Raw genomic sequence first — 72,089 nt, 5'->3', positions numbered from 1 at the left:
CAGTATAATGAAGTGTGATTTGACTTGATTCTATGAAATACTTTCAAATCAAAACACTGGATGTTTCCTAAATGAGTCAAAGATGTTTTGAAAAACTCTTTTATGGCTTTTGAGTAAGATTTTGTTTTTAATGGGCATTTTTGAAAGGATATTTATCTTGCCTTCTTACAAATCAGGACTTCCTGCACACAGAAAGATAAAAAAAGGCAAGGAGGGGGGCTCTGGGCCTTTCTCTTTTGACTACCCATCATCTTTAACAGTGATAATTTCAAGATGGTTCTTCCAGACACAGACATAATGAGTCTGGTGTCTCTGCATGTGTATGTGTATGGGCCCAGAGGTATGAACTTTTTGTGTGTACCTGTGAAGCTGAGGGCACCCAGTGGGTGAAGTGACTTCTTTCTGGACGCTTTGAAGTAAAAGCCAAGATAGGGCTGCTGCTATACTAGTATGCTATCTAGGGAAGAACATGTAAGAGGATGTTTTACTTACTCCCTCGGCAAACCCTTGCCATAGAGTGAGGCACAAGGGTGAGGATGCTAATACAAAACTCTTTGGCAGCAGAGCAGTCACTGGATAATAACATGGCTGCAAGTACCAGCTCCTTCTCCCAAACTGGGTGCTACATCCTGGAGAAAAGTAGAGACTCCTTGTCATAAGTAAAATTTACAAGAGTCCAGATGTTAGGACAGAGGATGACAGCATCTTACTGTGTACAGCAAGAAATGCACAGGTGATGGGGGAAGAGCAGGAGATGGTACTGTCTTAAATCCTTTTCAGAGAGTCACAGGGTGGGGGTCACAACCACAACCTGGAGTCAAATGCTTAAATCTCCCTCATGGAAAGCCCCTCACAGCTCTTCTCTCTCTTTTCCTTTTAAAGTAGGGTTGGGTTAGAGTTTTATGTAAATGGAGGAGGCTGACAAATCCCAGGTATCATTTAATTATTGGGGAGCCTGTGTAGATAACGTAGGAGCTATGTATCTTAATCCCATTAGGCCAGATACCTACTGCTCAGCAGCTGCACCTCTTGCAGCCGGTCTGAAAGGAGCCCTGGGACTGTCTCTGGCTTATCTCTGCTGGATAATTCTTAATACCATTTAATCCAAACTGTAATGAGTGAAGTACTTTCAGGTCAGTCTGGAGGAAACATGATCTCTGAAAGCTTGTTGTCATGCCCATCCCATTTAATGCTAAGCCCCTCACCCCTGCTTCTTTCCTTGGAGGTCCTACGGTTCTTGTTCAGGCAAGGCTTAGGCAGGTTCTTGGGAAACAACGGGATTTCAGGGCTTGGGCCACTGGCTGCTTTTGGCGGTGAATTTAGCGGTGTGAACCCACCAGGGCACACTCAGGCAATTAGATGGTGCTCTGAGCCAACCCAGAAATGTTACTGCTCTGCTGCTGGCAGATGGAAGAGTACAACCAAGAAAGGATCTGAGCAGACTGTGCTTGAAAGCTTTCTAAATCAGGCCTAAGCAGAGGTGTAGTGACTACAGTGTGTGGAATCTGCCCTCCCACACATGTTGCAGATTAAGGTAATGAATGCATCCACTGACAGGGGCATTCATAGTGTGATTCAGCAGCGAAGAGGGGGCTGGAGTGTCCAAGCTGCCCAGTGAGCAGCTCAGAAGATCCCATCTGCTGCAGCAGGAGAGGAGTTGTTCACACCTCCAAAATCAGAAGCCTGGGAACAGAAACCCTGCACTCCTTCAGTGCTTCCGGGGAGGTTGCATTTGATCCTTGCGCACCAGGGTGCATGACAGCCCTCAAAGCAGAAGCAGAAATGCCATGTATGGTTGGCACAGGGAGACTTATGGGAAGGGGAGGAGAGGTGCCAGTGGGGTATTTGTTATTTAAATGTGGGGATTACCACTGGGGCCTGATGGCAAATTATTGCCATGTGACTGGAGAACACAGTTCCTTGTAATGGGCAATTTGTAGAAAACCAACTAAGATGGCTCCAATGTTAAAACATTGTTTTCAGAAACAACTTCTTAAAAACGTAGGACCTTTTTCGTTAGTTAAGCATAATGAAATCTCAGACACAACAGAGCTGCTGAGTCTCAGACTGGAGCAAAGAAATCTCATCGAGTCCATGCTAAAGCCTTGATGGAGCATGTCCAGCTCTTGGCAAACTCCCTCAACTGCCTGCGGGAGAGCTGTGTAAACACACATTTGCAAACAGTTGTGAAAGAGCCAACTCCATTCACATAGGGCTTGGGACACGTTTATGCTGAGACCTTCTTTTCTCTTTCCTGTTGTCCTGGCATGAAACTAGATTGTCATTTGTATCTATTTTTAAGTTCTTTCATGTTGCCAAATTGAACATCAATGTAAAGGAGGATCAGGCCTGGATCAGTTTACATAGATAGCATCCCAGAGATTTTGCCTGTCTGTCTTCGGTGGCAAAGACAGAGCTATCCCAACTGCAACTTCTACAGGTTTCCCCACAGTGGCCTCTGATACATAAATAGGCCTTTTGCAAGGTTTCTTCTCCAGGTGTTAAAGCACAAAAAAAAGATACACAAAAGCATATTCACACATACATGTACATGCATCCTAGTACATAAGGGAAAGTTAATGCTTTGTTTTGATTTTGTGCCCTGTCTTTTTGATAAGTCAAATATTTGTATTCTGTTAGATAATTAACTGTACTAATGAACAGTGAAATGTTAAAGTCCAGGTTTTCCTGTTGAGGTTTTGAAACAATCATGTGGCAACTTTCGCTGGTGTGATTTGACAGTGGAAAACAATTGCCTTGGTGGAAAACACAACTAATTAGATTTGGGGAAGGACTGGCCATGATTAAGCAGAATGCAATGGAGCAAAGTTGCTTTCAAGGCAACGAGCCTTGAATTACAGTTTCTTTTTGCAAAGCAATTCAGTGGGTGAAATGAAGAGTGCTCTTTACCACACTTCTTCCACTTTCCATGGTTAGCCATTCATAGTCCACTTTTTAAGTGGTGGGATAGGGTTTTAAGCCTTCTCAGACTTAGAAGGGAATTGTACTAAATTCCTTACTTTCTAGATGAAGGCCCTACATGACATCAGAGGTGACACTGGCAAAGGTGGTGTATACGTGGTTGGGCTATACAAAACTTGAGCTCAGTTCTTACCGTGAGGAAGACTAACTTTGTATGTACACCATTAGTTCTGTTGTGCATGAGCCCCATCCACCTGTCAGAGGATTTTCTAGGTCTCATAGCAATTTTGTGTTCAGCTGGCACGCAGTTCTACAGGCAGCCAGTAAGTCACCATTGTTTCTACTAAGAAGCAGGAAAAAGGTCTTCAGGACTTCAGGTTATCAGGTTTCCAAACTACTTCAGACTACAGGCTGCCTGATCAAGGGGAGGCTATTGATGAAATCTTCTTACTCCAGCTACAGGTGGCATTGTGCTTGCAGGCTTTCATCCTGCTGGGGGACTTCAGCCACTTCGACGTCCAATGTAAAGGTGACACGGCAAGCTGTCAGCAATCCGGGAGACTCCTGGAATGCACTGAGGATAACTTCTTAAGCCAGGTAATAGACAGCCCCGCCAGAGGGGATGCAATACTGGACCTGTCGGTCACCTATGCAAGTGAGCTCATTGACATCAAGATGGCAGATCTTTAAGGACACTTTCCATAGAGTGCAAGAGCTCTTGATTCCCAGGTGTAAGAAATCAGGAAAGGAAGGCAAGAGACCGTCATGGATGAGTCAGGACCTGCTGGTCAAACTAAAGGCAAGAAAGAAATGCACAGGCAGGGGAAGCAAGGACAGATATCCTGGGAAGAGTATAGGGATACTGCCTGGTTGTGTAGCGATGGGGTCAGGAAGGCCAAGGAGCAGCTGGAGCTGAACTTGGCAAGGGACACAAAGAATAAGAAGGGCTTCTACAGCTATGTCAGCCAGAAAATGAAGGTCAAAAAAAGCTTATGTCTCCTGATGAACAACATTGGCAAACTGGTAACAATGGACAAGGAGAAGGCTAAGGTACTCAACACCTCTTTTTCCTCAGTCTTCACTGGCAACCTCTCTCCCAACACTTCTTGAGTGGATGGACTGCAAGGCAGGGACTGGGGGAGCAAACTCCCTCCCACTGTAAGAGAAGATCAGTTTCATGACCGCCTGAGGAACCTGCACGTATGAAAGTCTATGGGACCTGATGAGATGCATCCCAGAGTCCTGATGGAATTGCCTGAGGTAGTTGCCAAACCAGTCTCCATGATATTTGAAAAGTCATGACAGTCAGGTGAAGTGTGAAGTCCCTGGCTTCAATACAGGCTGAGGGATGAAGGAATTGAGAGCAGCTCTAATGAGAATAACCTGGGAGTACTGGTGGGTGAAAAGCTGGACATGAGCCAACAATGTGTGCTCACAGCCCAGAAAGCCAATCATATCCTGGGCTGCATCAAAAGAAGCATGGCCAGCCGGTCAAAGGAGGTGATTCTGCCCCTCTGCTCCACACTTGTGAGACCCCAACTAGAGTCCTGCATCCAGTGGAATGGATCCTGTGCTTCCTCGGCACAGGAAAGACATGGACCTGTTGGAGCTGGTCCAGAGGAGGGCCACAAAAATGATCAGAGGGCTGGAGCACGTCTCCTACGAAGACAGGCTGAGAGAGCTGGGGTTGTTCAGCCTGGAGAAGAGAGGAGACCTCATTGTGGCCTTTCAATGGTTAAAGGGGGCCTATAAGAAAGATGCAGGCAAACTTTTTAGCAGGGCCTGTTGTGATAGGACGAGGAGTAATTGTTTTTAACCAAAAGAGGATAGATTTAGACTAGGTAGAAAGAAGGAATTTTTTGCAATGAGAGTGGTGAAAGACTGGAACAGGTTGTCCATAGAGGTGGTAGATATGACATCCCTGGAAACATTCAAAGTCTGGTTGGACAGGACTTGGGTCAGACAGGACTCTGAGCAACCCGATCTAGTTGAAGGTGTTGCTGCTGATTTTAGAGGGGTTGGACTGGATGACCTTTAAACATCCCTTCCAACCGAAACTATTCTATGATTCTATGATTCTATTAACTGAGGACTTTGGACAAAACTAAGCAAATTATCTCTTTGTGATACACATTTCATTATGTTTATGTGTATTCTTGGCAAGTATGACAAGATGTAGCCCTCAGAGACTAAATCTATTGAATAGATTTTTGAGGCAACTCTCTCAGCAGGGTCTCTGCTGAGGTAATAACAGCAAATGAGTTGCTTGCTGTCAGAAACCTTATGAGGCAGAAGAAAAAATGTCTTGTAAGCATATAAACTTCACTTTAAGTTTTTATCTGAGTGGGAGAAGAGTCCGTACATATAGAGATAGACTGAGGAAAATAACACATTTTGGATACACTGCTTTATCTACCCCTTCTATGCTTGTGTAGTAACTACTCAATTCGTGTTACCCAAGTTCCAGGGGATTTCAAAGATAGTTGCTGGCTTTTATTCAAAGACACAGAAACAATTTCTGATCCCTGCATCAGAACCACAAATTTCCTCAGTCCCAGCAGAAAGCTGTGGATTAGCAATTAGGAGACCCAGGCGTAAATTTGGTGACCATTGGTGTAGATATCTGACATGAGCAAGGATTTAGCAGGAGAAATAGTATAGGCACGATAAGGAAGAGACTGGAGGAAAATTATAAAGTTAGAAGTAGCTGGAAAAGAAGAAAAGGACCTAAAGGCAACAAGTGGACAAGATCTAGTTGCAAGAGTAACTGAAGCCAACAAAATACTCCGTACTAGAACTGGAAGGGAACCGAGGAGCCATACCAGCATACAGCTCTGCAGTTTACTGGCAGAATGCGATGGTCCACTCTAGAAATGTTAAACTGTTGCAGCTGTCATCTACTCCATGAGCTCCAGGAACTGAGACTAGACTGAGGTGACTCACACAAGTGTCTGTAAAATGCCATATGATGAAGTTTCCTTTTTATTCACTTGGCAATTTTAGAGCAGATGTGATGTGTGATACATGGTAGTACACACACATAGACTCTGCTCCCCTTTGCCAAATATGAAAATCAGGACGGCATCCCAGTGGATGCTGTCAGTACAATGGGTGGATCTGAGGAGCTTTACAACAGCACCACCCTTCAGGGCACAGCCTTGAATCACAGCCAGCACTGTATGCTACAGTGGATGGCTTTGCATCCTGGCTTTGGATTTGCAGGAGCTCTGAATCCTCATGCCTGCAACTGAAATCTCAGAAACAGCATTAGATACAGAGCATGCTAATTTTGCAAAGAACTCTGAAAAACTGGGGTCTTCAAACTGGGCCGTCACATGAGCGATGCTTTTTCTTCTAACATCTCTCTTTTTCTTGTCCCCATCTGTAAAGCATGTTTTTGGGGATAACATCGTTCCTGTTTGTGAAGCCTTCAGATGTGGTGCTGTCAAGCAAGCATGAAGTACAAGATAGTCAAGCGTATCTTCACCTTCCCTCACTGTGGCACTGAAGGACTCAGGCAGATGATTTATACTTGCTACTCATGGGAAATCCCATGGGGAAATTAAGCCTTCTGCCTTCTGAGTGCAGGATTTGAATAAGCATGTCCTGATGCCACAAACAGAATGAGGAGAAACAAATGAGAAGAATACCTGTAAATGAGTACAGACCAGCTTGAGCACTTTGAGTACTCTGCGTGTGAGAGAGAGAGAGAGATATGCTTTAAAACAAAAAGATAAAAAAGGACTAGGATCACTCAGTTCCAGAATTTATCACATTTCAATCGCACAAAGGAGCTGAATTACAGTTCTTCAGGCACTATCTCATTTTTGGCATTTTCTGTCTTTTAAATGTTTGACTTTACAACCTTAACAGTATTATTCTAATATATTTCTAAGGGAGGGAATTCATGCATATACCCACCTGCAAGCCAGGTGTGGGCACTATAGTTACTTAACATACACATTAAATACATATTTCAATTCAAAAACACTTCTAGAAAGTAGGGTTTAGTTAGCCTCTATTGCTCTTATAACTGGTCTGCCTCACTTAGGAAGTGGTATGATTTTTATTTTTTTTTTAATGTCTGAGCTTTATAAAAGCTCTGGAAAAAAAAAAAAAAGGGTTAAACGAAGATTGTTTCTTTAGTTAGACCAGCTTGCAGTCCATGTTAATAATGAATCTGAACTCAGATTTCTTCCAGTGTCCTAAAAATATTGCCCCCAGATTTTGCTTCTCTCATGTAACCAAACTTCATCTGGTCCACAGGTGATTTGTGTGTCAGGAGACCTATAACATACTGGTGAGTATATATGCGGGTTCACAAACATGTGAACAAAGTGATTCACAGACCACCTGAAAGGGGGACCTGAGGCAACGGAGACAAGAACTCACCTTAAATCTTTAACATTAAGCGGATGTGCCTTCTCATAGGTGTGCACAGTCACTTCTTCATTTATGCTGAGACCTGTTGTATCCTTAAAAATTTTGCTGGCAGAGTTACGTAAAGATATCAGAATGAAGAAAATCACATTCACGTGTGTGCATACACATGCATAAATAACCACACAAACATTCACATGCATCTTGTTAAATACTAGCCTATTGTTTCCTTTGATACATTCTTAGTAAAGGCCATTTGTTTTTCTCTATGTCTCTATACATGCCCCTCAGTTTGACTTTGTAGAGCACTATGTAGTGGAGCACAGTTCCATGAGCTGGTGGAGTCCTGAGCAGGTAAATCCTCACCGTTCTGTGCAGTTCTGCTAGATTCCTTGATTAATGCTGGCAGTAGTCTTGGCATGTTCACATAGTGTTAGTTATGCTTGGCTGAACCGTTCCAGTAGGGTAATTAGCTTGGATACAGCCTTGTGCAAGTGAGGCTTTCCTGCATTCACAGAATAGGATAGCACCTCTGGAGATTGTCTAGTACAGCCATCTGCTCCAAGCAGGTCTGACTCAAGTGGATTGCTCAGGGGGTTGTCCAATTGAGTTCTGAGTATCTTCAAGATATTCCACAGTCCTCCTGGGCACCTGCTCAAGTGTTTGGCTGCCCTTATAATGATTTTTTTTTTCCTTATATTCAGCCAGAATTTACCATATTCCAGCTCATATCTGTTACTTCTCATTCGTTCACTGTGTACTTCTGAGATGTGTCTGACCGGTTTTATCTATATCCTCCTCCTATTAGATAGTTGTGTGTAGAAACAAGATGTCAGAGAAAAAACAGACAGCTAATTAACACAAACGTTTAATTACTGATTTTGTCATTGAGTGAAAAAAAGAGAAGATATAGCAATTAAACAAACATTTAGGAATAAACATTTCCTTCCCCTTCCTCAGTCTCAACTTGAGTCATACACTGCTTCTCTCACCTTCTTAGTCTTAACCCACTTGTTTTTCACAGGGTGTTTCAGTCATTCCCAGTCCCTTTGGTGAGACAAAGGATGGCACAGGGTCAGTGCATAATGTTTTTCTGCTGCAACTCCTTGCTTCTTACCCCTTCTCTTCAACAGCCTTTTGCTTCTCACTGCTCCTCTGTTCTGGTGTAGGTCCTCCACAGACAACAGACCCTTCCGTGATGGCATACTGTTGTCATGTATTCAGCTTGTTGCCCATCAAATCTCACAGGTCTTTTTCTGCATAGTTGCTGCCATAGTCACTGTCCCAGACACAGATCCCACTGTACCAGTCACAGATCAGCATGGTAATTCTCCATATACAAGACTTTGCATTTGCCTTTTTGAACATCATGAGGTCCCTGTCAAGCCATTTTTCCAGTTTGTCTATTTCCCTTTGAATAGCAGCCAACTACCAACTCTGCATTTGGTGTCATTCGCTTTGTGCTGAGAGTATTCTTTGTCCCACTGTCCAGGTTGTTAATGAAGATATTAAACAGCATTGGGCCTGATATCAAACCAAGAGGGATGGCACTGGTTACTGGCCCCTAGCTTGATTTTGTATCTCTGTCCATCCCACTTTGAGCCTGGCATTTCTGCCCAGTTTTCACCAACCTTATCATCCAGTTATTCAGTTCACATTATATATATTTGGCTATATGGTTAATACAGGAGGCCAAATCCAAGGCCTTGAGAAAATTCAAGGTATACAACATTCACCCCCTCTCGTTATCAACCCAGTTGGTCATATCATCATAGAAAGCAATCAGGTTGGTCAGGTGTGATTTACTCTTGGTAAATCAAAAATATCTCCTCGCAAGCCCCTTCTTGTCCTTCACGTGCCTGGAAACAGCTTCCAGGAGAATTTGCTCCTTAACCATCTCAAAGACTAAAGTTAAGCTAACTCTTCTGTAGGTCCTTGGATCTTCCCTCTGCCCCTCCTTAAATGTGGGTGTAACATTGCCTCTCCTCAGTCATAAGAACTTTCCCTGATTGTCATGGGCATTTGAAGATGATACAGACCAGCCTCATAGTGACACTGCAGAGTTCCCTCAGCACGGTCACATGCATAACAACTAGTTCCGTTAACATAATTATGTCCAACTGAGTTAAATGCTCCCTAACTCTATCTTCCTGTGCTGTGGGTAATGTTATGTTCCCCAAGATTAATGTAAATAAAGTTATGGATCCGAGAGACCTGAAGGCAGCCCTTACACAAGCAAAAAGTGTATTGAATATCTCAGCTTTTTCCGTTTTGTTTTGTCAGTAGGTCCCCAAGCCTATTGAGCAGTGGGTTAGCTTTGTCCTTATCCTTCATTTTGCTGACAACGTGTTTATAGAAACCCTTCTTGTTGCTCTTCATATCCTTCCTTGTTTCAATTCCAGCTCAGGCAGTGCCTCTGTATTCCTCCTAGTTAGCCCATCACTGCTAGTATCACCTTTACTCTTGTTTTTTGTGTTTGAGCTCAGGTAGATGTTCCTTGTTTACTCACACTGGTCTTCTGCCACGTGTTTGCTTGAATTTCCACACAACTGCATGTTTTCTTGTCGTGCTTTGAGGAGGTAGTCCTTGAAAACTTCTTGAAGCTCCTTTGAGACTTTTCCCTTCCCACAAGAAGGTCCCTGAACAAGCCAAAATTTTCTGTCCTGAAGTCCAGGGCTGTGATTCTACTGTTTGTAATGCTCACTTCTTTCAGGATTTTGAACTCCACTATTTTATGGTGACTGCAGCCAAGGCTTCCCTTGACCTTCACATCCTCAACCAATTCTTCCTTTTTCATGAGCAGTAGGTCCTGCAGACCATCTTCGCTTGTCATGTCATGAATGATTTGCGTCATGGAATTGTCTTTAACACACTCCAGAAATCACCTGGACTGCTTACAAACAGCCCTTTTGCACTTTCAGCAGATATTGGTATGGTTAATGTTCCCAGTGTATATTACAGCCCATGACTGCAAGACTTTTTCTAGCTGCCTGAAGAGGCAGGTAGAAACTTCTTCCTCTTCTTGAGCACGTGGTCCATAGCAGATGCCTGCCACAACATCACCTGCATTATTCTGCACTCTGATCCTTCCCCACAAATTCTTGATCAGTTTATCAACAGTTCCAAGGCAAGGTTCTTTGGACACCTGAGCTGACTTAGATATTCCTGCTCCGGTCTCCTCCAACTTCCAATTCTGGGGTTAGAGCAGTTGGAGTCACCTTTGTGGCTCCCGCAGAAAGAAATGTTTCAGTCCATCTATTGAAAGCAAAATTGAACCTACAGGCTGGAGTCTTTTTGAAAATGTGTATTTGTAAGCATTTATGCTCTTGTGAGGTACTGATGTATTTGAGAAAGCTATTACAGGAAAATGAGGGGAGAATAAAAAAGAATGAATTTTGTATTTGTCTCTGAATAAAGTGATATGATCACCTTCCTTCTTTTTACCTGCGGGCCAGGTCAATAGCTTAAGGCTATCCCAGGGAAAGCTCATTTTCTGTGACCACAAGTCTTCTGCTTACCAAAATTAGTGTGTTACAGTTGTGTGAGGTCTTCTCTGTGGGAAAAATGAGCAGTTAGTGACAGCCACAGCCAGGCATATCTCTGAGAACTGGAACTGGGCAAGGGGCTTTGAACCGGGCTTGATGCTTGGTAGGTCAGTGGAAGGACCAGTGAATGGGGATAATGTATTCTCACTCATCTGTGTTTCTGAAGAGGGAAGAGGTGGGTGCTGTACTCAAGAGCAGATGCAGCTTACTTCAGAGCAGAAATTTTGTTTCTATTTCCTGGAACTATAGTAAAACCTAGACAAGAGGTTATAAATACAGTGGTCAAGCCCATGTCCCATAGAGTAAGACAGGATTGCAAGTCAGGTGCCAATGACAATGAGTGTTTCTCCCACTAGGGCTGTGAAGTGATCTAACAGTCTGAAAGCAGATGCTTTGATGAAGACAGCTTTGGACATGAGCCCAAAATGACCATCAGAAAAGATTTAATCCCTCTGGCCTCTGTCACCTGTATCCTGCCAGGCTTCAGACTTGTCTCAGGGTGATTCACCCAGGCTAAATCCCTATTCAGGACTCTATAGAGTATGCAGACAGGGGATCAGTAACACTACCTTTTAGTAAGATACAACTTTCATGACACTCTCTTCTGGGGTCACTGATCTCTTTTGTCCCATTAGCTCTATCAATGGCCATTAATGGGAACAAGGTGTTTCTCACTCCCACCCAAGCACATTAACTAGGCAACCAGGCTACCATTTGGTAACCCCATCTTATGCTTTTGTTAGTCTCTTCAAACCTGTGCTCAAGCATGCTCCCAAAGGTAATCATACACATTGAGCTCACTCTGTCAGCCTATTAATTTCCTAATTCCTTCTTTTGTCATCATCACAGTGCCGTGGTGTCAATACCCTGTGCCACATACGCCAGGTCCAGTTTTGGATGAATCTGAATCTGCTAGCATAAGGGGAATCAGATAATTTCTTAATAGGAGAGTGCTTTAGATGAACTATAAGATAATATGGTGATGCATGTATTTGGGAGGGGGAGGGAGAAGAGGTATATTTCTGGCAAATTAGTCTATTGAAATTTTAAGATAGGTATACACATACATATGAAATCATGTATGAAATTACTTATACTGACAACTCAGGAATTCACTATCAAAATCACTTTAAAATCAATAAATCATCTCATGGGTAAGGCTGGAATAACTCGTAATACAGGGAATTGATACAACTAAATAATACATGTGCCATGTGATTCCTGTTGGTTAGTCTTTCTTACATCCTTTCCCCAGTAGAGAGCAGCAACTCACCAAGTGTTTCTTTTGCACGTTCCTCCTTGTAAAAATGAGTCTTGGTTGGTTTCATATTTGAGTTCATTCATCACAGCTTGAGTTAAACCAAAAGCTGTGTAGGTATTACTTATGGCATTAAAGGTAGTTTTAAAAGTCCCTAAGAAAAGATAGTGAGAGGTCTGGCATTGCCTAGCACTGTTGTACAACTTGCTGGATAGCAGGATGAACAGATACTACATTGTATCTACATTGTTTGGCAGTTTTTGCTTCCTTTCTTTAAGCAGAATTTGCAGCAGCCCTGTGTTAGACTGAAACTTTGTTTGGCTGCTCATATTACAGAATCATTAGTTCCACTGCATCTCACACCTACTGGGATCATGCTTTTACATGAGCCTGGGTGATGTTTGCAACATTCTCTGATTTCATCTATGATCTCCTTTTGTAAATGCCAGGTCAGGAAGAAGAAACAAAGTCATGTGACTGTCGAGACCTGACTTCTCATTCTCTTGAAGATATGCAGCAAACGTTTACCTTTCTTTGGGGAAAGGACCTCCCCTTAATATTTTAGAAAGCTGTTTGTAAAGGGTGTTTGAAATTCTTGGGCCTGTGTGCATGTATTTTATATGTGTTTGCTTCTTTTTGAATTACAAGGCCACTCATTGGAGGAGGCTAGGTGTGATGTCATGGAATTATTTTCTATTTTTCCCATTTCTATTTCAGTCTAAAACCTCGAGAATGCCATGTCAAAATTTATCTTCCTTTCTGGGGACCTCTAGAGATACATATTATGTCATCTCATGCTTTGACTAAAGGGGATGAATTCTGCTAAAAGTTGAACAAGATTTCATTCTCTCAAATTCCTTAATAGTTTAAGTTAAGCAATGAATAACAAACACAGAAAGTCCAACTGCTTAAAGCTCTTTTTCCCTCCAGTGCTCATCTTCTTTCTCTGTCCACTTGTGCCATCACCAGTCCACATGTTCTCTAGTCATGATAATCTCTAGAGCAGAAAAAGTCTCCCAGTTCTTTTGATGGAGCTTCATATCTCTGTATGCTGAGTGAGCTCAGGGAGTCTGTTCCTCTCAGTTTTATGCAGGCATGAAGCTGACAGGCAAGGATAAGTCCTGAGCAGGGTGTCAGAGCATTCACACGCACCAGTTAACACATCAGAGCTGCCATAACAGAGGAAGTGAACCTAACTTAGGAAATGCAGGATCTCCGTGGATCACTGGGAGAAGTAGAAACTCAGCAGCCAAAACTGGTCTTATTTTGTTTTTAAGGGCATGCTTTACCTCTGACTCAGAAAAGAAGATACGGTTGAACGGTTTGCAGAATACCAGTGAATCTGCCTTTTCCCCTAGTAGCATCAGATGGATGGAAGATGACCATGAGTTGTCAGACTGTGGCAGTGCACATGCACTGGGAAGAAACAGGAGTTCCCCAGAGGACAGGAGACCTACATCGATGCTGAGCTATTGCCACAAGGAGCATGGCAGTGGTCATGCTGCACAGTTCTTGCAAAGGAGGTGCTGTAGGTGGAGATGGCCCGTTAAGCTCCCAGATGGGGTAGCTGCAGTGACTTTTGCAGGGGAAGTAGAAGAGACACATGCAGTCTGGGGCACAATATGGGCTGAAAGACAATATACGCAAGTGATGGCAATGTTATAAAACACTGAAAGCATGGTATCAGGAGAGGTTGCTGTGAAGAGGAGAACAAGCTCATTTACTACTGTGTCGTGAGCTGTGCTGAACATGCACATTGCCGTGGGACGATGAGCTGTGTGCGTGAGACAGGGCCACAGCGAGCTGACAGACAGGGAATGGCAGTGTTATGCTGAGCTGCTCTGCGGAGGTTTGCAGTGATGTTAAGCAGCGCAGCTTTGAAGTAGGAGCTGTAATAAAAAAGATTCCCTGCAGTGACTGTATACCATCTGTTTACATAAATGTGCTCTCTCTGAACTGGGCTACAAGGTGAACTAACTGCTTAGGCCATACCCTGCATATACCCTTCAACCTTGACTGTGGCTCCCCTTAGTATTTCTGCTCTGTCGAGCCGTTGCCATCCTTTTCATATTGTTAAAGCCTTAAAGTCTTCTGCATGCTGGAACATTTCCCTATAATATGGGTCTCTAACAAACTGCTGTCATCACAGTTCTCTCACAAACAGCTCTTGCCCCAGGATACTGCATGTTTCTGAAGAACTACTTTCCTAATATCATTCCAGTGAAATGCAGGAATCTTCTCTTGCCTTACAATACCTCCTCTTTATCCATTTTTCTTTTAAAATGGTCAAATTGTACATTGTTATCTCTGTTATTAAATCTTTCTTTCATTATATTTCCCCTGCATGTTATTTATGTTAATTGCGTAAGGAAAAAATGTTTATTTAAATGTAGAAAACACGACCACAATCTTTTTGCAACTGTATCTTGGGCATATATTTGCTTTTATAATAGTGTAAAACTCTGTAAGACTTCCAAAGCAGTTTTCGCAACACAGTCTGAGTGCTGCTTCTATAAACCCAGGTCTTGGTCTGTTATCACTACCTTTCTGTTGGTAAGAGATAAAAATCAAAAATGATTGATACACTGTCACAGCTTTCAGATGCTGTCCTATTCAGCAATACCCTGTGATCCTATTAGTAATAGTAAGTGATAGTTTGTCTCTGTTCTGAAAAGTGATCATTGAGGATTCAATCCTTCCCCTTAGCTCAATACTGCTGTACCATGTACACGGTCAGTCAGACATGTTTTCTTTAGGAACAAAAGTAAGCCTTTATCCCTTTTAGCACAGCTAAAAGAGAGTGGGATCTCCCTCCCGTACATACAAACGTGTGTACAAACTCCCCTTTGCAGCACATTAAGAAACTGCTTCATCAAACTGCCTATTACTGCTCTTCTGAAAAGCCTGTGTGGGTACCAACATTACACAGATGTCCCTGAGGACCCATGTTACGGAGTTTCACGGAGTCACGGAGTCACGGAGTTTTCAGAGTTGGAAGGGGCCTCTAGAGATCATCTAGTCCAACTCCCCTGCTAAAGCAGGATTGCCTAGAGCACATTACTCAGGACTCCATCCAAGTGGGTCTTGAAAATGTCCAGAGAAGGGGACTCCACAACCTCCCTGGGCAGACTGTGCCAGTGCTCTGCCACCCTCACCGTAAAGAAGTTTTTCCATGTATTTGAATGCAAATTCCTATGTTCTAACTTGTGCCCATTACCCCTCGTCCTGTCACTTGGAACCATTGAAAAGAGCCTGGCTCCATCCTCCTTCAGCCCACCCTTTAGATACTTGTATGCCATAATAAGGTCTCCCCTCAGCCTTCTCTTCTCCAGGCTAAAGAGTCCCAGCTCTCTCAGCCTTTCCTCATAAGGCAGATGCTCCAAGACCTTAATCATCTTAGTTGCCCTTCGCTGGACTCGCTCCAGCAGTTCCCTGTCCCTCTTGAACTGGGGAGCCCAAAACTGGACACAGTATTCCAGTTGTGGCCTCACCAGTGCAGAGTAGAGGGGGAGAATGACCTCCTTCGACCTACTGGCCTACTGTTAAAGGCAGCGGTTTACAGAAGGAATTGTTTTTCAAAAAATTCATCCTCTTGGTTCTATGTCAATGAACTGGAATTCATTTAAGCTAGGTTTACTTTTGGGCAAGGTTCTCATAAATACACTTGTGCGTAGAGATACTTGAAAAAGTAAATCTTAGAGGCCATATATAGAAAACAGGTTTGGGGTGGTATTCAGCTGTCTAAACATCAGCATCTAACATCATCTGAGCTGTTCTTTGATATCCTGTTTGTCTGGAGCTGCTTCTTTGGAAGGGGTAGGCTTTCCATGAATCCTGTGTCATTTCTGTCTAGCTCTCATGAATGTCTTAGATATCCTCAAGTTGCAGCAGGTACTTGTGTGTACACAACTGAATTGCAGCTTTTAAATAAAGATACAAAAATATTGGTAGTATTCAGACAGTTCTCAGAGATATTTTCATGTATTCATCTTCTATAACATCTAAATAAATCTGCAGAGTTTAAGCTTTACATGTCAGATTTAGGTAGTGAATTGTCTATAAATAATCTAATTGCCAGAAGCTAATTGCAGACCTTGGGATGAAACAGACTCCTTGGAGGGTTATTTCCTGATGAAAAAGCTCTGGCTTTAGAGATCTGGTTCTTAGATCCTGTATAGGAAAATTACAATTTTACTGGAATATTGCCGTTTTCTCTTCAGAAAATCAAAACAGTATCTTCCCAGCAGCCTACCTTGAAGACCCTGGTCCATTTCTCTCATTTTCTTTGAAGAAAAGCAAAGACTTCAAGACTACTTGCAGAGGAGCTGAGCACAAACTTGAAGGTAGGACAGAAGCCGAAGATCAAAAAGACAAAGTGTATGGGCTCATAGACAATGGAACCTGAAAGGCTGCTTTTTTTTTTTTTTTTTGCTTTTTTTTAAATTTAAGTTATTACTGCTTTCTTCCTGGAAAAAAAAGAAAAAAAAAAGAAAGCAGAGATGATAATGCTTTCAAGCTGGGCAGCAAGCAAGCCACCAAACTCCCAAAATGGAATATTTTAGAATTCCTATCCTATGAACAATGCCTGGGTTTTTCAGTTTTGTTTTGTTTATTGTGAATCAATATGAACTTGTTCTCCAGTCTCTCAACATTTTCCATGGGATGTTGATTCGGTGTGTCTGGGCCAAATCTATTATTAAGTTTCTGGGGAATAATTTCCAATGGCAAATAAATATGAAAAATAAATTAACAACTACAAAATCATGAAATTTCTGTGAGTTATGCACTCAGCTGGAGTTTGGAATGACCTCTCTAACATGTAGATACAGATCTCAAGAATCTTGACATGTCTTATGACATGACTAGGTTACCCATGCTCCTTTTAGTGTGCACTGTCAGCACTGCATAGCCATGATACAGGATGAAACCTTTCATCTGGGGATTTCTCTTTTCTAAAACATAAATTTTGAAAATACCAAATGAGGTCCATGCCCTTGCTACATTTCTGTTACATTGGGAAGAAGCCTGGGGAGACATAAAAGGTCATGAAAAGCTCTTCATTAGGCTGCAGAAAGCTTTTTCCAGACACAGCAGGTGGCGGGGGTATTCCTCCTCCATTTCTCACAAAGGCCAACTATCAGACTGGCTGCCTCTCTGAGATACAGCATCTCCTGGCTTCCACTGAGGACTGGCTAACATGCTCAGCCTCTAATTTTGTAAAATAAAATACAATCCAGCATAGCACCCTTGAAAAGCAATCAACACATCTGAGAGTCACATTGCATGGAGGAGAACCAACCCAGTGTTGTTTTGGTCCATTTGTGAGACTGTCAGAATGTGTCTATGCGTCTTACTCTTTCTCCTCCAGTGTCCGCCAGATGCGAGCGCTCACAATCATGAAGGATCTATGCCTGGAGGTGTATGTGCCTATGTTTCATAATTATCACCTATTTCCAGCTAGAGTGTTATACTTGATAGTCTGAAGTGAGGGGTAGAGGGCACTGTTAGTAATATTTTATTCTCCTACTTACTGTAACCATTTTGGATTTCAGCCAGTGCATATAAACAATACGCCTGTGCCTTTACAATTCTGCATCACCATTTTAGCAATCTGGATATTAGCCAGTGCCTATAATGTGTGTAACATTAATTTAATTTCAGCTGGTTTCCTAGACATTTACTTTTGATAAATGGGTCCAAGATGGACATGTCTATCTGAAACAAGAATTTAATTCTCTATTGGAAATAAACTATATTTGGTTACATTCTGTGTTGGTGGCACAATTATCAATATTGCTTTTAGCTTTCATCTATTTTGGTAATGCCAGATGAAAGATGCTTTAAAGATGAGGATGGCAATGGAAAGAAATGTTTCAAGCGGGGCTGTAAGCTTGATGTTTTATATTTTATGCCCATGTGAACATTTAAGCTGCGATCAAAATGCCTTACTGTGATTTACCTCATTCCCATAATGCACTTCAGCATTACAGTATTCAACATGAATTCTTCTCGTGTAGTCAGAGACTTGCTTTCATAAGTTCAAAGTGCCATTACTCATTAATTAGAAGCAGAAACAGTCACACAGATATCCTAACAAGGTGGCTAAGTACTGGCGTGATTCTAAATTATCTCATGAAACCTCTTTCTTTCATGGACAATTTGGAAGGAATAAATCAGAAACTACCACATCAGCTTTACAACCTGTATTTTGTCAGAAGAAAATTTTCCACTTCATTTCATGTTCTAAAGAAGTACTGAACTGGTAATATATTTGAACAATAATAATATTTACATTGACAGTAGGAATAACTCTCAAGTCAGGATTAAAACTGGTAAATGAGCAGCAAAGCAACTTTATGAATTGCATATTTCTTTGTGTTTACAAAAAGGTATGGGCCTACCACCACTGCTGCTATATTTCTGGTACCTTGAGGAGACTCTGCACCAGGTAGTACCTCTAGAGTTGCTGGAGATTAACTTACACAGGGGTCAGGGAAGATACAGTAAGAAGGTTGTAGAAGACTATCTGAAATTATGGTGGCTGTTCTTCAGGCTGTGGAGGCACTGCCTGCTCAAAATGCTTACTGTGCCCCAAGATGGAGCAAAGCTTTCCCTTCGGCCCTTGGTAAGGAGGTATCCTGCATCAGAGGCTACAAATACACCAGACAGGGCTCTGTAAGACATATGTGTTCCTGTCTGGTCAAATTCAGTCAACTGAATTGTAAGAAAATCAATTATTATGGGGGACTTTTTCTTATAGCAGTGAAGATTTAATCAATAAAATTCTTATGGGGACTGACAACAGCAAAGGTTAGAAATGGGAATGGGCCCTGACCACAAAACCCAAATGCTGGTCAGGGTCTGAAGAGTGCTGTTTTCAAGGGTACTTTAGCTGAGAGCGGGAGTGCATGTGTAGAGAGGTGGGGTTTTGGGGTGGTGGTATTTTTTCAGCCCACTATTGCAGCAGGAGCCCCATAAAAAATTTAGAGAGAGCTTCTTATTTTGTTTTCTCTTCTCTTAAGAAATTACAAGTGCTTTTTCATCTTCTGTACTAGTTGCAACAAGCTAAATACCTCTTGTGCTTGAGAATCAGCTGCTTATTTTCTTAAAACTTTACTGATGCTGTCCTGTAATGATGCAAAGCTGTAAATTAATTATATTATTTGTAAATTATACAAACTGTAGAAAACAGAGAGAAAGAGAGTGAAAGTTTGTACAAATAGTTTGTATATTATTTCAAGATACAAATGTTTAACAGGCCAAGGGTAATGTTAATTTATCTGCATTTCAAATATGCTGTATTTTTTCCTGCTTCTATCCTCAAACATCAGCTTCATCAGTCTTCCTGTAGTTTATTTATTATTTTACGATTCCAAAATGGGTGAGATTTCTATGAACCTTTCCAGATTGCTACATAATGAAGCAGAGAAAACACAGGGAAAACTGACACACCCTGGCCATTTGGGTGGAATTTCTTTGAATCGTGGATTTTCTCTCATTCTCTGTCTTTCCAACATAGATGTGGTTTCAATTGGCAAATATGTGTGCTGTTGTAATAGCTATACTTGCAAACCCAATATCACTGAATGTAGTGTATCTTTAATATTAATTTTATTTACCAATGCCATTTAAATATCTAATTGCAATATTACAGCAAATGGTGAAATTTCAACAAGCTCCTAAAATCACATCATCTTTTATCTGTCCTTTTAAGGTTATAGTGCTTATCATATTAACAACAGGTCTCGAGCAGTATTATCTTGGTGTCTATTTCTACCTAATGTACATGGAGAGACAAAAATTTAAGTTTTGCTATCTAATTAAAAGCTGTCTAGCAGATAGAGGATTGAAAGGATTACCAGGAAAGCAGAGATCATAATTTTGACTGAAGGGCAGGCAGAAAGTGTACCAGGTTGGAAGTCAACAGTAGGTGAAAGCAAGCAAGCAAGCATGTTTTTATCTAGGCAGAAAATCTGGGCAGATGTTAATTCACAGATTCAAATTCTAGCTAAATTTTATTTAATGTTTTCCAGCCTTAGTAAAAAAGGCAGAGCAGAAAAGGAAACGAAACAAACTCAAGTAACTCCATAGATATTATCTTGCACAGAAAAGGGTCCAAAGAACAGAATGCTGAGATGTACTTTTAAAGAGCTGTCAAATTCATCCCTAGATGTTGTGTAATGATTTCTATATGCATTACAAGGGGCTGTGATTTTTAACCGACGTTTGCCAGCTATCTTATAATGAACATAGTAGAGCTGTACATAGCATTGTTTAAGTTTTACCCTATCTTTGTGTCCCAAATTTCTTTTATATCCATTTAGGCACATGTGGATTTTACTATTTCTATCACTAGTTTTAGTTCAATGCAATCTATGCTTCCATTAAGTGGATCTGTTCCTCAGGCTTAAAATGCTCTCTTGAGCTCTATAAATGTGTTTTATACGGAAAACATTTTAAGCCATCATCATACCTTGAGGAGACTAAAGCTGCAAAGCAGTAACAACTTTCATCAAATGACATTTGAGGTAGGAGCCACATGTCTATCAGCCATCCACTAGGTTGCATAGTTAATGCATAGTTAATAGTTAAACACTACCTGGTATCCTACTAGAACAATGCAAAGAATCGTCGGATAATTTTGGCGAATATTCTGTCACTTAGATAATTAATACCTTCTGCAACATGTTGTTTGAAAACATGTATTTGCTACCCCTCTGTCCTGAAATGACTCTTTGAAGTGAACAATGCTACTCAAATTCAGAGCTTGTACGTGAGTGTCAGACGAAAATTATGGGTCAGTTTCTTTGCTGTAACCAGTACGTGAAAAAGCTACAAAGCAAGTGGATGGTGTATTGCTTTCTTAATTTCAGTCCTGCTGCCAGTGCGGTGCAGTCTGGGAGATACAGATAGCAATATATTAATCCCCAAGCAATGCCCCAGTCCCCAAATCCCAGGACAGACATTGCTTGCATTGAAGTAATTTTTTCATTGCTGTTCTTGAACACATTGGGCAAGAAGACATTGGGCAAGAAACAAAGGAAGACATCAAAGACAATTTCTCTATCCTGTTGATGATCTGCAGTTCCTGAAAACCACGAACTCTTTAGTTGGATACAGAATCTGTGATTGTAGATGCCACCTCAGAGCTCATAGCACTCAAAGTAGGACATAGTGCATGAGGAAAACCTTTCATCACAGTATCCTCAACATGTTCTTTTCTTTGTGAAGCCAGATCCCCTTCAACGTGGCCTGTTCTCTACATTATCTCCTTTCTTTGGCACAGTCAGTGCAAATTTTTCTTTAAAGACAGTAACAGTGTGACAGGCATGAGACCTATCAAGCTAAATCATTGCGCCATGACAGACCAAAATCCCGATGACAACCACGTCAGCTCTACAAATTCTTGCTCAGAGGGAACTGCCTATTTTCTTCCACAGAGGTTACCAATATGGGTCCACAATATTTATATGAATAAATGCCTTCAAATATTGCACTTTATTGACTGTCACCATGATGCGTAACCAAATATGATACAAATACAATTTTGGAATGTAACATAAAATCTTAATGAAAACGGGAATTTGGTGGTAGGTTATGATCCAGATTATGTTAATTTTATTCCCTGAAGTTGAAGAAAAAGTTTATTTTAATGCTCAAGGCTTATAATCATTACTTATCTGTAAAAAGACAATGTATATGATGGTCAATAAGAAAGATTGTTCTTATTTATTGGAGATAGCTGTCACACAAACTAGTTGTAAATTAATCAGAAAGTTTTGAAGAGAGGACAATAGTAACTTATGCTTCGTTTTATCAACAAATATTCTGTATATACTTGGATATTCAACAGCAAATTGTGGTTTAGAAATGTTGTAGAGTTTTAAATGCATCCACACATATTAATATAATTGGATTTCTTACATTATAATTAATTCTTTTAGTTCCATCACTAACCCTATAAACCTAAGGGTTTATAGGGTTTATAAACTTGAACTTTTATGAAGTCAACTATCTGGAGTTCAGTAAATCCAAAAAGAAAAAAAACAAATTAGAGATCTAAACATATTTCAGTTTTAAGAACTAACATCTTGGGTATGTACAGGACTGGAAGCCAATGACATATGTCATTATCTCCTCTTCTTTATTAAAATTGTTCTTGTTTTGAGCTTTGTCAGATCAATATTTTGTATCAGTCATCATCATGTAATGAATAGGCACATTTTAAGGGAGTTTTACACTGAGAAGAAGAAGGAAAGAACATTTTAGCAGTAGGTGATTTCTTTTTTTTTCAAGTATGGCAGCTGCAGAAAACTCCCCAGAGGTCTGGCATGCTGAGAGCTGCCCAAGGGAGATGGATTAGTGAGCATGGGGCAGGTAAGTTCATCCAAGATGCATGAGAAATTGCAGAACTATGTGATAAACACTTTTTTATCACAGGGATATCTTAAGAAACCTACCTTGTTTTCTAGAGACAGACCCCTAGCTCACAAAGGAGAAATGCTCCACTGAAAGCATGCTAGGAGGTACACAAAGCAGGTAGTGAAAGAAGAAAACATCTGATAAGCAATGATGACTTGGACTGCTGAATGTTGAAATTCTGCACTGAGGGAGGGCATGGTGTTCCCAGAGGAGGTGCATGTAACCAAAGTGTCACCATGACCCTTCCTTCCTTCCTCCTCCCTTTGCCTCTCCCAAGACCGAATTGTGTGCCCTACCCAGAAACCCTGTTGGTTCTTCAAGGATTAAGAATAAAGCCGGCACTTGTGACACCTTTGTACCCATTTGCAGTAACTCAGAATGAAAACTGAATTCCAATATTCAGCCAATAGCAGGGAAGAATTGATGGGGGACTTCCTTCCCCTGCATCTCCTTGAAGTCCATCTGTTGTAGATGAGGGGCTGAGAGAGCATGGACTGTCTATCACCCTCTCCGATCCAAACATAAATAGGAGCACTTATTCCTCAACTGTCTTTATTCTTCCTGTTCTTCCACCTATTGCTAAGCATTTGAGTGTCTCATGTTCCTTTGTGCATTTTTGCTTATACATCTATTGGAATTTATCAGGGAATCCGGGAAACAGCTGTGTAGAGTTTTCACTTAACAGAAAAGAGCTGAAGCACCTGCATATACAACAACACCCCCCTCCATGCATACAAACAAATAAATTGGAGAACCAACTCCCCCAATAAATGTGCTAAATACCACCTGTAAGTGCCTAGGTCTAAAACTTTAGCTATTATGACCCCAGTTCATCTTCTTCTGCTAGATGCCTAAATTTTCACCTACATTTTGATCATTGAAGCTCCAACCCCAGCTTCCTGTTTGGAAAAACTAGAATTTAGGGCACTCACCAAGGATGTGGTAGACTCAATTCCAACACCCTTCAGGGACAGTGTCCCATAGTCTGGTGAATATCGTAACTGCCACTTAGTCTTGCATGGGCTTCATCACTGAAGCTACCCTTTTGATAGTCTTGCTAAATGTTGTTCAGAAGAGGGAGATAAAATGTGTAAATATGACCTTGTGTGCTAGTGATAAGGGCAATCATTTAGGAGAGGGAGGCTCTGGATTTCTGCCCCATTTCGATTGAACATTTGTGCATTTTTAAGAACAGGAACCTGGATTTTTGGCAAGAAGGAGATGATGACATTTCACGGAGAAGAGGGAAGCAAAGACATCAGAGTTGATTGTTAAAAACCCTCTTTAGTCCACAGCGTGAGTAAGGGAGAAGTAACACTTTGGATAACAGAATTTCAAAGATTATCTGTTTTCAATTCTGCTCCATGGAAAACCTCCTTCCAGCACAGGTGTTTCATTTTTAGCATGTTCTATATCTCATAGAGTTAAATTAGTCCTGTTCTTCAGTTGGACCAATTACAGTTTGGCTCTGGCATACTCACCCTCTCCCAAGGGCCAACACGCACAGAATATGCCCATCCAGCTGCTCCTCAGACTTCCTATGATTTCGTCCTTTTACTTTCAGGTAAGTACCCAAGCTGTAATTTAGGGTCTGTAAGACTAACTCTTTGGGCAGACTGTCTCAGGAAATCCCTCTCTGGTCTTACTGCGTCCTCTATTTGGGAATACCTATCATACCCACTTCCTCACATGGCTCTCAAAGTTAAAATGTGACAAGATTCATAGGTAATGAGCATAAAAAAAGTGGTTCTTTTGGTGTGGCTGCTGGGGACAAAATATTTTCTCTGGCTTTTGCATTCCAAGCCTGTGATGCTACGCTGTCTCTTTTCTTGAAGAGAAATTTCTGGTTCAGGAAACCTGGAACCTCTATAAAACAAACTTGAAATAATCAAGAATAATCACTAAGGATAGGCTGTACAGGCTGAATATACTAGATATATCAGAGTTGAATACAGTGCCTTGAGGTTAGGTGACTTCTATTTAGGAAAAAGTGTGATGTCTCCAACTGTAAATTGCCACTTGCAAAACACAATTAACTAACCAACTGTACAAAGATGAATTGAAAATTTGTACAAAGATGAATTGAAAATTTAAACAAAGCTGTATTGAGTGAGTGCCATACAATGTTCTCTGTTGAGAAGACTCCAACTGTGGGCAGTGACTGCCAAGCCAACAGCTAATTGCAACTCTTTGTGGTTTGTAAAGAGAGAGAAAAAAAAAAAAACCACGGTCAGCCCCCCAAATCTCATTTCTGTAATGAACTTCATGAGATTTCAGGCATGATGAAGAAGGTCCAAAGCACAGTTCCCTGCCTGCTGACTCTCCTTTTGCTTCTGCCATTGAAAGCTTGCGGACTCTAGGGGAGTCAGGACAGTGACTTCCCTGTCCCAAGGACAGCACCCACAGGAGCTGTTCACCAGGAACTAAAGAGTATTTGGCATATGGTACTTTGAGCCATTTAGCGGCTAATCTCTGATTTGGGTGCAAATAATTTCTTTTTATTCTATATTCTATGCCCTAGTGTGTAGAGCAGCAACAGTGTGGCTAACAGCTCAACAGACTTTGCCTGACCCTAATCCCTGAGAATATGGGGATTTGTTCTAATAAAAGAAGATTAGGGAAAATAGAGATAAAACCTTATGTTCCTGTTCCCTTCATGCTATCTCATGGCTGGCATATATAGTGGATGTGACAAACGAGAAGGGGAGCTCACGGTTTTGTTGCCAAAGGTGGTGTAACTGCCAGGACTAACACACCACTTTTCTACCTGTACTCCCCAGAATTGTTTTGTACATCTCTGGGTTGTGTCCGCCTTTACCTAAAGCCTGAGAGGGACAAGAGGGACAAGGCAACAAGATAGCCCTTAGCTAAGAGAAATTCTGTACAAGTTATTTAAAATAGCCCTCTGCTTTTTTTTTTCTTTTTTTTTTTCTTCCTGATGAGTAAATGCATATGCGAAAGAGGGAAGAATTTTGCTCCCATGCTCATTATTTTATGCCAAGTGTCTTGACAGCTTCGTCTGTCTTCTGGTTGGATCCTAAACTCTGGGAATTTGGCTCTTGGAATTTACACCTCTTTGTTTAGGGAGAGGGTAGGAACTGTCTACTAGAAACAGAAATAGCATGCTGGACTCACTAACACCAGGATTTAGACCTCAGGCACCAGGAGGCATCCAGGTCTTTGCTTTTAGAAGTTGTTCTGTTCCTTGCCAGATTTCTGAACCTTAGTCTTCATTCATGTTTCAATGTGAGATAAAGTAAAATGTAGGCAAACTTTTATGTCAATTTAAGAGAGGATAGGAGCCTACAGACCATGTAAGTCAAAATTTCTAAGAGACCACCTTTTGGGAGACGTCAGTTTTTGAATGCCCAGTAAGATACTTGTGGGATCTTGAGCTATACATACCAAGCATGAATCTCCTGGAGTGACAATTTCCTTTTGAAAACTTCTACTACTGATGAAGAAGGTGACTTCATCTCATCTCAGAGACTTAGTCTGGGGAGCCTAGGTTTGGAAAACTGTGTACAGAGCCAGAGTAAGCTTAAGAGGTAAGTGAGATACTACACATGAGAAACCCACATCTGTGGCCTTGACCTGAGACCTCAGTCCAGCCCCATCAATGCAACGGGAGCTGGAAGCCACAACTACGCTGCCACAAAACCTCCAACCCCCTCATTACGGAGGACCTGCGGTATAACACTGCTTGCTTGAGCAGGTGTGGGCATTTCAGTCTGCAGTATTTTATACGATGGAGACACTTGATTGCGTGTTTATTTGTTTTAGAAACTGAACAACATCCATGTGCAGTGGCATATTTTTGTGCTGACTTGATGGGAGTCTTTGAGTAAAAAGTTGGCAGGTTGAAGATGTGATTTAGTCTCCTTGTTGATGTCCCTTCAACTCAGGTGGTGATTTTCTTGCCAGAGGAAAGATTTAACATGTCTTAAATAATCTCTGAAGAAACCTTTCCCAGATCTAACACCTAATTCTTCATTAACTTGCCGCTCTGTTACCAATTTTTTTACCCAGGGGTGAATAACTGATTGCTATCAGTCATGTCAATTCCCCTTATCATGCTGAAGGCACAGAAATATCTTCTGCTTTGTAGGGAGATTAATACTAGTTTCATAATGGAGGGAGTAGGTCTTGGGCATGGGAGTTAAACACACCTTAATTAATATGTGTAAGGGGAAAAATGCAACAGCACAACTTTTGGCTTTATTCCTAAGTTACTGTTAAAACTAGAGCTGTTCCAAAATAAGACTTTTAAATTTTAAGCTATTCCAAATAAAACTGAATAATTACTCAGTTTTCATCTGGAGTAACCTACTAAGATTTCTTTGGGCCCAATGGTGATATTTTCCCTATTTTTCTGCTAGCATACTATCAAGAATTCAGGGAGGTGGGGTGTACTTCTCAAAATATCAGGTCATTGTGCAGCAGACTGCAAGAAAGGAAAAGAACTGAATTCCTAGACTCCTCTAGGAGGGACAGAAAATGAAGTGAATAAGTCTGACCTCTCCTACAGTTCAGATTTACCTCCTTGTCCTACATGTTCATAATGAAAGTGTATTTAAATGCTTGGCATTCTGAGGCAAGAGAGTTGGGAGAGATTTGCCCATCGTCCCAATAAAAAAAGTTTTAAGCATCCATTCATAAATACATTTTTCTTCTTGTTGCTGTTACCGTTTTTTATTTAATAACAAACTTTCTCCATCATGCTAAGTGTGAAGCTAGAAACCAAACCCAGAAACTTTTCCCTATGCACAAATCATTACAGTCTGTAAATCTCCTCAGGAGCTCTTTATCCAGTATTCTCATGTCCTTCTAGTTCTCTCACAGAAGTATCAACAACTCTATAGAAGCTTTTTGGTTTGGAAACAAAGAGCAAATATCTGTATATTCATGTGTATGGAGAGTTAAGAGCTTAGGGGAGGAATAGAAAAGGCAGCAAAGTCCAATGTTCATGCTTTACAAGACATCCCAAGAAGGTGAAAGAACTGGTTTCCTCAATGGAGAAAGTGAACATTTGACTCTCAAAGCAATTGGTCATACATTGGTGATGGCTGGTTCTTCTCCTCTCTGTGTTTTTGGTAAGGTCTGATCTCATACATAAATTGTGATGATGTGTTGTGGAGCAGCCAGTATAGTCAGATGAAGGGAGAAATCACCAAATTTGAGGATTCCTCCATGATTTAGGTTGTTCTGAGCAGTATTAGCGGTGTTGAGACTTTTTCCCTACTCAGAATGGCTTATTAAGCCAGGACATCCAGCCCATCTAAACTATTTCCAAATGGTCAGTAAAAAATTTTAAACTGCACATTAAAATACTTTGCTACATTATTTTTGCTGCTGTTAATTGAACAGATTCAACAGATTCCTACTATTTGGTGTACTGGAAAGCTGAAATTTGGACTTATCGGTATATTAGAACTGATTTCTTTTTTAATGTATTTATTTTAATGACGAGTGGCATGGCCCAAATTAACAATATCAAGTCTAGAACATCATCTTGGTATTGAGGTGTAGTAAATGCAGGGTATGAAAAAAAGAGTTTGTGGTGGTTTCACATACAACTGAGTATAGTGTGTAAACCTTGATACCAGCCAGACCACTGCTAGATTCCTGCTAAATTCCCAATACAAGCAGCAGAGTAAACAGCTAATCTTACAAGAGGTTCCTGCTCCCTTGGGGAAGGGATTGAAAACATTCAGAATCTCTAAATGTAGGCTGTGGCCTTGGAGCCAAGGCTGGAGTGCTCTGAAGTCTTTCACAGGGAAACAGCTATGGCACCAAGATGTATTGCCATTGGCATCTCTGTCCCAAAATTGGGTCATTATAGGTGCTGAGGGGGGTCAAGATTGGCAATGTGGAGAAGGCAAGGGAAGGCAAATAGAACCAAGTGAAAACAAGTCCAACAAAGTCTTATATGGTACGTAAAATCAGTGGGGGCTTCATGGGGTCTTTCCAACAGGGCATATGGAAGCAATAGTGATTTGTTGCCTTCTCCAGGCTTGTTAAAGCAAAAGAAATTCTGATTAGGGAAAAGGACCACCTTGCAAGGGTGGTCTAACACTGGAACAGGTTTCCAGAGTGGTTGTGAAGTCTCTGGCCTTGGAGTTATTCAAAATTTGATTGTATACAGCCCTGAGCAACCTGCTCTAATTCAGTATTTACTCATGGTCTGATCTGAGGGCTGAGCCACAGGACTTCCAGAGGTCTTTCTAACCTAAATTATTTTGTGATTATTTACTAGATTCTGAATGACTTTCTGTTGTGAGCTAAATGCAGGTGCATTAAATAGGAAAAGCTTTAAAAGGATGCCCCCTTCACCCTTGTTGCACATGTTAATTTCCAGGTTCAGGGCAAGAGTGGAAAGGCACAAGCTACACGTGACTAACATTACCAGTAATCTGAAAGTATTTTTTGGGGGAGGGTGGGAAGAGAAAAACAGATCAAAGCCACATCAGGAGCAGTGTAAGAGTGTTACATACAGGTACAACATGATTTTTTTTTTTCCACAAACCATTTGAACCCTCTTTCAGTATGATACATTTTGAAGCCATCAAAATTACAAGCACATATGATCCTTTCCCTACCCTATACCATAGCAGGTTTCATGTATATAAGTGCTTTAACTGATCCTTAATTTACTATTTCCTACTGAATCTGAAAAGCCCATGAAATACAGTGGTTATTGGCAGCCTGTGAGCTCTTGACCCAGTGAATCATTCTAGTTATGTTACTGCAAGGGAGTGGAGTCTGGCAGAGGCCCTGTTTGAAATGATTTGATGAAGTAATTCCTTTAAAAGGGTTTTTTTTCGGCTTTTTGGCTTTTGCTTTGGGGTTTTTTGGTTTTTTTTTTTTTTTTTGAGGATGAAGGATCTTTTGTTTTCCCTTAGTTTTAGTCCTTCCAGCCTTGTCTTGACAACAACATAACAACTAACTGAAGAATTCCCTCCACCCTCAGATTTCAACATAAGATAGCTCAGCATAAGTTTTGAAAGGAGTTGAACATCTGGAGATTCGGAACTGTTGTCTTCTGAAGCACTTCTTGCAGCACAATATCTTCCCTGGAAAGTTGAAGGTCTGCAGATTTCAAGGTGCCATTATAGCTTTTGTGGTCAGGGTCTTTGTTTTAGTATGAGCACCCTCTAAAAACATGCCCGTTAGCAAAACTCCAGCAGTATATTTGGTATAGTTCAGTAGTAGAAACACAGAAGATAAGAAAAGTCACAATTTATTCTCTTGGAACTATAGGGCCCCTACTACCTATTCCTCTAGTCACTATCCTTTCACATATGAACAAACACCTTCCCCAAGGACATATTTTTATAACCTTTAAATGAAGAAGGACGCCTGGAAGCACTGACTGTGGAAGGATATTGGTCAGATCCTGGTACAAATAGACGTAGTTCAGCCAGCATCACTTGAGATCAGACTATTTATACCAGTTTATAATCTAATATGCTGATTCTCCCCCCCACGAACTTTACTAAAGCACAGTAGTAGTAGCATATAATGATAGGGAAAAGGAGTGCTAAGTGGTCACATTAACTTGTAAGAGCACTCAGCTTCAAAGATAATAGGAAGTGGCATACTGGGTGAGAACTAGTGGACATGAAAGCAGTCTTTCTGTCTTTGACACAGATGTGGCAGATGTCTCTGAGAAAGACCTTCTAGGCAGATGTGAGTGTAAAGAGCTCTTCTCTTCTTTCAACACCAATTGAAATCTTGATGTGTATTATGTGACACATTTTTGTTGTTACCAAATGGTTACGGATATGCGTATGAATATTCAATCTTATTCTGAATCTGATTAAATTTTTGGCTTCTCTGACTTTTTGTTTCCCACTGTACTTATGCCTTACATGATTTTTTTTTTTTAAATCTTATATCACTTTGAAACTTCCTGCCTTTAAATGTCATTAGATACACATCATTATTGTGTTATGGACTATCAGGAACAGAAGCTTGCAATATAATTCCCTCACACAACTCATTATTTTTCAAGTGTTTATGATATCTTTGTGTATTTTCCCCTCTTTTTTTTAGTTAAACATTTCCAGTCATTTCAATTTCTCTTTAGGGTATGTCATTTTTAGGTCTTTTCTAACTTGGGCTACGTTCTCATATATCTCACATGAGACCGCCGAAAAGATTGATTCACTAAGCGATCTTTTCCAGATATTGCACTGCCTGAATGCAAGGAAGACCTCTCATTAGGACCAGCAGCAAGATCAAAAGGTGAACAAAGCAGACCCACAGAAAAGTCTCAGTGAGTGAAAGACAACATAAGCTAGCTGTAAATGCAGTGAATGCGGCCTTATACAGATCTTGGTGAAGGCATAGAATTGATACTTTAATGTGGGAGGGGTTTTTTTCCATCAATTCCATATTAAGTTCACTGATACTCCCTAAATATCATGCTTCTGTGCAGAACTGCATGGCTAGTTCTCAGAACAGTTAAAATGTGGAAAGATGGAGCAGAGAAGAAGAAACTCTGGAAACTAGAAAAGAGAAGAGTGCACGGCATGGGGGAAGGAGAAAGAAGAGCTAGAAAAAAAATATTTCCAAATGGAAAAAGTTGTGTAAGTTAATGAAAAATAGATAGATTCCCATGTTGCAGACAGATTTTGAGGTAAACTATTTTCTCTTTCTAATACTTAATAAAGCCTTCTCTTATCCAGAATCATATTGTTTTTCTTGTGTTTTCTGTAGAGTTTTTTGTTTGCCTTTTTTTTTTTTTTTAACACTATCCACCTGTCTTGAAAGTCATGGCATCATGGTATGGAATTGATTTCAATAAAACAGAAGAAATTAAGTTAATGGTCTTGATCTGTTTCCTTAAAGTGATAAAATCTTGGTGGAAGGCCAGGGCCGTTCTGACTCCAGCCAGACCTTGGGAATGCCTTGGCAAGGGCCAATAAATTCAGTTTGACGTTTTCTTTCCCTGGATCCCAGTATCTAGGCTACGCCTGGTAAAAATCAGATTACTTTTAAGCAGGTTTTCCTTTGTTACAGCTGTGAATGTGCTCTCCCTTTTATCTGTTCCTGGAAACTTTTTATCACTCTGCTGAGGTGGTATTGGTGGAAATTAAATTATTATGGCTAAGGAGGAAACAAGAGAGGTATACTGAGAGTACCATGTGGCTCGTATGTTTGCTTTTTTTCTGACAACATTCTTTTGAAGAGGAAGAAGATAAACTTCCAAGGTTATTGTGATCCAGTTTGTTACAGAAAGTTTCTATGGAAGAAGTCTTAAAGTCATTTGTAACTTACTACACTGTCAAATGATAACACTGTCCAGCAAGGTACAACATTGTTCTGCTTGTTTTTTTAGCAGTTCTTCTGAAAGCAGTGTGTGAGCTCCTCTATGTATTATGAGCCTTGCCTGTGGCAGGAGAGTGTCTTATGTTTCTTATTACAGTACAAACTTTGTTGATTAGAAACAAATGCAAAGCTTTGGGACTTGCCATATTCAACAGCTACCCTAGAGCCAAGAGAATAATTTCCTATGTACATTCACATGGTTCCCACTCACTCACACAGACAGAGCCATCACCTCACACTTAAAACACAAAAATAGAGAGTACTGTAGCAACTGTCTTCAGGGACCAGCTCTGTGGTATTGGCAGTAAGTAGCAACATTACTCCAGAGAAAAGTCCACGTGGCACTGTGCCTGCGGCTGGCACAGCGTCTCTCAGAGCTCTGCAGAATGCAGTTACTACGGTATGCTTGATGGGAGGTGCGTGTGTTAATGTTTCGTCTTCTCTGTGCCTTTTAAGCAATGCAGGGAAGAGGAATAGAACAAGGACTTCTTCAAAGAAATGCAGGAGCCCATACCTAGTGCTTGTGCAAGGGTTGGTTAGGCTCCCTTTGCCCTTCTGCCCTTTATATCCATGGAAAAGCAACCACAGCCTAAAGGCATTCAGTCTGGCAGAGAATATTATATCTGATGAGAATTGGCTCTGCAAGTGTTCCTGTATTAAAAAAAAAAAGGGGGGGGGGGGGGGGGGGAGAGAAAAAGGAAGAGAGAGATTAAGAGTCTGTCTGGGTACAGCATAAAAACAATACATAGAATTCAACAGAAAATTGTATAGTACTTGTATTTATATTAAGGATAACAGCATTTCTTTGTCAAAGTAGCTAGACAAAGAACTTACAGATTTTAGCAAATGTTTTGAGGGAAAAAAAGGGCTTGGAAGAGAAAACAGATTCACTGATCTGGGATGGGGTGGAGTTGGTACTGACACAAAAATGTTTTACAAATCTACTGTTACTGCTACCAATTATTTCTGAAATGCCATATAGAATGTACTGAAATGCTTGGAGAAAAATAAATAGAGAACATATTTTTCCCTAAGAGAATAAAAAGGAAAGGTTGAAAAAGAAGCGTAAGTCCTCACCTACATCAGTCCATAAACTGTGGCACAAAGTAGCTTAAATGAGATTACTCTCATTTTCTAGTCAAACTTTTCATTAAGGGGTTTAGTGCAAAGGATTTAGGCAATTACCATTATCTCAGGAAAAGAAATGCTCCTTAGGCCAAAACTACTCAATTCTGAGATGGACAGTGGGCTCAAAAGGAAATGTAAGTAGTCAGAGTCCTTTGAATCAAATATTTTTCTGTCTGTATTGCTGACTTAGCTTGGCAGTGACTTACTCCCAAAGTACAGTGCATAGGATGAGTGAAAGCTGTGATAGATCCCATTGATCTGGGCTGGAGTATGCTCAGCTGCTGCTCTGCCTAACCCTCTGTGATGGATTGAGCTTGGATTGCAGCCAGACACCCACCCAGCTGCCCTCTCACTGCCTCAACTCAACAGGACAGCAGGAGAAAATAAGATGAAAAAACTTATGGGTTGAGATAAAGACAAGGAGATCACTTACCAATTACTGTCGGGGGCAAAACAGACTTGACTTGGGGAAAACTAATTTAATTTATCACCAATTAAAATAGATCTTGGATAGTGAGAAACAAAGACTAATTGAAACAACACCTTGGCTCCACCACATCCCCCCTTTATCCCAGGCTCAACTTCACTCCTTCTCTCCCAGCTCCTCTATCTCCTGCCACCCCAAGCAGTGCAGGGGGGTGGGGAACAGTGGGTTATGGGGTCAGTCCATAGAGCTTCTCTCTGACTCTCCTTCCTCCTCACACTGTTCACCTGCTTCAGCCACAGACTGCAGTCCTTCAGGGTAAACCTGCTCCAGTGTGGGGTCTCCAGGGGCTGCAGGGGAACCTCTGCTCTAGCACTGGGAGCACATCTTCCCCCTCCTCCTTGCTCTGACCTTGCTCTGTGTAGGGCTGTTTCTCACACTTTTCCCCTCACTCCTCTCTGCCTATGTGGCATTTTGCCCTTCCTTAAATATGTTTTTGAAGACACACCACCATCTTGGCTGCTGGGCTCAGCTGTACCCTGTGGTGGTGGCTCAGTTGGAGCTGGCTGGAAGCCACCTCACAGAAGCCACCCCTGCAGCCACCGCTGCTGGTGCATGGACACTTGCACCCAGTACACCTTCATGAAACAAAATGTTGGAAGACACGGCATGTAAGCAGATTAAAAAGATGGGAGAGTCCACCAGGACTCAGACGTGTTCAAACCTGCTGCTACGTTTCCCCTGAGACAGGAAGTCAGAAGAGGCAGGCAAGAGGTCACATCAAGTCACACCAAGTTTCCGTGAGCTCTGGGAACATCTTATCTCCCAACTGATTTTTCCTTGTAGATGCATGATGCATTGGGTTAGCACTGGTTCAGGGACATATCTAGCACCAGAAATATAGAAGCAAGGAAAAACTACCTTCAGATACACAGAATGACTGGTTCATGAAGCCAAAAAAAAGTGGCAACTGCATGTAAAGGAAGTGTGTTGGCCCAAGAGAGTTTGCTTATTCCCGTCACCAAGAGATTAATGTCATATCAGCTTCTCCTCAGACACTGAGGAGGATGTTTACTAAAGATGATGGTTCCATTGCCTGCAGGTCAGCTCTGTCCATCCATTTTTCCTTAGAGGCTGAAGACTGTGCTTTGAACCGGGTGATGATGTCTCACATACCCAAAAGAACCTTGTTTCCAATTTTTCTTGTGTGTATTTGCATAAGAGAAACAAGAATAGTTTGCTTGACATACAGTTTATACAGTTTATTCTAATAGTATTCCAAGTAATAGCTTAAGGACACTGATTGTTAGGACTTCTATTTGACTTTTAAGTCTTTTTTATGATCACTGTATCTACCTACAGGAGCATCACTGTTTTGTCTCATTCTGGACTGAATCCCTTGACTTTAATTGAATCATTGCTATTATCTTAAAAGGGAACAGAGCTTGGTTGTGTTAGTTATCTAATAAAATGCAGACCATAAGAAATGCCCACATTTCCCTGGAAAACCAAGCACATTTCCAAAAGGCATTTCCCTGAAACTTTAATGGTTCCAGTGCTATATCATCAGCTAAGCTCGAAAAATAAAAGCCTAAGTGCCTTCTCTTGGCCTTGATCTCTCATCTTTCCATCCATATTAATTTCTCTCACCCCACCTGTCCCCTGTGTTTTTTCACGTCCCTCAACACTGCTGCTGGATATCCTCTATCCTTTTTTCCTCTTCTCCAGGAATCTTCTTTCCCTAGTGAATTTTTGTTTCCTCAGTATATCTTCTCTACTTCTTATCCAAGCCTCTGGGTTTGTTTTCTCTCCCTTACATCCCACACACATGGCCAAACCTGCTTCTTACTCTCAGCTTTGTTATTCTTCAGCCAGTGTATGATAACCTTTTAATAAGGATTTTGAACAATAATAAGGATTATGAACAATCTTACAAAAGAGTTAATATTATCCTTACTAAGGATTTCCAAATGGACTGTGAAGTTAGCCATTTCACAAACAGTACTGAAGCCTGATTCTTACTGCGTTTGCACCATGAGGCTGAACTGGGCAAAATCTCTGCTGTCCAATGAAAGGAAACATAATTTTATTTTTTCCTTCAAAGGGAAACTTACAGGATCTCTTGTCTTTCCCCAGATGCCATTTAATTGCAATATATTATGTCCTAATCACTGTAACCCCTTCGGATAGTTGTCGGTCCCTGTTTGTGCAGACCAACTGAGCAGAGAGTCTCTTTTCCATGTTTTAATCCTTGGCTCCATGGTGAGATGACACAGGGGGATGTACTCAGATGTGTGGCCCCAGCACAAGTCTGCTACATGAGGCCATAGTTTGCAGCACAGTGCTCCCAGCTGGACCATTACCACAACTCTGGAAAAGATATCTTTAAAAACTCTGCATTTCATTTCAACACAAGTATACGTTAGTTAATCTGGCTCTTGACAAGAAAACAAGAATATGGCTGAGGAGACCTATGCATCCTCTGTTGCTTTTAAATGAGCACAGGCAAGATTATGAAGTCAAAGCTATAAATTACTGGTTTCTTTATTTGTCAGTGGTGATACATGGACAGCTGTGCGTCAATTACTGCAGAGCAGTGTGCCTGTGGTGACAGGGCTTACTGAATCATTCTGGCCCCTGGCAAGAGCAGAAGAAACAACAAAACTGGCCATTACCTTTTGGTACATCTCCTTCTTCATAGGAACCCTGAAATGGGGAAAGCAGAAATTAGTCAGAGACCTCAAATTAATTGCAAAGTATTGACTTAACTAGTTTTCTCAGGACAACAAAGTGAAATGAATGGACTAACATGTAACAACAACAAAACTGTTACTCTGAGGATTACTGAAATGAAGCAACCTTGCTTTGAATTATGTGGTAGGAAATCTGAAAATGGGATGGCGATTTGGATCAGCATTGCAGTAAATAATACGTGTTTCTAAACTAATGGTTGTAACACCAATATGCCACTACCAAACCTTAGAAGCAATGTTTGCTTCATCACAGAGCAGAATCCAGTTAAAGATCTATTACCTTTTACTATCATTTACTATTTCTTGAAGTTGGGTCTTTTTTTTTTCCTTTTTTTTTTTTTTATTTATTCTGGTTCTAGGCGAAAAAGAATGTGCGTTATGTGGAATTCAAGAAAGCACATGCCACAGGAATGTCATCCTGCCCTTAGGCAAATAGCTTAGCAAACCCCAAACACCAGACTTTCAAAAGCAAATTCAGAAGCTGCTTTCTGCAACCTACTATATATTAGCAGGCATGAATTAAACATGCTTATCCCTCCCATTGCTTTGCTGAGGCAACTGTTGTTGTATAAGAAAAAAACTACCTAGAGGTATATGATCTCAAATGTCAGGTAATAAACCTTTCCTGTTCTCAGTAAATTTTTATGTTTATATTTTTAATAATACCCAAACCTAGGATACTTTGCTTCCTCCAAAGTTTTTTAACCCTGCAGGATATATTGCAGATGAAAACCAAGCATGAAAAGTTTTTAATATTTGGCTGCATTATTTCATACAATTAGAGGTAATTTTGTGTTAATAGCTGAGACTGTCTAAGAACAGAAAACGGAGGGAAAAAAAAGAAAAAGAGAGTGGCTTTTCTATGGTTATTCCTGGTTTATGTTGTGTTGAACTAGCTAGCAATAAAGGGGAGTCTTCATACCATTAAGTACACCAATTTAGGTTGTTAGCACTCGTTTTTCTGGACAAGTCTTTCTGTTTGATTCTTGAGATGCCAAACTGTTATAAAGGACATGGCCTGGTGCCTGGTCCACAAAAGTTTAAGTCAGGTTCAATAACTGCTTCATTGTCCCTTATGAGTCTCCATCCTGATATGCTTCTCCCAAAATGAGTGACATATATTCTTGCCACTAGAGGGTATAATGTCTCCATCATTTATAGTGGATCAGGCCTCACTGAATGTGTATGTACACTTGGCTTTTTCAGGAGTTTTAAAACTGAAGCAAAGCTCCTCAGGAAAGCCCAAGGGAATTAAAGTTTTTTTTGAATATGAGCACCTAACTTCTGCAGTCCATTTTTGATCTCAGCCTAAGACTACTTTTCAAAAAGCTGCAAGTGAACTGACCAATAGATCTAAGGGGAAAATATTATTCTCAGGATTTGTGGGAAAACATAATTAAAAAATCAATAACCAGAGCTGTTTAGTGGACACCAAACATGACAGAGAAATCCTAGCCTGTCAACCCAGGCTGAACATGGAAGGCTGATGTAACATGAAGCACAACCCAAACATCCATTAGTCAGGTTTCCATGTACTTGGGTGGTAGGATTTCTCAGCAGACAAAACAAAGGTCCCAAGGCTGAGCAGCAACCATGGGTAAAAATACAACTGAAGAGATCTCTGACTGTTAATTCTGAGGAGGGAAGAACTCATTCTTACTCCGCTGAGGTAACAAGCTCTGTGCTTATGCAACAATCCCATGATGGGGTCCTCAATCAGAACAGAGGATACCACAGCCCCAACTAGAGGCAAGGGTTGTGCCATGGCAGCTCTTCTTCCAGAGGTCATGGGATTCTTCAGGAAGAAAACCTCCATGTTCATCTCTAGGATTTGTTCTGCCAGGTGACAAATGCATTTTTCTGCTTCCATCTAACAGGAAAACATATATTTAAGAGAAATGTTACTTGTAAACTGTTAGAAGGATCCATGCAATTTATTGTCCTAATCTCTAGAATTTGTGAACAAGATATATATTTGATTGTCTGTCTTAAAGTAGTACCATGCTGTACCGTAGTTTGAGTATCTTGTTGTTCTACATACTGTATAAGCCCAGTGAAGAAAGCTTGCAGCCTAAATTATGCAGAAGTTCCTTCTTAACCTCTTAGAAAAAGGCAAAAGATATTAGATTTGCAGTTCAACCCTTCTCTGTTTTGGAATTTCATGCAGAGAGGTGCAAAAGTAAGAGGGTGCTACCTTGCCTTTGAAAGGAGCAAGATGCATACTAACACGCAGTCAGACACTATATTTAGGTAACCAAAAGGGTGTTCTTTGGCTGATAGTGCCAGACCCCATCACTGACACTGTCTGTCTCCCACTACCCTAGGAGCACAGATGCTTCCCGGCACCACAGTGCTGGGGAGCCAGGGCATTTAAATGGCACCTGAGTGTTAACATAAAAATGCCTGCCCTGAGTTCCAGATTTGCCACAGTTCAGTCTTTTATTGCGAAGACATCAAGTAGTCTCAGAAGTATTTGGTCTGTTAATCTGGATTACATTTAATGGCTATCAGATAACCCTGCCATGGTGATTGTTAAAGGTCTTTTGTCCCCAGCCAGTGGAAGTGCAGATAGACTAGCAGCAAGACTGCCTTTCTTGAGAGGGCAGTGCCTGAGGAAAGCAAGAACACAGAAATTCTGTGTTTAAAAGCACTATGGATGAGTCAGGGCTGCAAGGCATCCATGAGCAAATTCTTCTCCCTCCATCCCTGATGAGAAGTCAAGTTGACAGGGACTGTCTGTGGCTTGCTACAGTACCCCAACCTGTGAAAACTCCTAGTACGGCAGCTCAGTGGTAGTGCTGGGAAGGAGGCTAACAGGATGATGTGTATCAAGTGTGCACCCATCAACTGTAATACAGAGAGCTCTGTATTATTTTAGCTCTGTACACTGTGAGCAAATAGAGCCAAAACCCTTGCGAACTTTACTGGAGCTAAATTTGGCCCTCTGGGAAAATATGTTGTACTATGAAGTTTCCTTGAGGAATGGGGCAGTTAGGGATTATAAGTGAGAGACAGAGAAGATGTAAGAGCAGGACTAGAAATGCCAGACCAGAGAAACTTTGACCTCTGGAAATAAGGGCTAGACTCAAATCTAGGTAAGATGCAATATTTGTCTACAGATGTAAATGAGATTTACAGCAGGCCCAGTTTCTGTTTACTAGCATAACCAAAAGCCTTGCCTGTTTTCCAGTTTATAACAGGTCAGAATTTTATCCCTTGTCTTTTTTTCCTGATTCATTCCTTAAAAAGGAAATTTAAAAAAGAAAATCAGTGTCTCCTACTCTCTGAAGATGTGGTTATTTATTTAGTTAGTATTAAATATTCAAAGCATTGTATTACTTCTTTTCCCCAAAACACCTGTATACAAGCAAAATAGGGGGATTCTCTGTATAAACCTCCCCACAGATTCCAATGGAAGGAATTAGATGCTCAAAACCAAGAAGATTATTGCAACAATAAAACATGTACAGTCCATTTTTTAAAAAATCACTTGCAAAGATTTTAAAAAAATGGGGTTTAAGAGGATTATCCTGACAATAAAGGGCATAAAGAGACAGATTTTCATATTCTGCCAAAAATACAGGTACTTGTCATAAAACTACACTGCAATTGAAGGGGGAATTATGTGGATTATATATGAGTCTGAAAAAGGCCTGGAAATTAGAGCAACTACTTGTATTTTATCAGTTTTTATTATACTGTACGATACTCAAATCCTGGTGGGTCCATTTCAGCTCCTGGAGGGTAACCTGACTTTAAATGCAAGTAGCATACACATGTCACAGTATAGTTTTATAGCATATATTAGCAGTAGTGGAAATTTCCAACTGAAGATAAAGCCATTTGCAGTTCTCATGCATGTTAATGGGTCCTGAGGTCATCTTATGCTCCCAAAGCTACACTTACTCGGCCCTATCTAGGATTTTACCTCCTGTGGATTACCACATATTATCTGTTCAGGCTAGATAGATTCCTGTGGAAGACAGAGTTAAGTGTTGGTTGACTCATGGATTCAGCTGTAGCAGACAGACAACAAATTCATCCCCTTTGTCTGTTTGTAAAAGTCCACTGAAGCTGAAGAGGTCAACTGGATGTAAATAAGAGCATGTTTCCTTTGGCTTAAAACTAAATTCATTTAAGTGGATTTCTCCAAAAACACTAAACATAGTCTTCTCTAGAAATCAAGAGATTTGTAATTTTAGTGCATTCTCAGAAAGTAAAACAAAATACGAAAATTACTGTGGGTAGCCACTTGCAAATTTCTTGATGTTTTCCAAATGTATTGCTACTTTCAAGAGTTATGATACAATACTGCTTATTATAGGATTGTATTACAGTACAATTCTTTCCTGTCCTTGTAATCCACAAAGCATAACTGGAGTGTGCATTCTGAAAGTTACAAATACGTAACAGAAGACCCAGAATAATTTTTGTAGTCCAAAAATGCAGAGCACCTAACACTATCCTTATTTACAGATGTGGCACCCTGAGGGGATCAAACAGACTTTAGTGGTCATGGCTTCTTTTTGCTTCTTGCTAAACTGTGATGCTTTCAGTCCTCCAGTCTGTAGTGCTGAACAGCTCCAGCACTTGGCTAAATGTAAAAGTTTTGATACATGTATATCTTAAGGCTGAAAATTACAGTCCCATCGCTTAGGTCTTTTTACAGATGTGTGGAACATTTACTATGAAGCAAATGGAGCCATGGAGTTATTATGTCTTTCGCCTCAGAGGGAATTTGTCTCTTTCTTCCTCAGAAAGCATCTTGGAGGATCATTTTCCTTTACTCCTTGCAGAGGAAGTAGTGGGAGGCAAGTTCCTACCCTCTTCTCCACTAATCGTGGGCATGAGTATCTCAGGCACTGGCTGCCTTGTATAGAGTTGAACATATTGTTACCTATGTGAATTTGTATCTTGTACTTGGGATACGTCTTTGCAGTCCACAAGTGCTATTGCAACTTCTGTAGGCATACTTGAATTTGATCTAAAAGAGTAACTGTTATGGTTACCTTTATGAGTACTAAGCTATTATGTGCTTACCCAGAGTATCAGGAAGTCTTATTCAGCTCATGTAGAAGCAGGTAATGCTGCAGCTGCATTGCTTTCTATATCAGAGCTTATTAACTTTAGGGAAGCTCTGATATATCTAAAGGTCTGTGTCCGCACCTCTGAAATGCACTGTGGACACAGTTAGTTTTATGTGCTCTACTTCTGTTTTCCAATTTATTTCACTGTCACTTATGCCATCGTGTGTACTTTCATTTGCACACTAAAATATGCATATGCACTCTAACTCTTGCTCTAGATATCGCAAATGCAAATACGCATATTTGCGCTCAAGAGTTTGTGCAAACATAGGTGTTGGCATCTCCACACTGAATAAGTATTTGGTGTACACATAATTTTTCATTTGGGGAAATGTGCACAGGGAAAGATATCAAAACCTTAAGATAAAGCATGCTCTCAATTGTCTATTTCTTTACATTAATTACAAATGAGTCTAAAGTGGACAAATCTAAACGTACACTTATACAGGGACAAGAAAATCCCACCTGATGCATCTGTGCATTAAAAATGAAAAATCTTACAAACTACATTGGGCTGCCTATAGAAAATAATCTTCCCCATGCACACTTTGAATTTTCTCAGTTTACATCATTGAAACTTGTTAGCATTAAGTTAAAATTAACCTATGTTTCTAGATATAAAGTCTTCCTTTCCAAGGAAAGCATGAGAATAAAAATCTCCACCAGCATTTGTTTTTATAAAAGCTGGGAGTGTCAGTCACCTGTAGGTCTAGATGTACAATGCACATTAATGAAGAAAGGGAGTTGACATATTTTAGACATTGTTGAAAACCCCATCTCTACACCACAAGTTAACATTAGAAGGCTAAAGATTATGTGAAGTAAAAAGGAAAACTTAATATAAAAGGATTTTTTCAGTAATGTATTCCTACACGGAAAGCCTGGCATGCTGAATATTTTCCTCTTATTAGTTATAGTTCTAATGAGGCTTCTTCAAACTTTTTTTTTAATTCTTTGTTAAACCAAAAAGAGCAGTTGTTAACGTGTTTTCTTTGTGTAACCCTGTAGAGTATACTTTCCCAAGTTCCCAAGATGGATTCTCTAACAGTAAAAGGAAACAAAGCTTAAAGGCATTGTTTTTCTTCCAGCCTTCATCTTGTTGAGTTTGTGGTTAATTTTCTATTTGTCTTGTGATTCTTAAATTCCTTCAACTTTTCCTTTAACTTCTCTCTTACTTCTTGAGACTGTAATCTAATATACCCAAAAATGCCCTGCAAAGATTGAGCTACTAACTGTTCTGTACAGAATGACTATAATAACTATTCTGTTCATTGTTTTGGCAAATAAATCTGGCAATAAAAGAAATTTAATAAAACGAAATTTAGAAATACATAAAAAATAAAACCTAATATCACTGTGGGGATTACACAAGACTCTAAGCATACAGAGGCAATGTGTGGGTGCCTATTTTTGTTGTATACATTTATAACTCTGTGTCAGTTTGAAAGGGGATTTTTTGCTTCTTAATATCCGAGGTGGCAACAAACTATGTCTCCAAACAACCTCTTTTACGTGTGATGAAGGTAGCTGAATACAGTGAAGATGTGAAACTTGGGTGTCAAAGTTATGCTGTGGCAAAAGTCAAAAAAGATTTTAAGTTGGGATCTGCCTGCTAAGGCTACCATATGAAAGATCTTAAACTCCTGTCCACAGCTATACTCCTGTGGGTGTCAGGTGTGTTTGCAACAAGAATGGCCTCCCAAGAAGGGGTAGAAACAAAAGTGGAGAGGCTTTGAATCACCTCACACATCTACACCCCCTCCCCCAGCAGTGTCAGGGAAGCAGTGAGGAGCATGGGGCACTCATTCTCTCACAGTGGAACATTCCTTTTCAATTCAATAGAGCTCAGAGCGTTGTGGTTAGTTGTGCAGAGTCTAGTTGGAGGTCAGTAACAAGTGGTGTTCCTCAGGGGTCAGTACTGGGTCCAGTCCTGTTCAATATATTCATCAATGACATGGATGAGGGGGTAGAGTATACCATCAGCAAGTTTGCTGATGATACAAAACTGGGAGGAGTGGCTGACATGCCAGAAGGCTGTGCCACCTTACAGAGTGACCTGGACAGGAGGGAGAGTTGGGTAGCGACGAACCTTATGAAATTCAATAAGGGCAAGTGTAGGGTGCTGCACCTGGGGAGGAATAACACCATGCATCAGTACAGGTTGGGGGCTGACCTGCTGGAGAGCAGCTCTGTGGAAAGGGACCTGGGAGTCCTGGTGGACAACAGGATGACCACAAGCCAGCAATGTGCCCTGGTGGCCAAGAAGGCCAATGGCATCCTAGGGTGAATCAAAAAGAGTGTGTCCAGCAGGTCGAGGGAGGTCATCCTTCCCCTCTACTCTGCCCTGGTGAGGCCACATCTGGAGTACTGTGTCCAGTTCTGGGGACTGGAGCATCTCTCTTATGAGGAAAGGCTGAGGGACTTGGGTCTTTTTAGCCTAGAGAAAAGAAGACTGAGGGGAGGATCTTATTAATGCTTATAAATACTTAAAGGTAGGGTGCCAGGTGGATGGGAACAGTCTTTTCAGTGGTGCCCAGTGATAGGAGAAGAGGTAATGGGCACAAACTTGAACACAGGAGGTTCCATCTTCACATGAGGAAGAACCTCTTTACTTTGAGGGTGGCAGAGCACTGAAACAGGCTGCCCAGAGAGGCTGTGGAGTCTACCACTCTGGAGACATTCAAAACCCGCCTGGATGTTGTCCTGCGCAACCTGCTCTAAGGTGGCCCTGCTCTGGCAGGGGAGTTGTACTAGATGATCTCCAGAGGTTCCTTCCAACCCTGACTATTCTGTGATTCTGTAATTCAAAGTGTAGGTGACTGCTCCCATGCTGTCCCTCTGTGTTTATGTTAATGAAGAGTTGCACTAGCACAATAAAAGCGTGCCTCCTCTTAACCAGGAACAAGACGATGAGCAAAGCAGGTATTTTTGACCTAATATTAAAAACTGATGTACCTAGGTACCCCTGAACTCAGATTCTCATAGTTTTCAAGCTTTCTGGAGGTCCCCCATTGCAACATTAAAGCACACCCACAGGTTTCTGTCATAGAAGCCTAGGGAATATTTAATATCCAGTGTGGGCTCTATATGACATTTAATCAGCGTAGGAGGACCATTCAGGAGAAGGTGCTGCAAGCTAAGCAAAAACTCATGTAGTTTGAAAGTCCTTAAAGCAACACTATGTTGCCCTGATGCACAGCTTCATGCAGAGCAAGTGACTGGGAGCAGAACAGGACTATGTCTGCAGCCACCAAGTGACATAGGACTGCAAGTACTGTGCAGCCAGAAGGAGGTCTGGCATAGATAGCAACAGCCCCTAAAGCTGCTGTAGCCAGAGCTGGGACTGTGAGATTTCCAGCTTCTGATGAGAAATGAAATTTGAAAAGAAATGAAAAATGCCTTTGAGAAGGCACATTTCTGCCCTTTGTTTGACTCCTTGCAAAGCATCAGGACCAAAACCATCTTCAACTCTATTATTCCATCCTGCATGTCTGTGTGTGCTGCATTCCTCTGGAGGTGCAAAGCCAAAACCTTGTTGGTTGTGGCATTGTCACATGGCAATTGAGGTTTGCTCCTCTCCCAACAAAGAGATTAATGTTACCAAAACAATAAAGGCAGTTTACAGCTATTACCATCTTCCCTCCCAGAAGACAGTAATTTCTGTACCCACACTGTCACCCTAAAAGGTTCAGTAATCACAGCATAATCATGACAGAGGAACAGTATCACACATTAGATCACCAATCCAGCCATCCCTGCATTCTTTCTCTTGTAGTGCCTTGCACTAGGCAGCTCATTTGCAAGAAGCCATTAATTGAACATTGTTGACCAAAGGGGCAGTTATTTCCTTATGTTTCACTTGGAGGAGAGATTATACTCTAAATCATGAGTTTTTGTTTTTCCTTCCAGTAACTCCTGTACGTATTTTTCTTTCCCCCATTTCTTCCTGATGTAACTGTAGATGATACTCTCCATTATACAAGTGTCCAGTCTCTTTGTTAATCTAGCTAAATACTTGACTTCAATGCTATCTGGTGACTAATTAATCCCACACTAAATATTACTAATACCATATGTAGACCACAGTAATAACTATGTAGGAGGTGCATTTGCATCCTTGTCAGGTGAGTTGTCCCTCCCCTACTAGCCTGAGGTAAATATTAGCACAGTACAGAGTTCCTCCATCTGTCAACATGCTCTATTCATGTTAAGTGACCAAAATCCTTGATGCTATATTATATCATTGCTAATCATGGGAATAAGGATATTTTGAAATCCAGAGTGTTTTCTAGTCCTCTGCTTCCCTCCTTCAGAGTTGAGCAATACCAACACGCACTCTACAACAGATTATGTTCACTTCTTGAGGGGTCATTTTGATATGCCTAGATCTGCTTGTTTTTATAATATTTAAATATACGACAGCTCAAAAAACTACAATTTGCTCTCTATTGCTTGCCATACAGTGTAATAAATAATAATAAAAAAGATTGTGCCATCTTTGGGAAAGTTGAGGAAAGCCACCAAGACAACAGGCACAGAAAGATTTAGAGATCTCCAGGAGCCAAAGTTCTTCTTTTTGCACTGAGTGCAAAATACCGAAAAATAATATTGGGTGTGATGACTGAGCTGGATCTGATGCCAAACACATGAGTTCCAGGTGAATGCTTTCACCTGCATAGCACCTTCTCCTTTATGGAACCCAGAAGTGTTATTGCACCGTCATTTGCACTGCTGCTGTTATGGCTGTGTCAGTATTTCCATTGGAAAGCCCTATTTTCAGGGGTTTAGAAGCTGGCTATAAAAAGTCTCAGTGGGCAAAAATCTTGGCAACCCTGGGCTCAGTATGGGAGAAAGTCACTGAGTTTTAAGAGGGTTTATTTTCCTCAAAGTTGTAACTCAAATTACTTCATGGACCTTCCTTAAATGAAAGTTTTCAGACTATCTGTGTCCTCTTGTGGCCTGAACTAAGCAAGCCTCCTATTGTGGAACAAGAATAACACCTGTTCTCCAGTGAGGAACTTCATGGATGAGTCTCTGGGGACACTTTCGCCCAGACCTCCCAGCTGTAATATAGTCCTGGCAATTCTTAACCAAGAAGGGGAGAGCAGATAAAATTCAGGGGTAATTCAGTACCATTTCCCAATCCCCACCCCAATATATTCCTGGTGCCAAATCTAGAGATTTCATAACCTGACCAATTCCTTTCCATCTGTGGAAGCCATAAACCAGGGAGAGCTTTTCCTTTTTCCCTATTCAGAGTTTAATTTCACTCTTTGGAAATTCTTATAGATATCACAGCCATTTTACCCTTCTCTGAACATGTAAAGGAGCAATTAAGAATGCATAAAGGTTATTGACGCTTACTTTAAAGGATCTTTCAACTGTTCAATTGATAAAAAAGGAACACAAAGTGGTAAGAAACAGAAGCAGCAGTGTGTTAGTAATAAAAAGAATAAGAAAAAAAATCTCGTAGAGTGGGAGGGCTTTCTAAATGGTTTGCTTCATTCTTACTCCACCAACCCTGACCAGGTCTATTTGCAGTGCTCAGATGTGCCTTGCCTGCTAGCTGTGGGCTATCCAATGAGGAAAAAGCCCTGGATCATGGAATCACAGAATCTCCTAGATTGGAAAGGACCTGTAAGATCATCTAGTCCAATCATTAACCTAACACTGACAAGCCCACCACTAAACCATGTCCTTAAGCACTATATCTACACAACCCTTAAATAACTCCAGGGGCGGGGACTCCACCACTGCCCTGGGTAATGTGTTCCAAGTCTGTCAACATAAGCCTCGGAGTGACTGCACATATTTCATACCATGCCATGGCAGCGCTAGCCCTGCAACAATTCTGCAGGCATACTCTTGCTGCAAGCAGAAAAAGTTACTTGATATTTGCCTGTAATGCCATTCTGCTCAATGGAATTGCAGTTGTGGGCGGTTTGCAGTGAACCTTCACCTCATTGTACAACACGGTACAAACTGGTAGAACAGTCAGTACTTATGCTCATGATGATGCACAAACAGGACCCTCCAGTATATTTTCATTTCTTGCCAACATGATTCTGCATGTCTTGAGAAATCATGTAAAAAAAGAAGTGGGAGAGCTTCTACAACCCCTTCTGTGGCCACATCTTATTGTGAAGAAAATAAAATACCTCTCACCCCCTTTTTTAAAGTGTATATAACTTATATCTTTGCTAAAGATATAGGCACCAGTACAGGTTAGGGGCTGACCTGCTGGGAGATAGCTTGGAGGAGAAGGATCTGGGGGTTGTGGTAGACAGTAAATTATCCATGGCCCAGCAATGTGCCCTTGTCGCCAAAAAGGCCAATGGAATCCTGGGCTGCATAGGCAAGAATGTGGCCAGTAGGTCGAGGGAGGTCATTCTCCCCCTCTACTCGGCACTGGTGAGGCCACAACTGGAATACTGTGTCCAGTTTTGGGCTCCCCAGTTCAAGAGGGACAGGGAACTGCTGGAGCGAGTCCAGCGAAGGGCAACTAAGATGATTAAGGGCTTGGAGCACCTCCCTTATGAGGAAAGGCTGAGAGAGCTGGGACTCTTTAGCCTGGAGAAGAGAAGGCTGAGGGGAGACCTTATTATGGCATACAAGTATCTTAAGGGTGGGTTGAAGAAGGATGGAGCCAGGCTCTTTTCATTGGTTCCAAGTGACAGGACGAGGGGCAATGGGCACAAGTTAGAACACAGGAAGTTCCGTTCAAATACACGGAAACAGTTCTTTACGGTGAGGGTGACAGAGCACTGGAACAGGCTGCCCAGGGAGGTTGTGGAGTCCCCTTCCCTGGAGATTTTCAAGACCCGCCTGGATGCAGTCCTGAGTAATGTGCTCTAGGCAATCCTGCTTTAGCAGGGGAGTTGGACTAGATGATCTCTAGAGGTCCCTTCCAACTCTGATAATTCTGTGATTCTGTGATTCTGTGATAAAAAGTAAAGGAGAATCAACCTTTGTCCTTCTGCTAATGGAAGAAGAGATAACTGATTGGTCTTACATGAAGTGATTCGCTTTGCCCTTGTACCTTCATTCCTCTGTATTAAAAGCGAGCAGCCTTGCCAGCCTTTCCATGTCTGATCACTTTTCTGTTCCTTTTATTTTTTTCCAGGAAGGCTACACCTTTCTTGAATTGTAGCACTAAAGATGACATGTGGTGCACCTGCTGAGACCTTGACATCATAGGGTTGCTGAAGTGGTGTTTTATCCATGAAGGACCTCTGAATACATCATGCAGTGAGATTTATCTTTTCCTGTTGCTGTTACAGTTTCACATTGTTGATGCTCTGTCACTCACAGTGATCTCCTTTTTTGTAGTACTTCTGCCTAGCAATTATTTCTTGCTCTATATGTATTTGTTTGATTGTTCCTTCTTAATTATGTCACTTTGTGCTTGGCTTTACTGAGCTTCTTTTTGTTTGTTTTGGACCGGTTTCCCAACTTTTCAAGATCTTTCGGATTCTGGTCCAGTCCTCCGAAGCACTTGGAATTTCCTTTTTCTCTATGTGATATTCAGTTCTTTATGCATCTTGTTAATCTCTTAGCCTCAGTTAATACTTTGTGCAAATAATGAATTTTTCAGTTCTTAGTCCAAACAAACAAAGCATTTAGCCTTCAACCTAAGTGATTTTTTCCTTTTTTTCTGAGAGAAACAAAAGAAAACAATTGTTATGAGTCAAAGGAAATATTTTTGTTTTCATTGCAGACAGTTCTAACAAAAGCAAAGTACTGGAAATTAAAAGCTTCATTAGGTAACACTGAAAAATAACAAAGAAGTGTCACTCTTTCTACCTAAACCAGTGCTTAAGCTGCTTACCCAGAGTATCAGAAATTTAGATTCACTGTCTCCTCCCACTGAGAAGTTTCAAATCCCCAGCTCCCAGAAGAAAGTCTTGGCCTCCACACTCTATGCCAGAGCTGGAAAGCTTTTCAGTCTCCCCTTTGAAGTTACTCTAATTTTTACAATGTGCTTAAGTGATCACCGGCACAGGCACAGGAACCAAGGTATTCCACTATCCAGGTAAGCATCGTAATCACAATAGTGAAAGCACTAACCTATAGTTATTATTTCTCATGTCTATTGACCTGGTCAGTTCTTGTGCAGTGATACCCATTATTGAACAGCAGCCAACCAGACTAAGGAACCTCCTTCCATCACTCTAAGCCAGAATACCCTTAATGAGGTCATGCCTTTAGATGTGGAACAGGAGAAGGGTAAAAGTCCTTCTCATCCAAAATGGGTGCATCAATATTCTTGTAGAGAATAAAGATCCTTATTGCTCTTGAGTTCGTATATCTTCCCAAACAGTTTCTTTTGATTAAAATTTTCAGACAAATTTCGCCAAAATCACTGCATCATTTCAGGTCATCCCAAAACTCATTCTTCAGTAAGCAAAACTTTTGAGGCATAGTACATAGCACAAGTACCCAGTCTTTACTGTAGTATCTGGACCTGTCCACAAGCTTCTTCCTTGTCAAACTTAAGGCAATTCTCTTTGACCCAAGCAATGGTGTTAGGCCTCTCCTGTGCTTGCACCCACCTAGTCTGGAGTTCGAGGCACACTGACAGTGTAGCTCTGAGCTGTGATATGCCTGGGGTGATAGAAGCAGGATACAAACTTACTGCGCTACATGTTCATCTCTGCACTGAAATCCAGAAGGTGAGTAGAGGGGTGAAATCAACAAAGGTTCCTGGGCTGTATTCCTGGCGCATCCCTGCCCATGACCTCCCTACCGACACTTGATGCCTACAGAGAACTTGTGACAGCTAGCAAGAAAAGCTGCTACAGCCTGTATCCCCTCTGTGTAAGCTACCTCCTTGATTTCTCAGTTGCCTGTCACTAGGCATGATGAGGCAACTACAGGTGGCATATTATAGACTGGTCTAAAGACTTAGGCCCTCTGGAGCAGCTATGCTTTGTAAGACTAATTCCCCAATACTTCTGTTGTTTCTCAACTCTCCCTCATTCTCTGACATCATTCTCCATTCAGGAGGGTCCAAGATTGACTCCTTCCAAAATTGATAGGAGGGACCTCAATCAGCTTCTACTGACAACAGCCAAAGGAGAAATTTAGTGGCTCTGGGAAGCCCAGCATGATGTTATTGTGTCACGAAGCCCAGCATGATGTTATTGCGTCACAAGCCTAACAATAAATATGTTTTAACTGTTTCCTCTTTAGGTAATGTTACTCCAAACTTCCAGATGTTGTCAACCAGAACAGTATGTGCTGCTCTGTTCTCAGCTGCCATGTGGAACTATTTCCACAGTCTAAACCACACTATGATTGAGATGTTTAGAGAACATAATACAGAAACAGACATGGTTCGGTTGGAAATTCATCAGTAACAAATGTTGTACAAGATCTTTGCTGCTAAACTACTTATCAAATAATTCAGCTCAAGGAAGCCAGTCCTACATGCTAGTGACTGGCTAGGATGGTGAAGAAAGTGCTGAACCCATTATCCTGTTGAGTTGTATACTCTCAAAAGTAGAAGACTTTGTGCATATTGAGATTGTGGTAAAAGACATCCTAGACTTCTAGCACTAATCAATGTCTGTTAGGACCTTGCTCAGTGTTATGTTTGGGCTGGAATTACAAGGCTTATTTTCAATTCCTATGTTTGAAGCATAACCCCTGTAGAATATGTTATTGAAGATGTTCTGACGCCTGTACTAAATACCTTGTCAGATGACAAGACTCCATAAAGGACTGCAGAAGACTCAGAAATAACACGGCGTGGTGTGATGAAATTCATAGCACACTGCTACAGCAAACCAATGGTTCATCATGTGGCCTTGAACATGAGGATTTCACCATGTTATTAGGCTAATATCAGTCTAAGCAAAATGCTAAAGCATGCCTGGAGTTTTATATACATGCCTTTTTTTTGCTATAAACACACCGCATATAGTGAATTTTTTGTCTATACCCATTACAGACTTGACTTATGAAAGACTGTCATTTCAGGCCACCTTTCCAGAGCTTTAAGAAAGGTTTCCCATAGTTAACTTTGGTGCAAAAGAGCTGTCTGTATCTACCAATCAAGTACCTATAAACATAAAGTCTTTAATCAATGTTCATAATTATTTGCTCTTGCAAAGCTGCAGGAGCAATCTTGAAGCATAAAATAGTAATGAGAGCGAAAAAAGCATTCCCAGTTGGTCAATTTCAGCTTTCTTTGTAAGATTTTACATGTGTCTTTCTGTAGATTTAGCACTGGCCAGCAGCAGAAAAGAGACCTGATCTGGCTGGCCAAAAGATGCAGTCTCCAACTCTATTTTTCATGCAACATTATTATGGAACTGTTCATGATAATGTTGAACTCATATACATATATTTATCCTAAAAACTTGTCATGATTTAGGCTCCGCTGGACACTAAGTGAACAACAGATATTTTCTATTAACCATCTCCCTTCCCAGAAGGGGAGGGAGAGAGAATGAGTGAGTGCTTTAATGAAATATTAAGAATAAAAGGAAAAGATAATAATATTAATAAGAAAAATAATGAAATATATATGAATATATACAAAATGAATATCGAGCTCCCAGGATGATGTTCATGTCACCGGCCAGCACTGGGACTCGACTCAGCAGCAGATGGAAAGTGGATTCAAGAACTGGATTAGGGAACACACAGATCAGGATCAAAGGCAGAAGAACAGACAGACTCCTCCTCAGATACTGGCCACTGAAGAAGAAGGGTTAACCCCATTGATCCCTCAGCTTTTATTCCGAGCATGAGGCAGATGGGATGGAATACACTGTTGGTCAGTTTTGGGTCACCTGTCCTGTCCGGTCCTCCCAGCAGGGGTTCTTGACAAACAAGAACACAAGGCAGTTTGGGAAATGAATGGTTCATTCAGATGAGTCCTCACTTTGCTACCTCTCCTCACATCTTTTTCCCATCTCTTCTCATCTCTCACATGTAATAACTGTCATTTCACTTCCTCACTCTGTTCTGTGGAGCAGAGCTAAAGCAATTATGTTCCTGGGAGGTCTTAAGACACTTCCACTAACTCAAGTGAGGAATTGTTCTGCAGCTTGCTAGGTTTTGGTCTGCACTGCTGACAGCAGATTTTGAAATGTACAAATGAGAGGTCTCACTGTGCTGTGTTATCAGATCTCCGTAGCTGCTACTCAGCCAAGAAGTGCAATCGGAGAACTGCTACCAAGAGACTAGATGGATCACCATGGAGTCACACTATGAGTTCCAGTTTGCACAAACATACCATATGTCACTGTTAGCAGAAAGAGCAGAAAAGTGGAGGTGGGGAGATGGAGTGAGGCAACCTGGAGAGCATGTGGCATCCGGCAGTTGCGTGATTTCTTTCTCTGCTCAGGATTATTTGCTTGTGCAATCTCAGATTAAGCACTCTGCCCCAGGAGAGAAAGGGCCCAGGGTCTGGACTCATGATTTTTGTTAGAGCTGATGCTTTTGTAAACAACTTTGGAAACATTCTGGGCAGAATTTTGTCCTTGTCACACACACAGAAGCAGATTTTCTTCCCCATTTCTCTTTCATTTTTATATACTCCCTTCTGCTCTACCCCTGTATCCTCCATCTTTCCTCCTTTTCTCTAGTCCAAGAAAACAATGTGGGTGCCTTAGATGAAGAATAGCTGCTTAAGGACCAGTGGAGCACTTTCTGGCTATACCATTTGAACTGGTTTAAAATACATGAAACTGGGGTATACCTCTGTTCTTTAGCATATTGAGCATCTAATTGTCTTGTGTACTGCTGCCAGTTAGGAAGCTAAGTTAACATATTTGAAATTGGACACTGAAACTGTTCCTTCCTTTCTTTCCTCTGATCAAAGCAACTTCAAAGCGATTATTTGTTTCTTCTCCTTAATAAAGGTAGTGAGACAGCAGCATCTCAGAGCTGTAATGAATGGAAGAAAAGTGGATTGTATTTGTGTGCTGGTCTGAATTACCATGGCCACAAATCAGCAAAAAACTGTCCAGGCTTTCTTAAAGTCTGACTATAGTGACTAAATCTTATTTTTCTTAAAAATAAAAGATATACAAGCCCTTATGAGCATAAACTTTGGCAGACTGGTATGAATGGGAAAAATATTGAGTAATATATATGAGTGGATGTGCAGATAATTGAAGTTTAGATCTGTCTTTTAACAGGTTTCAGGGAGACTGCACTAGTCCTGGGGAAAAGAAATCATAAGGAAATTGAGGACATTATTCTGAAAGCCACATGCATGGAATTTTCACGGGCACAAATGAGAGATTTCTATGCTCAGAGCAAGGATTCTGCAGTTTGACACATTGACATCATGGTGTGCAATACAGAGGTATACAGCAAGGGGAATATAGCAGCTTTTTTCTCTCTGTATGAGTCTCTTCTTGCGTCATTTGCTTTATGGCTTGAAAGTAGAATAGTCCACTATAGAGAAGATTAAATTTAGCCAGAGTATCCCTTTGCTGTGGAACAACACCATTTTGATATTTACACAGGTGGCAAATACTTTGAAGTCAGTTTTGTAGCCACTGAAATCAAAGTCAAACATCCCACTGACTTTAGGGAGCAAAGTAAAGGTCCTTTTCTCTTGCAAAGAGCTTTGTTGTCCTTTAGGTCTTCTACATACTTCAGAAATACTTTTGGTTGCTAAAATAAAAAACATCATGAAGTTTATGAGTCTGCACCCTTAAGCAAGGTCTGGATTGACTTCTTCACTCAGTGGGAGCAGCAGAATTTTAACTTAAAGTGCAGACTTTTAACTTAAAGTGCTAACACTTTTGTTTTACATTTTAATGCTACACTAACACTGAATTAAAATGGAGTCCCAATGGTAATATGCAATATCTAAATCAATACCACATGATTAGTGTAATGAAAATGAATATTAAATGATATAATAGCAATGGGACTCACAAAACAAGAAGGGATTTTTAAGGGAATAAAGCCTTTGGCATCCATTAACTCATGCCTGACTAATGTTAAATTATGATCAAATGTCTGGAAAATACTAATGCCCACAAAATGTATCCCAATTAATTCTAGTATGATAAATGTTGAAAGAATTCATTATGGCTCAGGACTTCTAATAGATAGTTACCCATAAACTTCATGTCAACAAACTGACATTATCACAACCAAAGTGATGACTATTACTTCCACAAAGATGCAGTTTAAAAGCTCATGTTAACTGTGACCGAACTCTTTAGCCAAAGTCTACCAAAGACTGATTTTTCTGTTTGACATGTTTCCACTGGAGCTTTATACCATAATTTGGAATCAACATCTTGCCTTGTTTTGAACAACAAAACCTCAGTTGTGCAGCATGAATTATGCAACTTGTTTAATGGCCAGTGCATCTCTAAGTCCATGTGGTCTCATCAATGAATACATGTCATGTGCTTGGGGAAACTGGGAAAGCAAAAAGATGAATATGGTTTCAGTATGTACAGCCTCATAGTAAACAAAAGTTCTACTTAATTTGCTAGAGAAGAAAGTTGATCTGATTCAGATTCTGCTATCAGGTACAAGATGTATGGCATTTTTAAGGTTTTTCCCTACTCACTTGAGGTCTTCCACTTATATTTCACTGTAGCTAATAGGGGGACCTGTACCATTGCCTTCAGTTTATCAAGAATCTGTTTTGTGTTCTCTGACTGCAAAATAACATATTTTCTATCAAAACAATTACTGTTAAAAATACTTCCCTGCAAAGATAAACCCATAAATAAGTTAATTGTTATTTAATATCTAAAACATGAGAACCACTTACAATTTATCCCAGTAAATGATTAAAGACATACTCAACCATGGGCAATTTTACAAGGTATGGCTTTTATTTCTGATCTCGACGTGATAAGGTATGAGATACCCCTTTGGTCAGTTGGGGTCTGTTGTCCCAGCTGTGTCACCTCCCAGCTTCTTGTGTGCCCCCAGCCTGCTTGCAGGTGGGGCAGGTTGAGATGCAGAAAAGGCCTTGATACTGTGTCAGCACTGCTCAGAAATGAGTAAAACATCCCTGTATTATCAACACTGTTATCATCACAAATCCAAATTATAGCCCCAGACATGCTACTTTGAATCATAGAGTCATAGAATGGTTTAGGTTGGAAGGGACCTTGAAGATCATGGAGTTCCAACCCCCCTCCCATAAGCATGGACACCTCCCACTAGACCAGGTTGCTCAAAACCCCAGCCAGCCAACCTGGCCTTAAACACCTCCAGGGATGGAGCTTCCACAACTTCTCTGGGCAACCTGTTCCAGTGCCTCACCACCCTCAAAGTAAAAAATTTCTTCCTAATATCTGATCTGAATCTACCTTCTTCCAGTTTGAAGCCATTCCCCCTCATCCTATCACTACATGCCCTAGTAAAAAGTCCTTCCCCAGCTCTCCTGTAGGCCCCCTTTAGGGACTGGAAGGCCGCAATAAGATGTCCCTGGAGCCTTCTCTTCTCCAGCCTAAACGACCCCAACTCTCTCAGCCTGTCCTCATATAGGAGGTGCTCCAACCCTCTGATCATCCTCGTGGCCCTCCTCTGGACCCGCTCCAACAAGCCCATGTCTTTCCTATGTTGGGGTCTCCAGAGCTGGACGCAGTACTCCAGGTGGGGTCTCACGAGAACAGAGGAGAGGGGAAGAATCACCTGTCTTGACCTGCTGGCCACACTTGTTCTGATGCAGCCCAGGATACAGTTGGCCTTCTGGGCTGCGATCATGCAGAAAGAAAATTAACTCTGTCCCAGCCAAAACCAGTACAGGATTCAGAATTTTCTTTGATTGCAATGCACAGGAAACTGTAACTGAGACTAGGGAACCTGTGGGATGCCATGTGTCCATGTTCAAACCCTTGTAAGAATCTTGGCTTTCACCCCAAACTGATGTCCAGCCAGGACAAGATTTTTAGAGCATATGCTTTGCTTGACTTATGTGTATTCTTCTAAACAGGACTGCATTCATATATGCTTACATATTTTCCTAAATCAAGGACTTTAAACATACAATGGTGCTTTTTTTTTTTTTTTTGCATTGCTCAAATCCTTCCTCTCAATTTAGCCTTCATATTTATTCATAAAAAATTACTTACCAAAGTAACAAGTATCATCTGCAAGTCAGGACAGAATTACACCAAGATTCTTTTCTGTGTAGCCAGTAGACAGAAATGAACAACAGAAGGTCTATTCACTATTTGTATATCTGTTACTTTACATATTTTTAATAGGTTATGGTGCTCATTTGTACGTTGCTTATGTCACTTATAAATCAATTTAATATCATTAAAAAATGTACTGATTTGCTCAGCTTTTCCAAAACTGAATAAAAAATGAATGCTACATTTTGATTTGCTGGGAAAAAATTTGTGATGGGTAAGATTCACCCCTAGTGTGTGCCAGAGATTAATTTAATCTCATGCAATTGATTTAGAAAGTAATAAAATGTGTTGCTACTCTGAAAACATGTTATGTAAAGTGGCAGCTTTGTACATAGATCAGTCCCCCGTTCTGAATAATCAGAATCAAAACTGCTGACTTCAATGGCAAAGTGATTTTTTTAATTGCTTTTTTTCCACAGTACAAATTTGAGATTGTGACCGAAGAATGTGCTTCTGCATATGTTTGAATTCAACATATTTACATGGTGATGCAAGCTTGAATTAAGTATGTGCTAAAGTGCTGACCCTGAAAAAGGTATTTGCCCACACAGAGTAGGGAGAGGGAGCTAACTTCTGTTCCATCCAATAATTTAAGCAGGTCAGGCAGTAGATCTTTTTTCCTGAAGAAAAAATAAAGAACTCGTCATACAAGACACTACCACCACCACTTTTTTTTTACAGCTTCCTTTTTTTTTTTAACTGCTCAAGATAGCACATTAAATCAGTGGAAATAAAAATTAGTCTTCTTGCAAATAGACATGATTTTCAGGGAACAAAAAGGATATGTTCTTATCTGAAAAACATAAAAGGCATTTAAATTTTCACATCTGCTACAAATGGGCATCCATGATTCAAATAAAATATGGATTCTTTACCCTGCATTGCAGCCTATGCATTACAATATTGTTGCAGCACTACGACAAATCTCAGTGCAAAAACTTCGAGGGGACAAAGATTAATTTATTGTGAAAGAAAATGGAAACAAAACCAATTGCACTCATTCACACTCAGACTGTCAGACCCACATGCTCTCAAGCACCATGGCATGTGTATCTAAGTAGTCTGTCCTGTAGTCAGGCACCAAGACACTTGTATTCAGGTTAACGCTCCAGTAGTCTTTGCAGTGACACTGAGGACATAGAATGACTGCTGTTGAGTTCTCTCCTTATCTCCGAGATTCAACTTAGCTTAGGTGCCATTTGCCACTTTGGGATCTCCATTTTTTTTAGTGTCTAGGGCCTGACAGTGATTGTCATCCTCTGCCTCTGCATCCTGTCCCATCTCTGTGAGATGTTGTGATTTATTCATTGTTTTGTGGTTTTCCTGAGACCCTTAATCAGCTCTTCCCTCTCCTTCTCCTCTGGTCTTGTAGTGCTTCTGCAACCATACAGTTCCATCTTTCACATCATCTTAAGATGATGAGAAAGATTCTTAAGATTGTCGACACTTAAACTTTACTTAAATTTTTAAGGGAACCTTAATTAATTAATTTGTTTTATATATATATATTTTTTCAGTTAATTTTTCTCCACTTTTTTATTAAAAGTACAAGCTAGGAATCTTACTTTTGTTTCAAGCAGAGACATCAAAAGGCCATGATTTTCATAAAGGTAAACCTTTCTATCTTTTTACATCAGTATATGCTTGCTTGATCTTTTGTGTGTATCCGTAGGTACACATGTGTGCAAGCACTCACATGAAAATGAGCAAACCAAATTGGTGCTCCAAGAGAGCAATCAGGCCTGCAGCCTGCAGATTTAATTGTCAGGCTTCAGTTGGTCCAGACTACTTAGTGACATCTCCAGCTGTATTCACTAAAAGCCTGACTCACTTTTGATATTAGACAGTAATCTGCTGGAGTCAAAAGATGGCTCTTCACAGCTGGGCTGCGACTGTTGGGAAGCGTTCTTTTCCACATCTCATCTTAATGTGCATCCACATGGATTATACGTTAAGGTTTGCATGTCTGGATGCTACAGTCAGGTCAGCAGTGCTGTTACCTGTGAAATTGCTGACAGCGTATTAACAGCCTCACTGCAAATTCAGCCACGTGTTGTTTATCTGAATTTTGAAATTATCTTCAAATGAAATACAGATACTCCCGAAGAAGACAAACTTCAGTACAGAACTCCTTCTACTCCACATCTTTTCATTCAGAAGTTAATTACAAACTCAAGGTAGCTTTCATCCGGTCAACTCTCACAGTTACTTCAGCACTTGCCAAAGCAGAGAGATGAATTTAGTTAGCCTGTGCTGAAATTAATGTTACAAAAATTACACTGTTTACAGATGGCAAGTTAGTGACATTTCAATTAGCCAAGATACATCTACATGAATTCCAGCCATCCCTTATGCTCTTCCCCTCATAGTATTGTAGATGTATGCTACAACAAAGGCTTTATCCTTGCCAAGCTTGATTTTCACAAGATCAAAATCATTTAGGCTGTGAAAACACAAACAACTCTGAGTTATCACCTCTGTTTCAGGTAGTTCTCAAGCTGATTACTAGAGACCAGGGAGAGTATATTGGGGCAGTATCACCTGATGTTTACTTGATTCTCACCTGTTTTCCATGGAATGTGCTATTGACCTTCCCCAGGGACAGGATACTGAGCTAGATGAACTTCTGTCCTGGACTTCTAAGGCTCTTGCGTGCAAATTTAACTTGCAGCCAAACCATCCATATTCAAGACCTGAAGTTATGAATGAACAGCATAATTCCCGTAAACTGGTATTTGTCTCTTTGTTACTATTAGACAAGCAAATAATTCAGTTCTTCAGAATCTTCTGGCCAAGCTGGGAACTGAAGCTCCACGGGCCTGACCGTCCTTCAGAGCTGTCAATTGCAGCTCCTCTGCTGAAAGAGAAGAGTAACTGGGGGAGGATTAATCCTACTGAGTTGTAGCTATCTGAGCATTAGACGGCTGGCTCAAGCTAATCATGTGGAGCCTTCCCTAGTCACTGTATAAGCACCTCTAGGGGGTGATTCATCTCTCTCATCTGAGAGATTAAACTAAGTGAGGACAGCTAAATGTAGGTGAAATCAATCTTGTTCTCAGTTTTGCCCTTTCTGACTTTCCTTCCCTTTAAGTTTTTTTCCCCCACTGATTATATTCCAAAGAACTAGATAATGTTGCACGACAAGCTCATTAAAATTTATTAAATAAACCAACTGATTTAAAAAAAAAAAAAAAAAGAGACTGCCAAGGTATAACAAAAAATGTTTTGCATATCTCCATTTCCCAGAGTCTGAAGGAGACAGAAACAGAAATTTTGAGACAAAATCTTTTGGGGTCAATAGAGACTTTTTTGTTCCCATGAGATAAAAACCAACAATATTCATTTGCTCTATTTTGTTCAGGTTCCAGCCCAATCTTTTTCACGTTCTGGAAAGGAAAGTTTCGTTTTTTGTTGCAAAATTATCTGTATAATTACAAACTAATAACAAATGTTAATAAGATGAAGCATAAGAGTTTTCAGAAGGAAAATGGGTCTGAGATTCCATTTTCTTCTGGATGTAGGAAATTCTGAATTCTTTGTTTCCTTTCATTTTATCTCTAGAAAGGAAGAAATCTTGATATTCAAAAAAAACATCTTCTTCCATGACAGTTCTTGCTTTAGTTTCTTCCAGAGGACTCTGACCAGTTGTGAATGAGGGAGAACTGTTTCCAGAGCTGTCCATGAGTAATGTCTACTCATTTCCTAGAGCGAAACCCAGGCTTATGTCTCTGGGCAATGACTTCTGAATCGGATTTAATTATTTTAGAAAAAAATCTCTCCTAATGCTGCCAGTAGCACCTATAAGAAAGGGTGCATGTCTGTATAGGATGCTTCCTGAATCAAGGCCTTCACCTCCATCTGGGTTATAATTTCCTTCATCTGTGAAGGAGGATAATATTTACATTGACCTCACAGAGGTGTTGCAAGGTTCACTTTGTTAAAGTTTGCCAAATGCCAGGTCCTTGGAAGCAAGATGGGATGGAATTATAAATAATTTATTTTTAGTATTCAGAAATTCATCTTTTAACTTGCCAAAACAGATGCACTGCGCATTTCTCTGTGCCCTCCAGGCTGCTGAACTCTGGTGACTCATGAGCAGAAATTAGCTCCAGACTTTGCCTGCAGACACGGTAAGGATTGCATTAGACCACACAGAAAAAACAATATGTTCTCAAGACCTGTTGTAGTCCTTCTGAATCTGAAGACTGTGTTGAACAACTTCATATCTGATTCTTCAGCTTTAAAAAAAAGTGCTCATTGAAAAGTCTTCCATTGGAACTGACAGTTGTTTAGTCCACTGAAATTTTGCATTGTTTTCTGAAGTCTGCTGATTTTTCTATCATTTTCCTGTGTTTGGAATCAGTAATTTTCAAAACTGTAATTGCACAGTTTTCAAATGAAAGAAGTAGCACTATACAACTATCATAAAAAAGTAGTTAGAATCAACAACAAAACAAATTTATAAACCAAACAAATAAAAACCAGCCATGCCCTGAAAACTAAAGGTAAAGCCAAAAAGGAGAAAGTGCTAAGGTTTTAGAGTGTCTGGAAAGGAAAAATGCATAAAGAGAAAACTGGGGAAGATGATTTATTTAAGCTTCAGTTCTTTTTCTTAATTGTGTTTTAAGAATGCTTCATTTTAATCATGAACATGAATGGTTCAGTGACTCAGCTTACAGACCTCAACAATTACAGTTCAACAACATGCAAAAGTTGTTCCTTCTAGTCTCTTTTTCTCTCATACTTTACCACTGCTGCTGTTGTCATCTTTCGACTCTGCCTGTGTTATCAAAAATGGGAAAGTTATGGAGAAAAATGACTGCAAACACTAACATTTCCTTTGCTGCATCATGCAGGCCTGCTATGAAAAACTCCACGCTTCCAATCACTTACCATACTGCTCACACTGCAGAGTAGCTCCATGTAGAAATCCTGCGGACCTCATTGCTTCAAGCTGTCAGTACTTCTAACTCAGGAAGACCCTGTGCTGGAGGTTGCCAGGATGGCATGATCTGAAATAACATCACTCTGTTTTTGTCCATTTCATACACTCTTTGCCTGAGCATCCACTGGCCTCTCCCAGAGATGTGCCACTCATGACTGCATAGCACCAGAAGTGGAAACAGTGGACAGTAAGGTGGATAGAAAACTGGTTGCAAGAAATAGCTCAGAGGGTTGTGGTTAGGGGCGCAGAGTCTAGTTGGAGGTCAGTAACAAGTGGTGTTCCTCAGGGGTCAGTACTGGGTCCAGTCCTGTTCAATATATTCATCAATGACATGGATGAGGGGGTAGAGTGTACCATCATCAAGTTTGCTGATGACACTAAACTGGGAGAAGTGGCTGATACGCCAGAAGGCTGTGCCACCTTACAGAGTGACCTGGACAGGAGGGAGAGTTGGGTGGAGACAAACCTTATGAAATTCAGTAAGGGCAAGTGTAGGGTGCTGCACCTGGGGAGGAATAACCCCATGCATCAGTACAGGTTGGGGGCTGACCTGCTGGAGAGCAGCTCTGTGGAAAGGGACCTGGGAGTCCTGGTGGACAACAGGATGACCATGAGCCAGCAATGTGCCCTGGTGGCCAAGAAGGCCAATGGCATCCTAGGGTGCATCAAGAAGAGTGTGTCCAGCAGGTCGAGGGAGGTCATCCTCCCCCTCCACTCTGCCTTGGTGAGGCCGCATCTGGAGTACTGTGTCCAGTTCTGGGCTCCCCAGCTCAAGAAGGACAGGGAACTGCTAGAGAAGGTGCAGCATACGGCTACCAAGATGATTAGGGGACTGGAACACCTCTCTTATGAAGAAAGACTGAGGGAATTTGGTCTCTTTAGTCTGGAAAAAAGACAGTTGAGGGGGGACCTGATCCATGCTTATAAATACTTAAAGGGTGGGTGCCAGGAGGATGCGACCTGGCTCTTTTTGGTGGTGCCCAGTGATAGGACAAGAGGTAACGGGCACAAACTTGAGTATAGGAAGTTCCACCTAAACATAAGGAGGAACTTCTTTACCTTGAGGGTGGCAGAGCACTGGAACAGGCTGCCCAGGGAGGTGGTGGAGTCTCCATCTCTGGAGACAGTCAAATCCCGCCTGGATGCATTCCTGTGCAACCTGCTCTAAGGTGGCCCTGCTCTGGCAGGGGGGTTGGACTAGATGATCTCCAGAGGTCCCTTCCAACCCTTTGATTCTATGATTCTATGAAACATTGTGGTAGAGATAACATGAAGTTAAAACCTGGACACGACCATCACAATACCAGGATGACTTCATCCTTCAATGCAAGTTAGTGCCTCTATGTGGTATTGCGCTGCACCAGACAAAGGGTTTGCTCAGAGATAATTTAGCAGTTTTGAGTTTAGAGCTGTACAGCATTGAAGTTGCACATGGGTCCATGAAAGCACTGTTAGACTGAGACTACCGACTACTGATGTGACATGGAACTGTAGAGTTATCATGGAACATAACCAATCAGGTAGTTCAGTTAAAAAGAGATAATGGAGACGTGGTTCAGAGAAGTGAATCATCTCATTTGTGCTGCTAAAATGTTGCTAATAAAAAGTGATGACAGTTTCAGTGTTAGTACTGTGTGCGCTATCTCTGTGATCAGAAAAATGTTTATTTTAAAGAACGGTATTTATTCCTTCCATTGCCTGTCCTAGTCATTCAAGACTGAACAAAAGATCATTTGTGTAGCATAGAGCTGGGCTTAATCCTACAAAGGGCTAAGCATTCTTACAGCAGTGGACTTAATCACATGCTTAACTTTAAGCATGTCAATAGCCCCAGTGAAACTGGCAAGACTAATTATGTCCTCAGAGTTAAGCATGTACTTAAGTGCACTTTTGAATCACTGCCAGAATACTCAGCACCTTGCAAGGTTAATATTCCAGATTTTGTATTGGAAGAATTTATATTCAAAGAAAACAAAACAACAACAACAAAAAAAAAAAAACAACACCCAAACTGTTGCAACTTTCTATAAGTATTATCAAATTGGATCCAGGCCAAAACTTTACCATTCCCACCAGCGCATGCAGCTGTTCTCTGAGAAAAGGGTGTAATTCCAGCCCCTGGATAAAAGCGTACATTTCAGTGCATTTGCTGTAAGCAGAAGTTTGCCATTTTTCACAGTAAAAGTAACTTTTCCTGGTTAGTGGTAGTTTCCTTGTCTCCAGTGAAAACTGCCTCAATTTCCTATGGAACGTTTACAGGCAGGAACCGGAAACAGTTTCATTTTATTACAAACCCAAAGTGTATTTCCCATTTCATCAAGCCTGAGAAGCACGCCTTTCAACCCCACAGGCTGATCTGTGGCTAGGAGAACACTGGGGACAAGCTTTCAGGTACTGCAAGACTTATATCAAGGCCTCAACAAGCTTAAATATAGGGGTTCCAAGAAGCAACTTACTATCTCCAGGGAAGGCAGCAGCAGCATGGTGAGGTGCTATGAAATTAAGTGCCACTGATGTGCCTTCATGTACTCTGCCTGTAGGAAGATAACTTACTGAAATGTAGTGAAATATGTTCCCCTGGCTTAGGACTGCTCCCTTCCTTGGTTACAACCGCTAGGTCCTGCAGCACAACATGACTGACCACTGTAGTCTTTGTGTCCGGTGCCCATGTAGGTTAAAGATCAGCCTTATGTATCTGTAACAAGTTATATTTGCGAGCACAGGCCATTTTACAGTGAAAAATAGAGTAATATAAAGTGAATATAGTTTCAATGAAATTCAAGCCCATTGACTGCTCTTGTATGAGCTTTATTATAGTACCCCAACACATTTGTCTTCAGCTATGTCCCTGGTACCTGGACAATCTTCCTAATGTGTCACTCTTTAAGACTTAGCCGCAGCAGTAGTACTTGCTACCATTGACATGAGCCAGAGTAGAAGTTACTCTATTTCCACTAATCCACACGTTAAAACACACCACTGGGGAACTGCCATTCCCCACTGCATCGCTTGCTATCTCCTCCAGAATTAATCCAACCTTCAATTATTGCTCTGCTGTCTTTTCTTTCACTCGCCTACTCATTCTTCCTCACTGAACACCCAAATTTTTTCTCAGATTACTTAGATTCTCAGCTTTTCTCCTACTACTTGATGCTGCCTGTTCCTGCTCCCCTCCACCTCTGAAAGTGAATCTATCCCAGCAATCAATTTCTCATAGATGACATAAAATAACTGCACTTGTGGTGAGGAAACAGGAGAGGGGAGGGAAGCAGGAAAGAAGTAAATCCCCTAGCTTTGAGCTCTGTAGCCGCCAGTGCTTTTCTAGCAATGCCCTCCTAACTTGCCAGAACCTGTCAGTCGAGCCTTCCTATTATCACTTCCACTTTGAATTTCTGCTGGAATGTACTTGTTTGTTGATTTCCCATTTGCTGTTTGGTGAGGTTAATGAGGAGCAGCTGCAATACCTGTCCTAACTCCTCCATCTCTCCTCCTTCCCCCTGCCCCTGTCTTTTGAAACCAGTCACAAATGTACATCTGCTCTGGCTTGGAGACCCTACACAGACCTTCCAAGCAATGTTTGTTAAACAGATCTTCAATTAGCTCTAAAATCCCCAGGTTTAGCTCTGGAAACACTCAAGTAAGCAGCTGAGTTTGCAGTTCAGTCACTTATCAACTGTACTTATGTTTAAACCCCAACCTTTGTCCAAACTCTCTGTGCTGAAGGAAGGTCTTCCTTTCTACGTCCACCTTTGCTAAATCACAAAAGAGTGCTTGAAGTGAAATTTTCTGCTTTCTAAGAGGCCAAAAGACTATTTTGTTAAAATATGTTCAGTCCTGTTTTTAATGCTTGCTAACTTCGGGTTCAAGTGACTTCAGAATCCACCCCTATCCATCATCTACCCAAGTCATTATATTTAGCCCATCACAGTGGTACAGGAGAAATGAGGTCACTTTCCTGGAAGGATAGTAACTGCTGATTTATTTAATAAAAAAGAATATCTGTAAGCCCAGCAAACTGCATAATGGAGTGGGATAGTGTGAGTGATATTCTGCTTGCTAGATATTCTTCTTCATTTTAAATGTCAGTGATTACTTTTTTCCTCCAGGAAATCCCTTTTGCTCATTTATTGCTTGTATGTGACAAGACTAAAAGGAAAATCTGAGGCTCATGTTTGTATATGACTGTATTCAAGATTTTACTGTGTTTTACTCTGTTGCTATGTCCAAGCATAGGTCCTCTCCAGTCCCACGTAAACAGGTCTAATCATTTAAATATGGAGCAAAAATTCAAGCAGTCTGGAAAAAAAGGGATGTTGGCAGTGTGAAATGTTACAGAAGGCAAAGAAGTAAGGTAGTAAAGGCACATTTGCTGTAAGAGCACTCTTTGAGCTATTTACTTTCACAAATGCATGCTGGCAAATATTTTATTTTGATATTTTAAAAAAAAAAAGCTAAAATAGTTTCTACAGCCTACAAACTTGTTTATCTAAGTTGCACAGGCTTTCTCAACATTCTAAAACTGCTAATGCTGTTTCCTGCAAGCTCTGAGGTTTTAATGGTTCCTGTGTCCTATTCAGCAGTAGAAGGGTGCATAGTAATCTGCAAATTTTTAAAGGAATGGGAATCTGAAATCATGCTTTGTTGCAATGAATATTTTCTTATAAGATTCAACTTGTTCCCTTCCTCTACACATATAATGACGGTGTCCTCATGCTAAGCAGGGTGAAACACTTGCAGTTCCTGGACAGCAGATCCATGCACTATTCGAATGCCATGAGATCTCTGAAACATTCAAAGTTTATTAAAAAAAAATATGGGAGTCATCATGAGAAATGTCTGTTTACTTCCCACTGGAGGAATCTGAGACAGTTCTGAGGAAGTAGCACTTAATAACAGCGCAACATTTTTGCAGTCACTGTGACATGAACTCAGTTTTTCTTGAGAAACTGCATAGTCTGGAAAACTATCAATGCCGTGAGAGACGATATATCTTTTCCTGTTCAGAAAATCATGCTTTTTTGTATGGCAGACCTGCTATATCACGGGGATATTTAAGAGCTGAAGGGGTCTTTTAACAGAATTATAGTGAGGAAAGTCAATCTAATTCATTATGGAAAAGGCAACAGTAAATGGAGTCAAACTTTTTACAACTCTAAACAAAAGTGTATTCCATGGGGGAAGTTTCTTTCTTTCTTCCCTTTCTTTATCAGTTAACTACAACCTTGAACACTGTAAAACAGTTTATTAAAGAAAAAAAACAAACATGCTTGTAACAGCATATTACAATCTTCATGTCTAGAGAGTAATGCAGCATACCCTTGCACCTTGATTCAAGATGGACCTCTCTGTCAAATTCAAGTAAAATTCTGGTAAGTTAAAGAAAATTTGCAGACAGGAGAGGCCACCCTTGCTGTTTAAACTGTGATATGAATTAGTTATTAAGCTGTATTGAAAAGATCTATCAATCTTTGTTATTTGGACACTTTTGTTACCGTGGTATCTGAGTTCTTTACATTTTTTTATTTCTTCTCTACACATCTCTGCACATTTGCAAGATGACAAATTAAAGCAGAGAGTGGTTTGCTTTTACAGAGAGCTGGGAGGCTACCATGGTCAGCACTGGAGGATCTTACAGGCAGGTGCATTAACTCTTGCATTAACTCTTGCAAATGGGAACCACAATAATTTTCTTTCGCCTAGATTCTCTAGACAATATATCCAAAAGGATTTCAGTGCTGTGATGTGGGATCACTTCATTTCAAAGCCAATTCAGCTGGATGGGAAGACAGCTAAACTAGCATGTAAGGAAAAGCCCTGGAAAGGACTAAGCTGTAAGTCACATCCAAGCCCAGTTGACTTTAATGACGGAGAAGGTGCCTTCCTTCACAGCCCTGATCCTTCCCAAATGTGCATCTGCTCTGGGTTGAAGACTTTACACAGAGTCTTTTCATTCAAACCGGATGATGGGCTACTCTTTCCCGTGAAAGGGCATCTGGAGGATGAGTATGCAGTTACAGTGGTGCCTTTTGTCTCTTTGCGTACAGTAACCCCTACCTGAGTGGCTTCAAACTGTATCTCCTACTTTCTGTGAGAGTGCCTTAATAACCAGTCTGTAAATTAACTGTTGGGAAGCGAAAGGGCATCCAAGGCTCTCCTGCAGTAGCTGTTCCACTCTGGTTCATAGACCTAGAGGAAAGGAGATGAAGCCAAGTTCAGGCTAGCCAATAGGCTATGAGTTGCTTGGGAAAGAAGAACTCTCAGTTCCCCTGTTATCTCATAGGTTTCTGATTATACATTTTATCTTATGTAAAATATAATCAGTAAACACACAAAGTAAAATGTCATACTCTGCATATGTATATATATCTCTGAGATCAGTGAATCTTGAGTTCTTTGCTATAGATTGGCATAGCTTGGCCAAGACTGTTTTCCTTATTCTTGCGAAGGTATACACAGCTGGATAATTAAGATATTCTGTTGGGAAGTTGCAGATTAGGGTCAAATGCTGTAGGGCAAATGATGAAATTCAACTTGGCTTTTCCACATCTGGGGGAAGCTCCAAAGTACTGAGGTTCTGAACTGAAACAATAAGCAACACAACTGACAAAGTGTGTTTTGCTATATAATGCTACAGCTATACCTTGTCACTACAGTGATTTCAACTCTTCCCACTCCCTGTTCTTGTTGCCTTTCAAAGCATTTCTGAACTTTTTTGGTACATGTAAATGACCTCCTTTACTTTGAGATATGAACTAGAAAAATTTAGTGGATAAATGGATTAGGACTATCCAAATCAGATCAGAACAAGTGCTATTTATTTTTCTGGTTTAAATGAGTCACCTTTTTCATTGGATGATCAAGTTGAGTTGTAACCCCCTGGCTCATGTCATATCTGACTTGAGGCCAATCCTTTTCCTCATCAAAATTGGGGCTCAGTTAGCACACAGGAAAATAACTCTTAAAAGTGTTTAGCAGCTGGTGAATAAATAAATCAGAAAAATCAGGTCTATGAATATAATATATTAGAAAGCTTGGAAAAGATAACCTCTTCTTTGTTATAGACTGTGAAGCATCACATTTTTGTGCTTGCAAATAAAGGGGATGTTTCACAGTATCACAGTATCACAGTATGCTAGGGATTGGAAGGGACCTCAAAAGATCATCTAGTCCAATCCCCCTGTCAGAGCAGGAACACCTAGACGAGGTTGCACAGGAAGGTGTCCAGGCGAGTTTTGAATGTCTCCAGAGAAGGAGACTCCACAACCTCCCTGGGCAGCCTGTTCCAGTGCTCTGTCACCCTCACTGAGAAGAAGTTTCTTCTCAAATTTAAGTGGAACCTCTTGTGTTCCAGCTTGAATCCATTACCCCTTGTCTTATCACTGGTCGCCACTGAGAAGAGCCTGGCTCCATCCTCATGACATTCCCCCTTTATATATTTATAAACGCTAATAAGATCACCCCTCAGTCTCCTCTTCTCCAAACTAAAGAGACCCAGCTCCCTCAGTCTTTCCTCATAAGGGAGATGCTCCACTCCCTTAATCATCTTAGTTGCCCTACGCTGGACTCTCTCCAGCAGCTCTCTGTCCTTCTTGAACTGAGGGGCCCAGAACTGGACACAATATTCCAGATGTTTGACCTGGAGTATGAAGGAGCATGATATCTGCAGAAATCATGTTAGATGTCTATTTTTCTTATTTATTTTTCTTTATTTTTTGTTATGAGTAGTAAATCAGACCTGCTTTATTCTCAGACTTGGTTTCCATTTTCACCAAGTTTTCATAATCTTTGCCACACTACAAAACTCCTGAGAGAAAATTCAATAAACTCATATTCTTAGAATTGATATAAATATGTGTGTATATACATAATCTGTCTCACTTTATAATTCTGAATCACACTTTCATATTTCCTGAATAAGACCAGGCCATTTGTAGACACTGTAGTAGCAAAGAAGGGAGAATTGTGCAAGCCAGGGAAAGCTTCAGATGCAGTAATTTATTCATGCAGTAAGGCTGTCATTAACCACTGTCAAAAGATTTCATTTCAAGCGTTGTTATTTTTGTGTGTGAGGAAAACTTTGGCGACGGGGAAACCATTATGGTTTTGTACTCAGTTGTTGAAAGGAATTTGGTCTGATAGTGGCCAAAGTACTAAAAATTAGTATCTCAGGAAATGAATTGGATACGATTACTAATCTGTCAGGCGACAAAAGAAATTCATCTCCCATTGGTTCTGGGGCACATATAAATGGACTTTTGCTATTCTAAATAGTGCTGAACAATAACCATTTGAATTGATCACTATGTTGATTACCAGACTAATATATGATACTGCCAGGCTGGTGAACTGGCAGGATGTCATGCCACAACTCTACAATTCAAAAAAGTATTCCAAAAGGGAAGAAGACTCAAGATGAAACCAGAATCCCAGGTGCAGAAAACCAGGAAAAATGGTAAAACATGTGACCATCAAAGACATCTTCTGTAACTCAAGAAAAGCAACCAAAAGAATCATATCTTATTTTTTAGAAAACAAAACAAAACAACCTTTACATTATAATTATGAACATAGGCAGTTTGTTTTTGCAGAAAGAGCAATCAAGAACACAGACACACATCTTCATGCAAAGAAAGATATGACTGAAGACTTAAATATGAGGTCACAGAAGCTAGGGAAGGACGAGAAGGAAGGACTTCATGTCTTCCTAGGCATTCTCAATACTGATAAAATGTCTTTTATTATTTTCCAAACCTCATTAAAAGGGAGAATTTCCCAATGTACTAACAGGACCATATCTTTCAGTACGTAGTGCCTTATCTTAGATTTAAGCTACATTGTTGTATATGGATTTGTTGACTCTAATCAGGATGTTCTTCTAAGCAATTAAATCTTGTCTGAATACGTAGGAGTTGCTGCTTGCCTCTACTAATCCTTTGATTTCAATCATTATTGACATACAATATTCAACCACCAGAATGTGCCATGACTGTCCATTTTAATGGACACTGTGCATTGTAAGACATATCCACTCCCACACAAACTCATATCTTCTAGAGTAGTCTCCTGCCTTGAAACATGCCCTGGAGGAACTTCTCCTCTGCTGACTGCAGAGGGAACTTGCACTGACTGGTCTCTGATTCTAGTGCTCAGTTTGATGTTAGTCATGCTGCTTCTTTTCATCTCTAATCAGATTACCTGGAGCAAGTCCACATGGACAGTGATGAGGGGGAATCTTTTGTTTCTTTGCCTTCTGCGGCATGGAGGGAATATTATCATTTACGTCTCCAAGGCACCAACAGAACGTCAGTACCTTCCCTGGCCAGGGGAAGGGGAGGGAGAAACTGTGACTCAGACATGCATCTGAGTCACAGTCCTCACAGCAAACATTAAGGCGGTGCTGCTTTCACCATGCTCCTCTCTAAGAGCTGCACTTGTACTCACAGCCTCACTTGCTCCCTGTCTGCATGAGACTGATCACATGAGGGACTGAGGTACCTGCCCTTATTTACCCAATTTTAAAATTTGGACCACATTCTCTAAATCATGGAATAAATGTATAATCATTTCTTTGAAAGAAAAAATAATGAACCCAATAAATCCTTCTAAAATATCCAAGTTAGCCCTTAAGCTGAGTCTGGCTAGACTTCAGCCACTAAACAAACGTTTCTATGTGCCAAATAACCCTCTGTCAAATTGGAAAGAGAATGCCACAGAGGAATTTTATTTAAAATTGACAGAAAGTCCAAGAACAACAAAAAGCTGGAGTTTTCCCAAACTGTTCTTCCCCTTTCTTATGTTGGAAGAAGAGAGTGACATAGTGACATTTTTAGACACCAAATAAAGACCAAGCAGGTGATCAGTATAAAGGCAGTGGTCATCCTCACACCTTCTGCAACGGCATGTACTACAGCTAACACAATTTTCATAGTAACTAAAGATAAGAACTCTTACAATTACCCATAGGACATTATTTTCTTTTCAGGTTGAGTAAAGGTAAAAGCCACTTAAAAGCTATAGGCCAGGCATGAAGGACCCATTAAGGTGACAATTACATTTCATGCAAGAAAATCTTCCCACCTGCCATTGATCTCAAGGCATACAGACCCCTACACAGAGACCTTTACTTCCAGGTTCTCTAAAACTAAAGCAGTCTTCAGACCCAGGAGTGAATCTGGGCAATCTTCAGACCCAGAAGTGAATCTGGGCTTTGTATGAAGATTCGGAAGGATGATAGAAGTAATAATTTTTTGAGGGCCTGCTTCATTTCAAAAGAATGAGTGTTGTTCTGGTGGGGCTAGAGGTGCTCCTATAGGAGTTTATTTCTGCCTTAGAAGACTGTTGTGTACATTCTGAGATCTGAACAGAAAAAGGTAAATACTTTCATAAGAGCATCTTTGGCAGCAATTTCCTCTGTTTTCATTGAAATTTCCTTTAGGAATTTACATGATTTTTTCTAGTTAGTCAGCCATTACTGTATATCCATAGTAAAGTTTTTATTCTCTCACATTTTGAAAGAGTTAGTTTTGTTCTCTAACATTTTTAAATGGTTCTGAACCAATGTAAACAAAAGGAAATAAATTTAAAATGGAAATCCTGCTAAGACACCAGAGGTTATATATCATATGAGAAAAAAATGCTTTGTTGAACTGTACCACAACCTGGGGGTTGTGATAGACAGTAAAATATCCATGAGCAAGCAATGTGCCCTTGTCGCCAAAAAGGCCAATGGAATCCTGGGCTGCATAGGGAAGAGTG

The sequence above is a fragment of the Vanellus vanellus genome (assembly GCF_965231255.1).
Source record: "Vanellus vanellus genome assembly, chromosome: 1".
Classification (NCBI taxonomy): Eukaryota; Metazoa; Chordata; class Aves; order Charadriiformes; family Charadriidae; genus Vanellus; species Vanellus vanellus.
Note: the sequence above shows the minus strand (reverse complement) of the source record.